At 39.5% G+C, this 72,089-nt stretch overlaps 3 long non-coding RNA genes across 3 annotated transcripts; 1 reads left to right on the top strand and 2 right to left on the bottom strand.

Annotated features, from left to right (window-relative positions):
• Positions 1-14,691: 14,691 nt before the first annotated feature.
• On the top strand, positions 14,692-16,771 carry LOC141373955 (uncharacterized). Its single transcript, XR_012380406.1, has 3 exons — positions 14,692-14,748; positions 15,030-15,214; positions 16,566-16,771. It is a non-coding gene; the product is annotated as an uncharacterized lncRNA (long non-coding RNA).
• Positions 16,772-38,333: 21,562 nt separating this feature from the next.
• On the bottom strand, positions 38,334-44,499 carry LOC112828861 (uncharacterized). The gene is made up of 3 exons (XR_003209604.2): positions 44,360-44,499; positions 40,046-40,103; positions 38,334-38,734 (listed from the first exon to the last, which is right to left on the bottom strand). It is a non-coding gene; the product is annotated as an uncharacterized lncRNA (long non-coding RNA).
• On the bottom strand, positions 42,606-43,200 carry LOC112828860 (uncharacterized). Its single transcript, XR_003209603.2, has 2 exons — positions 43,068-43,200; positions 42,606-43,015 (listed from the first exon to the last, which is right to left on the bottom strand). It is a non-coding gene; the product is annotated as an uncharacterized lncRNA (long non-coding RNA).
• Positions 44,500-72,089: the final 27,590 nt, after the last annotated feature.

The following is a 72,089-nucleotide window of genomic DNA, read 5'->3' as shown; positions in this document are numbered from 1 at the left end:
TGGCTTGTTCCTGAAATTCTATATAAATGTTTCAAATGGTCCTCAGAAAAACACATGGTCTTATATCAAAACCCTTAAAAATATATATTCCCTGTGATCCAGAAATTCTACTTTTAGGAGTTTATCCTAAAGAGAACATTGAGGATGCAGAAAAAGATTCATCTATAAGGATATTTATTGCAAAACTTTTTGTTGTAAAAAAAAAATCAGAATAACCTAAATGTCCCCAAAAAGGAAAGTGTGTACACAAATTGTTATGTCCATACAATAGAATAGCACACCACCTTTGCAAATGATAGATGAGAAAAAAAATGATAGATGAGAAATATGTTTATTGACATGGAAATTTGCTCACAACAAATTGTTAAGTGAAATATGCAAATTAGAAAACAATATGTACAGTGCTATCCAAATTAAAGGTATACATTCTTATAAAGTGTTATAAATTAAAACTGTACATATTCTTTTTTTTTTAAAGATTTTATTTATTTATTTGACAGAGACACAGTGAGAGAGGGAACACAAGGAGGGAGAGCAGGAGAAGGAGAAGCAGGCTTCCTGCTGAGCAGGGAGCCCAACGCGGGGCTCGATCCCAGGACCCTGAGATCATGACCTGAGCCAAAAGCAGACGCTTAAGGACTGAGCCACCCAGGCGCCCCAAAACTGTAAATATTCTTGAAGAAGGCTCACCACAATACAAAAAATGGTTATTTCTGGGTGGTGGTATGATAGGTCATCGTTGTTTAATTCTTTTTGCTTCTTCATATTTTTGAAAATTAGAAAAAAAGAACACATATCATTTGTATAATCACATGTTTTGTTTTGTTCTGTTTTTAACATAGGAAGAAATTAAAAGCTGTGTTCTCTTAACTCTCAGCCAGACTCAGAATGGCACAGGAAGACAACCCTTCTCCCAGCCTGATCTCCAGGGAGGCTCTTGTTCTGGAAACAGTCCTTCCCCAAAGCCTCTTTGGCAGTTTGGTCACCCCAGGAACCATCACATGTCCCACAGACAGGGCCAGCTTTTAGATGACCTTAAAATCCAAGAGCATGGGTTTTATTCCATAAATAAATATACACTGAAAGTTTTTGATAAGGATATATTTCCTCCCTCTATCTGTCTCAAGATTTTCTACATCACAGGTACTTAGAAAACCATTGCTGAATGAATAAAGGAGTGATCAGATGGGTGAGATAATGAAGAGAAGAGAAACTATTTTGATGGCCTAGAGCAGAAGGTCCATGGAAGTACACTGGCAGGATATGGCCAAAGACAGTATGGAAGAGAACTGGCATCTAAGACAACTTGGATTTGGTGTTTAGGAGCCAGAAATGAATGACCAAAAGAAATTGGAAGTCAGAAGGATTAGCTTTTACTTCTTAAAGGTAATGTTATCTGGTTATCTATGAATAAGGAGACATGGAGCATGGAGTTGGAAATGAGAGATTGGAAATCCAGTAAGAGGACTGAGATCTTTATGGAGAATTAAGAATTATGCCACAGGCAGGCTGGTTGAAATTTGGGACTGGATGCTTAGAGAGAAGGATCTGGGGGATTAAGCTGACCTGCATTTAGGGGGGAAAGACCATAAAAGGGGAGCTGATGAAGCAAACAGGGAGACTGGCCAGTGAAAAGGACCCTTCTCTTCCTTCCTCCATGCCTGAAATGGCTGTGCTCAGGTGCTTCTACAGCATCTTGTACACACTCTATCACCAAATTCTCCCATAGAGAACTTAAAATACTAATGGGGAAAATTTCAAACATATCCAAAAAAATTGAGACTAAGATCATGAACTCAATATACCAATTGCCCAGTATATCAGAGCTCAATAAATAAAGCAGAATCACCCGGATGTGTGTGTATGTGTGTGTGTGTGGTGTGAGTGTGTGTCTAAATAAAGGTTTCCCTAGCTATCCAAAAGTAGAGCATTCCTGTGAAACGATTCACAAGTCGAAATGGTATAAAGCAACAAAGCAATTACCATTCATTTATATGGAAAATTTTTTGAGTGTTCCCAGACCAAAAAAAAAAATAACCTCTCTTAGGCTTTTCTGATGATACCTTTGGCCGCATCTTGCCAAAGGATGCACAGAATAAATCAAGATAAATCACAGGTGCTCACAGACACAGTTCAAAGCTATGGCGGCTTGATGAGATGCTGAGTGTAGTTCCCCAGGGAAGGAGTTGGGGGCACCACTCTGGCTGCCTGGGGTGCGTACTGCCTCCGTCATTGCTCACTGCAAGACAAACCCCGGACGTTATTTTTGCTTTTTTTTTGGTAAAAGCAAAAATCTTCTTAGGATTTCTTTCGGTTTAACCAAAACAGGTACTCTTGTAGGTCTTTTGTCAAAGCAAAGTGGCACAATGTGAACTTTCAAAAGTGGGGGATACCTGTATACATATATATGTGTGTGCTTCTACAGTATTGTAACTGTGGGACCACAGCGTCTGTAAGGCTGTTGTCCTTGCATCTGCTACTGGAATTTGAAGTGCTCGGGACGGTGCAAAGTGGAGGAGAGCAAGAACAAGCTGGAGCTGGGAACTTGGAGTATGGACTGAAACTCGTCTTGTCTCTGACCTTGGTGGTGTGGGAGTCCTGCTGAACTCAGGTCCCTTCATCAAAGAGCTAGATACCCACACCTTGCCCTGGAGTTGGAGAAGCTGAAGAAAGTTCAAAGAGTAGTTGGAACAGATGTAGGCCTGTCCGCTGTCTCATGCCAAGTTGATGAGTGAGCAGATAAACAATATGTATGGCTATAAAAATAGCAGCAGCTTGACTTCTATGCCCCAAATTCCACATAAGAATGGCTCCGGTGGACCACCCTAACCAGAAACATAGAGGGAAGAGAGTTCTGGGAAGTAAAGTTCGGTCTAGCCAAGCTGACACCTTGTGAAGCCACCCCACCTCATTGCAACAACTATCATCCCACGGTGAGCCTTATTTCATCAGTTCCTCCACCGCCTTCCTGTCCCCATCTATTTTGCGGGGAGAAAATCCTAGGCACCATATCATTTTATCTTCTAATCATGTTGTGCTTTAAAAGTTGAGATTTTCTGCCTATAAACCATGAGCTTCTTGAGAAAAGGATCCTTGTCTTATTTAACTTGCACCTCACACGTATAGGTATCTTATAAATGCTTGTTGACTGAGTGATAAATGCTTTTCATGTGAATGAGTAGAAGTCTAGCAAGAACAAGTTTGATGTTGTAAGGCAGTCTTTGCCCTGAGGAATTGGATTCATGCGGTGCTACCTCCATAAAGTCGGTCCTTCTCTCTAATGCCTCCAGGTTGAAATACACACTCCTTTGTGCCCCATGGTGTACCTTGTTCATACTTTTACCACAGTACTCATATACTTTGTTTTTAATTTGTTTACATGTCTTCCCCTTCTATTAGATCTAAGCTTCTTAAAAGAGAGAACCAGGCTATTTGACCTCTCTGGCTTTTATTTTTAAAAATTTTCAAACATTCAAACATTCTTGTGAACATTTCTCGTGAAGGGAAAGAGTTGGACTTTTCTGTTTTTATTTTTCTACTGCCTTGGGTTCATAACAATTACTTATATATTATTTTCCATTATGCCTGGTATCTTCAAGGTCAGTGCATGGGGTAATATACATAGGGAGTTAGAAACTCTCATCAGGACAATGGAGGTGTTGCTTTTCTCGCAAGAATTATGAAAGGATCATGAGTCCTTCTACCTTTCACAGTAGCCAGGGCTCTTGACTGCAAGTGACAGAATCTAACTTGAACCAGAGTAGACAAAATAGCAACCATATTAGCTCATATAATGAAACTGCCAGGAAGCAGGAACCACAGAGCCCGGGGATTTGATGCCTTAAGGACTCACGTCTCCCTTCTACTCATCCTTATATACCTTTGTATGCTAACCTCATTCTCTCAGGCCTGCTTTCCTCACAAGGTTGACATAGCCCTAGCTTCTCTATCTGAGAGGAAAAGCCTCATTTTCTCTAGACCTTAGTTAAAAATCCTGAGAAAGGTGCTCATTTTTGTGGAAAAGATAGGGAGAGAAGTATGGGTTATATGAGAGGGTACTGTGATTAGCAATCATCATCAGAACCACCTAGTTGGGGTGAGGTTGGAGCAGTTCCCTCAAAGAAGTGTAGTATGGGGTCCCCAAAGCAAAAAACAGTTGCTACACCTGTACACCTTTTAAGTGCAGAGATATGAAGTGCTAAACAGCAAACAAAATTCTGTTGCTAATTTTACAAACATTTATCCCTGGGCTAGGTGCCACAAAATAAATGAAAGTGAACAAGAAATAATCTTTATCCCAAAGAAGTTTATAATACATGGAGGGATTAAAAATGCATAGGTAATCATGATTCAAAGGAGAATACTGTTATCGCCAAAAGCATATGAAGTGTTATAGAAAGTTCTGTGTAGAGGGAGAGACCATATTGACTTGAGCAAGGTAGTTGGTTTGGACTTCATGGAACATCAGAGTTCTGATAAGCAGAGATGGAACTTTGGACAGGTGATGAGCAGCTACTTCATCTAGCTGAAGCTGCATGTGGGAGTCTCCTACTTGGGAAAGGTGTGCAGGGGGTGTTTGGGGGACCTCCAGGGAATCCAGCTGCAAGCTGGAGGAATGATTTAAAGTCATATTATGGTGGCCCTTGACTGCCGAGCTAAGGAATGTGTACTAAAATATCCTATGCTTTCTCTCAGTGAAACCAGTGGGAGCACCGAATGAGTCCATGGAAGAAAAAATTTGATCTCTGGATATATCTCACTGCAGAGCTCTAATAGTGAGAAGAAAGCATGGCAGTAACTAAAGGAGAAACAGGTGGCAGCTGTACTGTTATTGTCAACATGTCTGATGTTAGAATATGTACAAAAGGCCTACAAAATTGGATGACCTATAGCTTGAGGTGGGAAAATTAAACAAGAAGGTAATTTTCAAAGCACGGGGTAACATAAGCTAGTGGTTCTCAGAGCGTGAGGTTGGGACCAGCCTCAGCAGTATCATCTGGGAATCTGCTAGTAATTCAAAATCTTAGGCCCCATTCCCCGCTTACTGAACAGAAATTCTGGGGAGTGGGTTTCAGCAATATGTATTTTAATAAGCCTTTTAGATGATTCTGATAAGTGTTGAAGTTTGAGAACTTCTGTGTACTAGGCTGAAAATAATACCCCAAAAGACCCACGTTCTAATCCCTAGGACCTGTAAATGTTACCTTATGTGGAAAAAAGGTCTTTGCAGATGTGATTAAAGATCTTGAGACAAGAGATTACCCCGGATTATCGGGGGGGGGCGGGCGGAGGTGGGTGGTGCTAAATGCCCTCACAAGTGTCCTCGTAAGGGACAGGTAGATTATACAGAAGAGGAGGAGGTCCTGGGCCCAGGAGGCAGAGACTGGAGTGAAGCAGCCAGGAGCAAAGTAATGCCCACAACTACACAGAAGCTGTCAGAGGCAAGGAATGGACTTTCCCTCAGAGCCTGTGGATGGAGTGCCCGGTGGCCTTGCTGACACTTTGATTTCAGCTTAATAAAATAGATTTCAAACTTCTGGTGTCTAGAACAGCGAGACAACAAATTTCTGTTTTTTGGGCTACCAAGTTGTGGTAATTTGTTAAAGAGCAGCCACAGGAACTAATACACACCAAAATGAGAAAAAAATGGTAGGATAAAGTACTTTAAAAATTCACTGGATTCTTATAATAAGAAAATGTACTTGCTATTGCTTTAAAATTCTAAAAATAGTTAATTCTTTTGTGTTTAGTAAAATTTGCCATGTCTAAACCATTTTCCTAACACAGTTTGCTATTGATTGTTAAAGTGTAATAATTTTCATAATGTTAGCATCAAAGATGGCCTTTATATACCTTGATTTCCCTGTGATAGCTAATCCTGCAGGAAACGAAACAAATTCTGTTGGGTTGAATTAAAAAAAAAAAGCAAACAGGAGACATTTTGCTTATACGTAAGATTTGCATGAGTTACAGAGCTGTAATAAATCTTCCTTCATGGATAAGACAATGTTCTTGAAAAATAATAGTGACATTTATTTATGGAAAATGCTTCAGAATAAATACAAGAAGATTTTCTATCTATAATTATGCTACTTGATAAAATATTCAAGCTCTCTTTAAAATACCTGGAACATTGTAATACTTGTGATAACATTTTTCTTGTGCACAGTGCTTCTCAGATCACTTTCATATATATATGCAGAAATCCCCCCTTATCCACTGTTTCGCTTCCACAGTTTTGTTACCCACCATCAATCGCAGTCAGGAAGCAGATGATCCTCCTCCTGACAAATCACTGGAAGGTCAATAGTAGCCTAACTGCACATCACAACGCCTGTGTCATTCAGTCTTTTTGCTTCATCTCATCCCGTAGGCATTTTATCCCCTCACATCATCACAAGAAGGGTGAGTACAGTAAGGGTGAGTAAGATATTTTGAGAGAGAGAGAGCACTTTACATAACTTTTATTACATTTATTGTTATAATTGTTCTATTTTATTATTAGTTATTGTTGTTAATCTCTCACTGTGCCTAATTTATAAATTAAACTTTATCATAGGTGTGTCCATATATAGGAAAAGGTATCATATATAAGATTTGGTATGATCCATGGTTTCAGGCATCCACTAGGGGTCTTGGAACGGACTACTGAATTCCCATTTAATCCTTGCAGCTACTAGGTGAGCTGTGCAGAGCAGGTCGTTTTATTTTTCTTATTTTACAAATAGGAAACAATGATGCTCACAAAAGTTAAATGACTGGCACAAGGTCACAAGAAAAGGTCGCTATTGGATTTGAGATTAGAAACTACCAAAATCTGTACAATGCTATTTCTAGGGATCCGGGTTTCCTTAGCTGCCCTCAACAAGGTATATTTGTATTTGTGATTAATTATGCTATGGATAATTACACCGTGGTTCTTGTGGTCTGTTTAATTCCATCCGATAGGCATTTGCTGAGCATCTTTTGCATGTCTAGAACTGTGCTAGTTAATATGGGGTCCTTTGTAGAAAGTGCTGGACACAGTCCTTGCTCTCCGAGAATGCATGTTATTAGGGAGGAATACCTATGTAAGTGGAATGCATAGTCAGAGAAAGAATAAAATCAAAGGCCACAATCCGGGAGACTTTATACAGAAAACCTTAAAGAATGGATCTGATTCAGAGAGGTGAAATGTGGAAAAGCATTCTGAGAGGCAACAGGATGTGTGTGTGTGTGTGTGTGTGTGTGTGTGTGTGTGTGTGTGTGTGGCAGGGGTGAGAGTGAATGAACAAAAGTGTAGAAGCTGAAACAGCACGTGGACCTGGGGAAAGTGATAACCTGAGCTGTCAGAAGCACAAGGTGTGTGTGCTGAATAATGGGAGTAGGCTTCATGGTGCCCACCTGGCCTCAGAGTTACACAGAGGCTGAAATCTTTAATATTTCCAGTGAGCACTGCACCCTAGAAAAGTAAGGAAAAAGCCGTCCTCATATCTAAACATTAAAACACAACTTAAAAACCTCTCTTTCTTTCTGTTCAATTCTCTTATTCTAGTCCTACGGACATAGCTCCTCAGAACTTACAGCTCTGCTTCTGTGTTTTCTGAGGATCACAGGTTGTGTGTGTGTGTGTGTGTGTGTGTGTGTGTGTGTGTGTGTGTGTGTGCAGGCTCATCCATGTCTGTAGGTGTGTATAAATGTATGTGAATACCGGGTCATAAAGTTTCTCTTAGGGAAATGTTTTCAGAACGCAAGGTGAAGACACAGTCTGCAAATAGGGAAATCAGACTTACATAATAAAGTGACAATTTAGGAGACTGCGTTAGCAGGAGAAAGAGGACAAGGGAGGAAGTAGAGAAGGGAAGGTAAGAGCAGAGGAAGGCGGAGCCTGAGTACAAAGGACAGCAGGTAAGAAACCTTCGGGGCCAGGGCGGTTCAAGGACTCTCAAGAACAGGGCTAAAAAAAAAAAAAAAAGAAAAAGAACAAGGCTATTTAATTTTTACTTTTAAATTATTTTTGATGCTTCCATGTAAATCTTTGCCATTGCCTTGAATCTTCCACAAAAGTTAGTTATACCCAGAGCCTTGAGTCAGGGATACTTGGGAAAGCACACAGCGGGAGGTGTGTGTGTGAAGGAATCAGGGTCCTGTCTAGCATGAGGCAGCAGGAGTGTAGCTCTCAGGCAAAGCCACAGTGGATGGCAGACCAAATTAAGTGGGAGCCATTGGTGCCAAAGAGAAATCTAGGTACGTTGTCCTCCTTCCCCCCAGTCCCTGGAGAAACTGGGAAGGATATTGAGTTTTCCATTTCATGGAGCGTGGGGTTCCAGCCAATTTCATCTGAACTATACAGGACTTGGTTACCCCTGCATATATATGGGTTACACCAGCTTGTGGTCAGTCACAGCGATGCTTCAGTCTCTGCTTCACTGGGCTCCTCTGTCACCAAGGAAAGGTGTTTCCTCTCTGTTTGCCGAAAATCACCAGGCGAGTTAGCCAGCTCCTGGAGGAGGAGGTAGAGTTAAATTGGCTAAGGGTAGAGTCTCCAGAGAGTGACTCAAGTTTGGCTTCTCTTGGCTCCACAGCCTATTTTCTGTTTACCAGGGGATTAATCATGGTTTCCAAATTGGTCTGCCAGGACGTGAGCAGGACTGGTTAAAGAAAGCAGAGGTGCTGAGTTTGGGATTTTTCCATGCCCTGATCAGTGATTTTTAGCAGGAAAATGAAGGGATGAAATTCTTCCTTTCTAGCCTCACAATGAATTATTGAGGGTCCTGTAACTCATCTGATTCTGGTCAGTTGTCCTAGAGTAAACTCACCAGATTTATAGAAACTGAGGTGAGATGCCTGACTTCTTTCTTTTTTGGTCAGCATAAGAGTGAATTTATAGTGTTTATTAACCAGATTTGGTAGATATTTGATTTAATTCACCCTAGCAACTATTTAATAAATAGCCAGCATGTGCTGGGCTATAGAAGGCTAAAGCTGGTATTTACAAGGATCAGGGAGGGTTTGGAAATACATAGAAAATAAAAAGATAAAAAGTAAATAAAGGAATGAATGAATGAATGAACACTTACATACATACGTACATAAATCTATAGTCTTTAGAAGGGTTTGAGCCTTTTTGCTATATTCACTAGAACACTTTTAGGATATGCTTTTTCACATATTTATATATAAGCAATATGTCAACAGAACATCTTCTTGCACTTGACAGTGATATCATGGGAGAAGTCTTTTTAGAAGCAATAATGGTCTTTCTCTCATTTGTTGGGTTGTTTACCATGGGAGGTGGTTTGATTGCTTTGCACTGTTACTACTTCCACAGATACCAAGACAGATCCCATTTTCCCAACGAGGGCAAAGAAGCTCTTGAAAACACCAGAGATCATTTTTAAATGGAGAACTTATTTTTCAATTAGCTGAAATGACTTTAAGTAATTTGTGATAATGTGCTTCCAAATTTAGTATATAGGTGTTTATCCTTATATTGGCAAGAATAATCTCTAGCTGGGGAAAGTTGTATTAATCTCACAGAAAGATTTATATTGTGAAGTAGATTGGTAAAAAGAAACCTGTGACAGATTCTCTTATAGTATTTTTTGCTTTATCAGTTTTTTCTTTCAAAGTAGTAAAAAAATTAGGATACAGAAACAGGTTACAGGGTTATAACATTGCTATTTGGGTCCTGATTAACCTGCATCCCTTTGACTGCTTGCTTTATATAAATTTGCATTTGCAACACATAGATATTATGATATATATGCTGTGATTAGAACATAGACAGATAGATAGGTAGACAGATGGACAGACAGCAAAGAAGTACTCTTGCTAACTTAGTCTCCAAACCCTACTGATGCCTAAAATCCCCCTTCCTCCATAATGTTGAGCATAGTCCCTTTCCCCAGTGTTTTGTGTGTGTGCTTCAGACACACACTTACGAAGCACTAATCATCAGAAAGTGTGGCATATTCAAGGAGCATGTTTTCACCTTTTCTGACACCTTTCCTCTGTGCCATTAATCTGGCACTTCTTATAAGGCAAGAATGGTGATAACTAAAAGTCTGTTCAATATTCCCAACTGACGAGATAGAGAAGAAAGAGCAACAATGGTAAATATCGGGATAACCATTCTCACACTCTCTTCTGGATCTGACTTATGCTTGCAGAGGTCAAGTACACAGAGCAAATGAAGACAAAAATGGCACAGCAACTTGAATTCCTGAATCTGGGGTTGAGAGTTAAGGAGTCTAGCTTCCAACTACTCTGTGGACTTGCTGAACCCTGGGGCTCTGTGATGACCAAGTGAAGGGGGGATGGGATGACATCAAAGTTAGAAGGCTCCTGGGATGCTTTCCTTAGGAACTGTAAACGGGGGTGTTTTAATCAGGCTGTTTGGAAAAGCTTCAAGAGTTGCCTGCTATAGCGACAGTGTCCATGGAAGCAATAGTTAAACAGGAGTATTCATTTAAGGCAAAACCTTTTAAAAATCATTTTGGGGCGCCTGGGTGGCTCAGTTGGTTAAGCGACTGCCTTCGGCTCAGGTCATGATCCTGGAGTCCTGGGATCGAGTCCCGCATCAGGCTCCCTGCTCAGCAGGGAGTCTGCTTCTCCCTCTGACCCTCTTCCCTCTTGTGCTCTCTATCTCTCATTCTCTCTCTCTCAAATAAATAAATAAAATCTTTAAAAAAAAATAAAAATCATTTTGAAATCTAGAGTTGGAAGGGCTTTAAAAGTCATCTGATCTACTCCCCCCGCGTCTGCTGTAAGAATTCCTCTACAGCATCTCTCAAGAGTTATCATCCACTTTCTGCTTGAACACCTATCATGACATGGAATATACTTAAATACCCATTTTGGTAGTAGCCTTTCTAGGCATATTTACATATTCCCCTCACATAATTATAATCATCCAGAAACATTCCCTTCAGTGTGGTAGCCAAATAACCTTTTCCTTCTAGATTTCCCTATTTTTGTGAAAAAGCACATGATAGATACTATGGAGAGTGGACAAGATTGAATAAGATAGAATAGAATCCTGGCTTTAAGGACCTTTCAGTCTAGTGGATGAATTTAGGCACAAGATGCACTTTGCCTGGGAGGAATAATCAGGGAAATTTCAAAGAAGAGATAGTATGTGAGCTTAGCCTTAAAGTGTGGGTAAAATTTGGAAAGACTTTTCCAAGAATGGACTAGAAAATAAGCAAAATTTTATCATAAGGGAAAATAATGCAGTTAGAATTCAGGTTACTTGCTTAAGGACTCTATTTCTCAGAAGACAACAGCGGGGAGCTTTCCATTAAAGGAACTTGCTTTTGGGAATGTAGATTATTGCACCCTTTGATTTTTCAAAGATGATGTTAGTTGTTCTCTTTTTCAACAGAAGGTTCCTACTAAACCATATTTCCTGTCCCCGGAGTGATCTTATACTGAATAGAAGAAAGGAAGTAAGTAGAGTTCCAGAAGGCAACTTTACACCGTATTCATTTTGAAGAAATATCCAAAGGAGACATTTTTAAAGGTGCTTTTATTCAGAATTAAAAAAAAAAAGGAACAAAAAGGCAAGTAGCCCAGATATTGTCCTATAGAATACAAATGCCAGCTAAGAGGGAGAGCCTTGGCATACTTACATGGCAGAAGTTTGAAGTCTGAGGTTTTTTGATTTGCATTCCCTGGATGTGCCATATGGGTTACTCATGGCCTGAGTGTAAACTCTTTTGTTCATTGCCCCCTTCCCTGGGCTAGTCCAGACCCAGATCTACTATGTCTCTTTGGGTTTGCTTACTGGGCACAGAGGAGGGATATGGTCAGTGGCTAAGCCACGGGATAGAATGCTGCCTCTTCCACCACTGACTCACAACGTGACTGGGCCAGCTCACTTCCCTTTCTGATGTTTCTGTTCCTTTGTGTATAATGGATGATCTTCACTTTACTTCATTCCACAGAAATAAATGTGTATATTTGTGAGTGTTTTTTGAGACAAGAATGGAAAGGAGAGTAGTAGCAAAGCACAGAATCACTTTCAATTCTATTACTGTCGCACCAGCAACAGCCGTGGGATATTCCATCAAGGATAAATAGCAGCTTTCTCAATGTTGGCTTGTTTATTGCAGGGTAAGAACGAAATCTTGGGCTAACCAACTTATATTCCCATGTTGACTCACTTCCTTACCTTCCTCCTAGCTGCTAGAGCAATAGGGCCAGTTGCCAAAGGACTTATTTTGCCTTCCCCAAACAGGGTTGGTGTTTCATCCTTGAGTTCAGTCCACAAGATAGAGTCTTATTCTTCTACAGATACAGAGGTACATTGCTTTCTGATGCGTTTCGTGAATAGTAAATATTTGCAAAGAAATCAAATCTCTCCCCTAGTTGAAGTTATTATTTCAGAAGAGTTTCTTCTTTGTTTTGGGTTGATTTCTCAGCCTGGTAAATGGGAAGAGCATAAGAATAAGTAGATTAAGCTATCTATTCTGATTGTGCCCTTAAGTAACCATGTGACTTTGGGCAAATGGCACTGTAAAGTCACACTAGTTTATGACCTGGCCATGTAGGGCCTCAGTTTTGCCATGTCTAATATTTTGTATTCAGATTTTTTATAGTCTAAATATGGAATACTGTAGAAATTTCAGTCATCTATGTTACTGTTGCTTTGAATGTCTTGTTTTTAGTCTTAAGGAATTTGTAACGATAATTATTTACTTTTGAGAATTAAGTTGAAAGATGAACATATGAGGCGCCTGGGTGGCTCAGTTGGTTAAGCGACTGCCTTCGGCTCAGGTCATGATCCTGGAGTCCCGGGATCGAGTCCCACATCGGGCTCCCTGCTCAGCAGGGAGTCTGCTTCTCCCTCTGACCCTCTTCCCTCTCGTGCTCTCTATCTCTCAAATAAATAAATAAAATCTTTAAAAAAAAAGAAAGATGAACAAATGAAAGTTAAACAGCAGTAATACATTTTACAAGCAGGCTTCCTATTGAAAATTATAACTTGTTCTTTTTTTTAAGATTTTATGTATTTATTTTTTTTGACAGACAGAGAACGGGAGCATGAGCGGGGTTAGGGGCAGAGGGAGAGAGAGAATCAAAGACTCCGAGCTGAGCAGAGCTTGATCTCACAACCCCGAGATCATGACCTGAGCTGAAAGCAAGACTGGGTCACTTAACCGACCGAGCCACCCAGGCGCCCTGTAACTTGTCTTTTCTTTTTTTTTTTTTTTTTTTAAAGATTTTATTTATTTATTTGAGAGAGAAAGAATGAGACAGAGAGAGCATGAGAGGGGGGAGGGTCAGAGGGAGAAGCAGACTCCCCGCCGAGCGGGGAGTCCAATGCAGGACTTGATCCCAGGACTCCAGGATCATGACGTGAGCTGAAGGCAGTCGCTTAACCAACTGAGCCACCCAGATGCCCTAACCTGTCTTTTCTAACAAAATATTTGACCATATATTTTTAGCAGTTTGATGCATATTCTGCATAATGTGGGCCACCTGCTTAGCTCTCCAGACCTCAGACTTTTCTCCAGTTCCATAGTGATTTGTATACCTGTGGCTTTAGACACCAACTATTCATCGATTCCAATAGATTTACATATCCAGCCCAGGCTTCTCTCCTAAAATCCAGACTCATATTCTACCATCGTTGACATCCTCATTTGGATTTCTGGTAGGGATCTCAGACTGAACATGTCCAACACGGAATGCCTGATCTCCACTGCCTCCCAAATTGACCCCCACCCCCCTGCTTCTCCCCACCACGGTGCATGGCAACTCAGACCTTCCACATGCTCATGCCACAGTTTGATTGTCATCCTTACCACCTCTCCTTCTCTCACAATCTACTAACTGTCTCCCAATTGGTCTCCCTGCTTTCTGCCCGCGTTCTTTTTATGAATCATTTTCCAAATAGCAGCCAGTGCATTCCATTTACAAACGAAGTCAGGAATTGTGTCACTGCTCTGCCCAAATCTCCTTAACTGATCGAGTTAGTAATTGATTCTTGATCACTCAGAGCACGAGCAGACACTCTGGCCACGGTATCCTTTACAATTTCATCTCTGCTCCTCTCCCCTTGCTCACTAGGCCCTGCCACATCACTCTCCCTGGAGCTTGCCAGACACGTCCGTCCCTGAAGCCTTTCCATTTGCTGTTTCCTGTCCTGCAGTGTTCTTCCTCTATATATCCTCATGGCCCACTGCCTTGTCCCATTCAGGTTTTTGTTCAAATGTTATATTCTTACCGCGTTCTTCCCAGAGCTGCTTCCCTGCCCTGTCCCCATCCCCCCATGCCCTGCCGCTGTTTTCTCCTATCACCTTTCTCTACTTTTTTCTCCATAATTCTTGTCGCCACAAAATGCTTGGTTTCTTCACCTTGGCACTGTTTCCCCCACACCCCAAGATTTTATTTATTCATTTGAGAGGGAGAGAGAGCAGTAGGCAGAGGGAGAGGGAGAATCTCCCTGCTGAGCAGGGAGCCCTATGAGGGACTTGATCCCAGGACCCTGGGGTCATGACCTGAGCCGAAGGCAGACACTTAATCGACTGAATCACCCAGGCACCCCACCACTTTGGCACTATTATTTTGGAATAATTCTTTGTTGTTGGGGATTACTCTGTGCTTTGTAGGATGTTTAGAAGCATCCCTGGCTTCTTACCCACTAAATACTAGCAACTCTTTTCTTCTTCCCTGTTGTGACAACCACAGATATCTCCAGACATTGTTAAATGTCTCCTGGGAGAAAAATTATCCCTGGCTGAGGACCACTGATCTAATACAGTATGTTTTTTTACCTATTTATTTACCTCCCTTGCCCACTGCTAGAATATAACTTCAATGAGAACAGGAATTTTTGTCTGTTGTTCACTACTCTACTGCGAGTCCCCAGAATAGAGCCCAGTGCATAGTAAGTGCTTAGCAAATATCTAATGAATGACCGAATAAATGAAATGGGCTCCTACCTCGTGCCTCTGTCTTCATTAAGCTGTAGTCATACTAGGCTTTCTTCCGCCTCTTGTACATCCTGAACTCATTCTCACCTTCCTGTCGTTTTCTTTCAGTTCTTGCTTCTGGAAAGCTCTATCCACACGTCATCACATGGTGGACCCCAGCCTGTTACTCAGGTCCCTACTCAAATGTAACTTGCTCAGAGAGGCCTTCCCTGATGACTCTCCCTGCCTGCCAGAGATACTCTGTATCATGTTACTTCACTACATTTATCTCCGCAATTATTTGTTTCATGTATGTTGAATTATTCTTCGTTTACAGGGTGAATTTCTGTCTTTCTTAAAAGAATGCTCTCTGAGCCCTCAACCTTATCTGCTTTATTTATCATGGCAGCCCCATAATTAGAACAGTTCCAGGCCCATAGTTTGTGGGCTGATTGAATGAATAAGCCTATCTTCTAAGCAATTTCAATGTGGAAGAGATTCTCAGTAGTTAGGAGTTAAGGGTTCTGTCTGTCAGGGTTCAGTTGCAATGAATAGAATCCATTTTAGCCGGCTTAAGCAGAAAGGGATTAACTATAGCATGTGGCTTACGGAATCCCTGAGATGTCTGAAGAAACAGCCTCCAGGTTGAGCTTTCAAGAACAACCTGGAAAGCCACACACTGACTGGACCACCAAGGGAGAGATTGCATTTTGTTCAGGAGACCTCTCTCCTGCTAAACCAGGAAGCTGAGGTGCCAGCTACTGGCTCTGAGATCAAACCACCACTGTTAGGATCACAAAGCTAGCATGAAAAGGTCAGCAGGAAACTGCCCCAGAAAAACCAGGTACCATCACCTCAGCATTGGCCAAAAGAAAGCAAAACAACCAAAGCTCATCCTTCAGCTTACTTATCTTTCAGCTCTCGTGCTTCTGATTAGTGGAACAAATTAAAACTAAAACCCTGGCTGCTAACAGGTCTGGGAGATGTGGCTTTTCGTTCTCTAGTCTCTGTAGCACAAGAAGGCACTTTGCAAGGATGTTAGAATGAACACTGAGGGCCAGTCCACCTAGAACACAGGTGTGGTGGTAAGGCAAGATGGAGAGACGAGTGATAAAAAAGTAAATGAATCTTCAAGTTTATATCTGCCAGGCAATAAGTATTCATACTAAAAAAACCAGTCAAATCGTCGAGAGTCTCTTGTACACAGTACTAATTGGTAGTATTCACACAACTTCAGAAATAATTGCTTTTCCTCAAAGATGGGGTAGCATGTCTGTGACCGTGAGGAGCATCACGGCCCTAAAACATCAGTCTCAGACAAACCAAGCGTAATAAAACCATGATCTGAGGTCTCCTAGAGGGCAGAACTGTTTATATCTTACAGCTCGACAAGTGTGAGATTGCTCAGCCTGAGCACTGTTTTTCATAGCTGGCCATGTACATTTATTTCCAGTTTAGAGCAGTGGTTAAAGGCAAGTCTTAGAAAAGGCTTATATCACACAGAATCTCAGATTGGCAATTTTGATGTTGGCTAAGCAAGAAAGCCATTACTTGATTTCTTTTTTATTATTTGAAATCCATAAAGGTTTATTTATTTGAGTGAATCTATTTTTATTTTATTTTATTTATTTATTTTTTTAAAGATTTTATTTATTTATTTGACAGAGAGAGAGAGACAGCGATAGCAGGAGGAGTCGGAGGAGGGAGAAGCAGGCCTCCTGCCGAGCAGGGAGCCCGATGTGGGACTCCATCCCAGGACTCTAGGATCATGACCTGAGCTGAGGGCAGACGCTTAACAACTGAGACACCCAGGCGCCCGAATGAATCTATTTTTATAAAATATATTGTGTACATCAGTCATCTTACACCACGTGGTGGATATATATGTATTATTTAATTCATTTTATTGGAAGAATAAAACCCACAAATTCTTTCTCATCTTAACTCTATATCTGCATGCTTTTCAGTATTTAAGACCTCATTGCAATGATAGATGTTGTTGGTTTTCACCTGTTTTACACACTTAAAAATCTAACTTTAAATAGAATTAGTATGAAGTCGGATAACTGGGGAGCCCTTGCTCAATTAAAAATACAGATACAGAAAAACCTGAGCAAGATTTTAGAATATGCTTTATCACATTTTATTTTATTTTATTTATCACATTTAGGAAACTTAAAACTCTCTACAACTTTTAAATTCTTCCTTTTAAGAATTTCACACTTAAAGATAGCTTAAGAATTTCTTCCATTTTTCTCTCCAATTTTCCTTGTGAAGGGCTTTTTAAACAGCTACTCTTTTTGAGTATGTGCTGTGAACTAGGCCTTGGACATTCTCTCATTTAATCCCCATGGCTTCCCTTTGAGGTGTAGATATTATTTCTGTTATGTGAACGTGGACCCTGAGGCTCAGAGAAATTGCTTGTTCAAAGACACCTGGCTACAAAGAGCCAGAGCTGGGATCACAAACTGGGATTTGACTGCATATCCTCCCAACTTCAAAGCTCATTCCTTCTTCTGCAACATTTCTTTATTTATTTGTGCATTTATTCATTTATTCAGTTAATGCTGCCCTAGTGCTTTCTATGGGCCAGACATGTACTGTTTGCTGGGATTAAAATGATGAACCCCAAAAAAGGGCACCATCCCTGCCTGTGTGAAGCCGAGAATCTCTACTCCCTCCAGGTTAGTTGCTCATTCAGGATTTATAGATGAGGATTAACTTCCTGCAAAAACAGTCAAGAATGTAAAGATTGCCCTTTTGGTTTTATGGAGGAGATGACCATTTTATAAAATATTCCTGTGTGAAAAAATATTAAAATTGATTGCAAACCCCAGGTTATATGTGTTTGCCTAGAGTCCTTGATGACTTCAAGGTTAATGAAGCACAGAAATTAATTAGAGAGGCTGAAACTCAAGAAATCCCTAGTGAGGAAGATAAGGTTTATCTGATTTTTATATGAGACAGAAGCAATGACAGAAATTGAGTTCCTGTCACAATGGATCAAGTATTTAAGACGTGGTTTAGTAATGTTTCTGGGGTGCTAGTGGCCTGAGTGTGTAGGAAAACACTGCTGAATTCCTGAGTAAAAGTACTAAACTCACCAGCCATCAACTAGAAATGACAGAACCTATTATGCATGTCAGGACGTCAGCGCCTAGAGGGTTCAGTTGGTCCTGTACTGGGTGTGGGGGGCCAGGTCTATTAACAGGTGGGAGTATTCTTCACTTCCACACACAAGAATGTGTTTTCTCCTATTGGGAGGTCTTTCATTTTGCCCCTTCTGAGAGAGACATAGTTATAGGGAACATTTCACTTTCTACTTTACCATAAGAAAAGCAATGGCCCCAGGGCAGTGATGACTGGCTGGTGTTCAGCCTCTGCAGAAATAACGTGGAGTGCCAATGCTTGTGGCACCCTGGAAATAACATGACTTATCTAATGGGCAGCAGTTACTCAGCTTCTGCTGATTGTTGCCATGGAAGAGGGCCCAATGGTGCCAGACATTTCATTTACTTAAAGAGAAGCCAGAAATCTGGATTTTTCTATGAAACCACCTGATAATTACATCTTGGCAACTAATAAAAAAAAAAAAAAACTTCTCAGGCAAACACTTTTATTTTTTATAAAGATTTTATTTATTTGTTTAGAGAGAGAGGGGGAGGAGGGGCAAAGGGAGAGGGAGAGAGAATCTCAAGCAGACTCCATGCTGAGCATTGAGCCCAATGGGCAGCTCAATCCCACAACCCTGAAATCATGATCCAAGCTGAAATCAAGAGTCAGACACTCAAATGACTGAGCCACCCAGGTGCCCCTTGGGCCAACATTTTTAATTAGGTGATCAACCAGCCTGGTTTGTCGGGGACTGAGGGGTCTCCTGGGATGTGGGTCTTTCAGTGCTAGAACAGGGAGTATTCTGGACAAACTGGGATGGTTGGTCCTTCTAGAATGTGGAGGTTAATGGAAACATCTTGTAGGCTGAACCAAGTCTGTAGGTGGTCAGTTTATAATCTCTGATGAATAAGACAGGGAGCTAGAATAGGGTTAATACAGTCACATTTTTCAAAGGAGGGGAAGATATTTGATGAACCATATATACAGGACCACATATACAGGAACCAGACCACGTGCCATTGTTCACTTCTGTTCTCATGACAGTTCATATAGGATGTCCATGGCCAGATGAGAAACTACTGTAATAAATGATTGCAGTGCTATAGTGTTCTCTTTTTTTTTTTTTTTCAGCTGTTCATCTTGAAATTTGTTCAACCAAGAAACCCACTGGGGAGAAAGCCCTTCCTTGGAGAGTGGGAGATCCAGAGGTTGGGAGGAAGAGGCTGTGTTCTCTGAAAGGATGCAATCAAAGGGCATGTTGGAAGGTTATCTATAGAAGTGTCTTGGGCTAGACTATTTTTATTCTACCTAAGTTTTGTAACTGTAACTGCAAGGGTTAATTTTTCACACGCTTTTCTTTAAAAAAACAAACATTTTTTGGGGGGGGCAGATTCGAGAATATTACCATGGAAAGGAAACTTAAACACCTTGTAATCCAAAACTTCCAATATTGGAGAAATTGAGGGACAGTGTCCCATAGCTAGTTAGTGGCAGAATGGTTCAACCTGGATCTGTTTGGAATGGTGTAAATGGGTGCCAGTAGCATGGTAAGGGGAAGCAACACAGTTTCTCTATGTTGCATTGCCAGCCGTTAAGAAAGTTCTATGGCACAAAGAAACATAACTATTAAAATCTAAAAACAACAAAAGTTATTTCATATTCTGCCTTTTGTTTAGGAAATTAAATGATAATGAATCACTAAATGCTCATATTTTTGAAACTCAGTGCAAATTGTTTAAGATGAAGGGCAGTAAATAGGAGAATCCCCCATCAAAAGAGCTACTAGGTTGTATCTGGGTCATTTCATGTGGGCAGCACACATTTCAAAGTGAAAACCTATGATTTGAAAAACACAGACAAGGAATTTTTAAAAAAAGGTCTTTCCAACCATCATTATATACTAGTATATATTTAGCTTCATTCTTCAGTTCCAAAGGCATCACTTCTTCACAACAGAATTTGCTTTGAAGTCTGAGAATGAACTCTGTGGTGAGGATATGCCCCCAGGCCCATATGGAGCAAGTGAAAACAAGACTGATTTTTATCTTATTACACTGGCATCCTGGACCAGCCAAAGAACTTACTGCTCATATTTAGAGTCACAAAGAGTTATCATTAAGGTCCAAAGATTCACAGATTTCTTGTTTGAATAATTAGAATCCTACTTGCTTCATTCTGGGCCAAAATGAAATACATGGTTCATCTTTGGCACCTGTTTGTGTAAATTCCTAGAAAACTTAACAGAGTAGGATAGAAACAATGGCCTAATAACATGAATGACCATATAGGCCAACCTAAATTCCTTGCAGACTCTAAGAATCTTCTAGAGGCTAGAAATCAGGGGTCACACTGTCTTTATTGTGGGTAGATTCCATGTAGCTATAGGCCCCTTTAATATAAGCTTGGTGAATAGAACAGGGTCAGAAGATTTGATTTGAGAGACCAACACTCAACAATGAGTTTATGGTTAAAAACCAGACCCACAGCTGTCCCAGCACTTAGCACTTATCATTCCTCTCCTGATTAGATCTAGGAGGGCAGTGAGAAGGAAGAGGTATGTTAGTTCTTGATAACGATTTGGGGGTTGATGAAATAGGGACAGGAGTCAACAAGACACAACTATAAAACATTGTTTTAGTGTCCAGATCAGATTTCTTTCCAGGGCAAATCTCTGAGGGGGTGGTTTGGGCATTCATTCTATTTCAGGGGCAAGTCGTAGTAGTGTTATAGCTGGTGTGTGTGTGTGTGTGTGTGTGTTTAAGCTCAACACAACAAACATTACTATCTCACATGATTTTTGAGGGACAGGAATTTGTGAGTGGCTTAACTGGATATTTCTGGCCTAGGGTCTCTCATGAGGTTGTAGCCTAAGGCTCAGCCAGAGCTGCAATAATCTGAAGTCTTGACTGGGGACTCCAGGGTCTTCTTCCAAGATTATGCATCATTGGCTCAAGGTGGCTCATACACAAGCTATTGGCTGGAGGTCTTAGTTTCTTCTGTTTCGCCTTCAAACTCTCTGTGGGCCTACTTGAGTGTCTTCATAATAAGGCAGCCAGCTTCCCTCAAAGCGAGCATCTGAGAGAGAAGGTAGGACTGTAATCCTTGTGGCTTTTGGAATTGGACTTTTGAGATTTACAGAGTCTTGGTACCACTAAGTTGCTTAATATCTTCACACCTCTAACAGCCACTATATAGTGGTTTTCCCAGGGTGACTGTCTACCTTGCTTTAACTTGGGAAGAAAATGAGTCCACATTGGAAGATGCGGAAGGCGGGAGGTGGCTATGGCACTGAAATCAGAAGACTTTTAAATAAATGACCATTATGCATTGCTGAAAGCGGTGGTAAATTATCCTTTTTCAAATTTTAAACATTTGGGATAGAAGGATTTGAGCAACTGTTTAGCTCAAACCTTTCGTTTTGAAGATGAGGGCATGAGAAGTGAAATTCTACATAAATATTTGAGTGTTTTTATTTAAAAGAGTCATCTTCTTTAATTAACCTTTGTTTATGGGTAGATTATACAGGAGAGTATAGATAAACCATCTGTGGACTTTCCAAGCTCATAACAAAATGTTTACACACTATTAGGTAGTAATGTTATTAGTGCTTTAAAATGACGGAAGGAGATGATCATTCATAGTGAACAAAGACAAGATAGAGACTGGCAATGAAGACATGGAAATGTAGTTCTCAGCAACCTTTGAATCATGTGAATTTGAATGCAGAGAAAGGATCAAGATCATAAGCCTAATTGTCCCACACAGGTGGGACAGTGGGTTGTTGGGAAATTGTAAACAAAATTTCTTCTGCTAGGCCTCCAAACTTTCAGAAAAAGTAAAGGAGAATTTTGGGTAACTTGTTTAACCTTGTTGAGACGTATTTCCTCTCTGTCAAGTGAGACTGTTGATAGCAACCTTGTGAGAGTATTGTGATGATTAGAAATAACCCTATGTTAAACTCAGTAAGTGGTAGCTGATTCTATTATTGTTACTATTATTGTTGTTGTCATTATAATTTTTCTTCAAGGCATTAAGCTCACAATCAATGTGCACTTATTCCTACCTGGGAGAACTTTTATCCCCTTGGTTCTCAAAACTACATTGAAGTGGGCGCCTGAGTGGCTCAGTCGGTTAAGCGTCTGCCTTTGGCTCCGGTCATGATCCCGGAATCCCTGGATTAAGTCCTGCGTCATGCTCCCTGCTCAGCAGAGAGCGTGCTTCTCCCTCTCCCTCTGCACCTCACCCTGCTTGTGCTCTTTCTCTCTCACGCTCTCTTAAATAAATAAATAAATAAATAAATAAATAAATAAAACATCTTTAAAAAAAAAAAAAACTACATTGAAGTATCTGAAAGTTGATGGTTGGAGGAGGGGGCTATTCCCCAGTGCCCTGCAGCCTTGTGAGGTAGTGTTTCCCCTGAGACCACCTGCAGCCGAATTACCTGGTTGGTTGTTAAAAATGCAGATCCTGCCTCAGGTCTACTGAGTCAGCCTATCTAGGGATGAAACCCTGTAACCTGCATTCTTAACAAGCAATCCAAATGATTCTTATGCCCGCTAAAATTTGAGAACCACTATAGATAGGAGGTATTTTGAAGCCCTTTTGGGGCTCACAGAGGACAAGGCAACTGAACTGATCTTAACCAGAAGTTTCCAAAATTTTTTTATTATGTACCTCCATTACTAAAACCTTTTATATAATGTAATACTCATGTTTATGTGTTTATATTTATACATTTATTCATAAATTATTTACATGTACCACCATGTTAAATATCATATACATTATAATACAAAATAGAAATTTAAAAAAGATGATAAAAATTTTATGTAAAAATTTTAGTATTTGCTTCTCATAACCTACTGGATCATATGATATACCCTTTGGGATTCATACTCCCTAACCTGGAGACCACTGGCCTAACCATAAGTGGTCACTATGGTTGTGTTTATTCAATTACCTATTAAGCAAACATTTACAGAGTTCCTTGCAAAGACGCCAAGGCCTCACAGTGAATGATCATCTCCTCCTGTCATACTGAAGCACTAATAACATCACTACCTCATCGTGTGCAAACACTTTGTCACTTCTGGGTTCTGTGAGTAGGAGGGTTTAGTTCATCTCCTCCAGTCAGGAGAGTGGTGCTGCAGATGCAGTTCAAGGCTATATTCAAAGTCACAAAAATGTAACTTAACAGAATATTTGGGATTGGAAGAAAGTCCCAGATAGTCTTGGTACATCATTAAGAATCTAAGCAACAAACTAAAACAGGTAAATAGCCCTCCTGAATTAGATAGAGTACCCTGTTTGGCAAGGTTGTGTGGCGCTGTGTGAAGAACACTGGACTTGGTTTCGGAAGACCTACGATGTTGTCTGTGCTTCTTTCCTTACTGGCTGTGTGCCCTTCTATAAATTATTTACCCTCACTGACCTTCTGTAAATACTCCCCCCCTTTTTTTTTAAAAGATTTTACTTATTTACTTGAGAGAGAGTGAGTGAGAGAGAGCACAAGCTGGCGGGGAGAGGGAGAGGGAGAAGAAGCAGGCTTCCCGCTAAGCAGGGAGCCTGATGTGGGGCTCAATCCCAGGACCCCGGGATCGGGACCTGATCCGAAGGCAGATGCCTTTTTTTTTTTTTTTTTAAGATTTTATTTATTTGACAGAGAGAGAGAAAGAAACAGGGAGAGAGGGAACACAAGCAGGGGGAGTGGTAGAGGGAGAAGCAGGCTTCCAGCCAAGGGGGGAGCCCAATGCGGGGCTTGATCCCAGCACCCTGGGATCACAACCTGAGCCAGAGGCAGTCGCTTAACGACTGAAGCACCCAGGCACCCCTGTAAATGCTCCTTTGTAAGATAAGGATCATCACACCTTCTCTGCCTATCTGACCCAATTGCTATCACAACCAAACCCTCCTTCATCTTTGATGATGATCTCATAGAATTCCAGGCTTGATCAATCAGCTGTCAATCACTACACATGTATTGAGTGCCTGATGGATATTCCAAAGTGCCACCAGGTAAGTAGAATTTCACTGGTCTTGATTTTGCAAGAACAAGCAAGTTTTTATTCCCCTGAATTCAACAACTTCGCACCTTCTGTCTGTGACACTTCTACTCCCACAGAGTTTAAGAGAAGTGACTTCAGAGCCTGGCTTTGCCACTTTGACATTCCATTTCCTTAAGCCTTTGTTCCCTCATCTGTGAAATAAGGATAATGATATTTACCTCCCAAGTTACTGGGAGGATTATATGAGATATTTATGTGAAATTCTTAGCGCAATTGAAACATAGTGAAAACTGAATGATGATTATTACTTAAATGGCAAATAGGGCGAGGTACTCTTTCAACATTTTGGTCAATGACAATGGCAACTTGATATATCTGTTCAGAACTGGATTTCACTTGGTGATGCCAAAAAACCAAGTGGTTTGACCTTACATCTTTCATATGATTAATGTTTTTATACTGGTCTTCGAGAATGAAGTTAAAAGATTTAACATTCAGGTAGGGAATGAATAATGACTGGCTTGATAGAATGGAACTTTTTACTAGACTGTTTTAGACAGCTGTAGATTTACAAACTGCCCCCAAATGAAGACTTAATATTTACCAGACACAAAAATAAAAGGAAAAAATATTTTTAAGGTAATAACATATAATCATGAAGTAATGAGCTGGTAGTTTGCATGTGTCACAACAAAGTTGCGATCTTGACTTTTTTTAAACTATGTGGCACGAGTCTTACCTTAATATTTAACAACAACGGATTTTTTTTTCTTGTTACACAAGCTATTGACATAGCTTAAGTGACTCACTTAATGACTCATGATGCAATGGACTGGCATTTCCTTCTTCCTTACTCGTACAAGGATGATTTGATTGTACAGGCACATTTCCGTTGACCATAGCTTACCTTCATAATAGCCCTGCAGCTTAAGAAAGGCCCTAAAGACTGACCAGTATTTGTTTCTGAGTGAACTTAAATGCAGTTTTCCTAAATGTCCTAAGTACAAACTTAATCTTTAAAACAGGGGCTCTTCTCCTGTTGCCTGAGTTTGAGGCTGATCTTCTGTGTTGTAATTTCTCTTGGTATCTTACTCTGCTTTTTCTATCATTGTAGACTCATAGTGGCCTAGGATATAACAGGAAAGAACCTTAGAGATCTTCTAACTCTACTGCCTCATTTTTTTATGTATGAAAACTATGATCCAGGCAAGTCAATCATTTTCATCAGCTTCAGAGTAGAGAATAGACTAGGTCACAACTCTGAGCTCTCTGTTCATGGTTTATATTTCTACCCAAATCAACTTCTTTCAATTTCTCTGACTCCTGATTAATTTTTTTTTTGTTTCAGATGTATAAAAGTGTGGGAAAATTAGATTAATCTGAAACATTATGTTCAATCCTTTCTCTAGAACAAGTCTTGATGTGTGAGTGGAAACACTGGTATTTCAAGATTCTCACCACTGAGGTGTGGCAATTTGGCCATGGACATGCTGTTGGATTTGGCTGTACTCATCCTATTATATGTTTGGCATTGCAACTCTTATAAATTGTGTGCAAAACTGTCTCCAATTTTAGTGAATATTCACATTGAGAAATCATGTTTATTTCTCCTTTTGCATTGCAGTATGACTTAAAGTATTCCTTAGTGAATTAATTTACACTGTAGTTCCTGAGCCAAATTCAGGATTTATATATATTCTAAAAGGATTTTTAAAAACCTAAAATATTGGTTAATAAATTAGATATTGGAGACCCAAACTCATTAGTTTTTTTTAAATTTTTTATTGTTATGTTAATCACCATACATCACATCATTAGTTTTTGATGTAGTGTTCCATGATTCATTGTTTGTGCATAACACCCAGTGCTCCATGCAGAACGTGCCCTCTTTAATACCCATCACCAGGCTAATGCATCCTCCCAGCCCCCTCCCCTCTAGAACCCTCAGTTTGTTTTTCATAGTCCATCGTCTCTCATGGTTCGTCTCCCCCTATGATTTCCCCCCCTTCATTCTTCCCCTACTGCTATCTTCTTTTTTTTTTTCTTAACATATATTGCATTATTTGTGTCAGAGGTACAGATCTGTGATTCAACAGTCTTGCACAATTCACAGCGCTCACCATAGCACATACCCTCCCCAATGTCTATCACCCAACCACCCCATCCCTCCCAACACCCCCCCAGCAACCCTCAGTTTGTTTCCTGAGATTAAGAATTCCTCATATCAGTGAGGTCATACGATACATGTCTTTCTCTGATTGACTTATTTTGCTCAGCACAACACCCTCCAGTTCCATCCACGTCGTTGCAAATGGCAAGATCTCATCCCTTTTGATGGCTGCATAATATTCCATTGTGTGTGTGTGTGTGTGTGTGTGTGTGTGTGTGTGTGTGTGTGTATATATACTTTATCTTTATCCATTCATCTGTCGACGGACATCTTGGCTCTTTCCACAGTTTGGCTATTGTGGACATTGCTGCTATTCACATCAGGGTGCACGTACCCCTTCGAATCCCTACATTTGTATCTTTGGGGTAAATACCTAGTAATGCAATTGCTGGATCCTATGGTAGCTCTATTTTCAACTTTTTGAGGAACCTCCATACTGTTTTCCAGAGTGGTTGCACCAGCTTGCATTCCCACCAACAGCGTAGGAGGGTTCCCCTTTCTCCGCATCCCCACCGACATCTGTCATTTCCTGACTTGTTAATTTTAGCCATTCTGACTGGTCTGAGGTGATATCTCATTGAGGTTTTGATTTGGATTTCCCTGATGCCGAGCGGTGCCAAACTCATTATTGAACTTCAGTTGAAGAGAACTAATCTGATATCCTGGGAGTTGTAAATATTTTATAGTAATGGCATATTTCATATTATTGAAACAGAAGATGATATTTAGCAAAAATAGAAGTAAAAAATTTAGCAAAAAAAGACAAAGTAGGTATATGAGCGTAGCATCAGCATGGCGTAAGACAGGCTTCTAGAATTATGGGTTACAGAAAAATGGTATCATGGAGATTTGGATATACCAGATGAACACTGCCTAGATGTTGCAATTTCAGGGTAGATAGTTATGAATAAAGAAATCATCCCAGAACCAAATACACATTTTTATATATTAGGAGCAGTGTGAAGTGTGAGGATCTGAGATTTCTAGAAAAATGTTGATTATATCCATTTCCTTATTTTTTTAGCCTCTGTACTTAAGTTTCTACTCCTTCACTCTCCTGAAACTGCTTTCAGGAAAGTCACTAATGAACTGCAATTTGCCAAACATCCTTTTTCAAGGAATTTGACATTTGGCACTATTGTCTACTTCCTCCTGTATACTATCTTCCTTTTAGTGTCTATGATATTGCTGTTGCTATGGAATAGTTTTCTGCTGCTTCTTTTCTTTCTTTCACTCCTATCATCAATAATGATATCCAGTATTCCATACTTGGTCCTTTTTTTCCTGCAAAAAGAAATCGTGAACATACAGTATGAACCAAATCACACGTGCCCAATAGCAGACACTGCAAATTGATTTTGGCAATTTCCTCTCATCCCTGCTGCTATCCTAGAATTCTCAAAAACCCTTCAGAAAACCACCAAATGATCAGAGTTCACATATGAGAAGAAAATTTTTTCCCATGCCTGTTTTACATATCCATCTCGGAAAAGCTCATCTGTAGTCATGACTTTAAGTCCAGAAATTCCGGGGCTTATTCAACAGGGTCTCCAGCACCTTGCCTAGTGCCTGGAGAGCATAGTTTGGGCTGGATAAATATTTGAAGAATAAATGATGCAATGTTTGATTAGTTAACAATGTCTAAGTATACTCTGACATATTTTCAGTGTTTGAATGCAATTAAAATCGAAATGTAGTGATCATAGAGAATATACAAAATAGTGACAATATTACAGTGATGTATGTGCATGTTGAGACATTTTATTTCTGAACAAAAATTACTTTCTATATGAGACTTTATAATTATTTTCAAATAAGTAAACTTAAGATCTGTTCAGTAATAAGAAACGCAGGGGAGTTGTGAAAGCTTGAATTGGGGGTTTAAAGAGATAGTAGTAGGCTAGTTCAGTGGGATGTTATCCTCAAATTTGTAAATTTCAATCCAATGGCCAGTGAGAATAAAATGTGCTGTCTATTTATTTCTAACCAAGGTTAAAATAGTAACATATAATTTTGCACTGTACTTTATAACCTTTTGAAAGAATTCTAAATCTTCAATAATCAGCGTTGCAGCCTGATACCTTTTTCTGAACATTAATAATGTAAATGAATCACTAAAATGTTTACTACAAAGATGCTTCCAATACAACATGTTTAAAGAAGTAAAGTATTATAAACATGGAGCCTAATTTTTCTGCTTCCTCATTTTCTCACTTTTAGATTGATCAATAAAAGAGGATTATTATACAGTAGGGAGTATTATCCACTGAGGTAATACCACCTAAATTTTATTTATTTGTATTCCACCTTTATCATTTTTTTTTCTGTTTTAGTACCTAGCATATAGTGCTAAATAAATGTTGGATATTACAATTGCATATTATCAAAGATGTTTGGCTCAAGTTGGGGGTGGGAAGTGTATATTTTTCAAAGCACGTAATAATATGGTAGTTCTTAGGGGCTGGGTTTGAAGGCCAGAAGTGTGAGCCACCAAATCATATTGCATTTACACTAGTGTGCCTTCAGTTTCAGGGTATAACCAGAAAGTGGAAGCACAGAGGTGGGGTAGAAGAGCCCAGGACAGGAGGGCCAGCTTGTTTGTGATATATTAATTTTCTAATGCAGGTGTGGGCAAGCTTTTTCTGTAAAGGGCCCCTTGGTAAATATTTGACACTGGTAGTCCATATGATTTCTGCTGTAATTACTCAATGCTGCTGTTGAGGCAATACATGTTCCAATAAAGTTTTATAAAAATAAGTGGTGTCCTAGGTTTGTTCCAGGGGTCATAGTGTGTGGACTCCTATTCCAGTGGTGAGGTTTTGGTGCTCAATTAGTTTTCTTAACTCAACAAGTTATTTCTGAATCTTATTTTATTTTTTGATCCTGGGTGTGTGTGTATGTGTTTGTCATTGCTAAGTCATGAATTTTTATCTTTCAATGAGGACTGAACTTTGGTTTGCTCTGATGTAGGTGCATTCTTCTGGACACTTTCCACCTCATCTGAGATTTGTTTCTCTTCATTCAGAATACAGTTTATGAGCTACATAATGAGATTAGAACTACATGCAGTTTTTATCGGAAGACCTGAGCCCCGTTCTCTCATCTGAGATTTTGTTAAATATTCTATACTAAAGATTAAACTGTTTGGGAGTGCATTTTATTCTTGGACAGATTCAGACATTAGTTCATTTTCCAGTTCTTTATGGAGTCCTGGAAAATGGTAAAGCCTGGAGTGTTAACCAAGCCTATGCACTCCTTTGGTTTACATGTCTCTGAATTTGGGGGGGGGGGGGGGGGGGAGAGAGGAGAAAGGTGTTAGCAAGAATTTTCTGGATTTGTTTGACTCAAAATATTTAATATTGTTTCTGGTAACTAGAAACAGGACTACTAGACCATCTGAATTCCTTTTATTTCTATTTCTTTTTAGATTTATCTTTTCACAGTTTATGACATAAGCTTAGACTCTTTCCTTGTCTGGTACCTGAGGGCTTTTTTTTTTTTCCTCTTCTTGTTTTCACATTGCTTACATGCCTATTTTGTCTATTTGAGAGCAGAGTAGTATATAAGTTAAAAGATCTAAGCTCTGGATTTATATATATATATAAGTAGTATATAAATTAAAGATATAAGTTCTGGATTTAGACTGCTTGGGATCAAGTCTCAGGTCTACCAATTACTACACCTAGGGTCTGTGCTTCAGTTTCTACATCTGTAAATGGGGATGATGGTAGTATTGGTTTTCACAAAGATATTATATTATCAAATGAGTTAATACGTATAAAGTCCTTAGAATAATGCCAGGTAATGCATAGTAAGCACTATTTCCATTTTAAGTATTATTGATGCATATTTTTGATTTTTGTTTTCTCAAATATTGAGATGGGTGATTGTGTGATTTGATTCCCTCTGCCATACTGGCCTTCAGATTTACTATTCTTGAAACTCTATTGTCATTCTTTAACAGAAATTAAACCTAAAAAGCTGATAACAAACTGTATCATAAGCACTTATGGACAGTAGAAGAAGCAGAAAGAAAAGAGGGCATTTAACATATTTAATAGATAAGTAAATTGGAAAGGGTTAGTCCTACAACTCTGTTTATAAATGAGATTGATTCCTTTTCAGCTCTGGGTTAGCCTTGATTTATTCTGCTGGCTTGGCTTGTATGTGACTTGACTCGCCACAGAGCATACACTTCCTACTTTGTTTTGTCTGTTTGTCTCACCTCAGGCTCTTTCAAATCCCCTCCCTTGACTTTTGTCTTTTGGCCACAAATGCCTTTTCTCATCTCTTGCCACCTGGAATGATGTTGGTTTCACTCTATCCATTACTTTCCATGTAAAGGAAGTGTTTGTATTCCTGGCTCTAAATGGCAGAGAGATTGGTCATTGCTTGCTATGTTTTCACCCAACATGTTAGTACAGACTGGGTTTTTCATTTAATTAGATTGTGGGGTTTAGGGTGAAAGGATCCTATCAAAACCAGGAACACTAGCTCCTTAGAAATCTCTTGGTATGTAAAGATTAGTGGAACTTTTTCAGCAAGTTGCACTAGGGACTTGGGATTTATGGATGGGTCTTTTTTTTTTTAAGTAATAGTAAAGATTTTAATTTTAATTTTTTAATTTGTATATAGTTGACACACAATGGATAGATCTAGTTCTGCCTAGAGTCTTTATAAGTTCTTCTCCCAATCCTCTTACAGTGTGAAATTTTTTAATCTTGGAATTATATTGCAGCAAAATTGAAATAAACAACTCTATTTTTTTCTTATAATTAACTTTATTCAAAAGTTTTCAAAAAATTTACACCTGACAGAAGTCAATGCAGAAGTTCAAATCTTCCAGATACTTCTATTGGCTATAGGTGAACTCAGTCTTAATTTAGCTAAGCAATGCCCATGGTCAACTCTGAGGGCCTCACGTGCATTCTTTCATCGTCACCAAAACCCTCTTCCTTGTGATTCAGCAAATATGCCTGTCTGTGTGAAGCTTACATTCTAGCAAGAACCAGAGGGGAAAAAAAAAAAAGAAAGAACAGAAAGAAACAAGTCTTTCAATAAAAGGAGCATGACCACATGGGATGCCCAGTGAAATTAATTTTTTGGTAAAATGATGATCAAATAGAAACCCATTTTTATCTCGGCCTTTGATGAAAATATTTCTCAGAAGTGTACTGCTACTCTCCTACCTCAATACTGAACATGAGAAGATTAGGTTGACTCAGTGCTGACGCTGGCACTTAATCTGAAAATCAAAGAATATCTTTGATAACATTTTGTCTTTGTTTCCTCTCAAAATAGATTTCTTTTTTCATGAAAGAAAATATGTGTCTTGAGTTTTGATTAACTGAGGGTTTGATATTTTTCTCATAGCTCGTGTTTATATGCCACCAGAGAATGAGATGTGACCATAATATTTAGTCAGTCTGAGTCATGGTGGCTCATGAGGTCAGGAACATAAGTCAAGGTTTAATATCTCCCAAGTTTCTGTGTAGCTAAGTCAGATCTCAGTCATCACTGAGATCCCAGTGATGAAACAAATCTTGTAATCATGTCTTGTTCTACTCTTTTCATATGAATATGTCAAAAATTGAAAGAATAGTAACATGCTTCTTTAAACAAATTAGGCAACATTTCAAGCATTCAGAGTAATTCTGAAAATAATATAACAGACTCTCAAGTTACTGCCATCCAGATTTTACACAGGATTTGAGGATTTTAGATCCTTAAAAAATTCAGTGTAAAAGGTAAAGGTGTCTGCCTCTCCTTAATACTCTTTCCTTCCCTTTCTCCTAAGAGGTCATTGTTCTGAAGATGGTGTATGCAGCACTTAAGCTATTGCTGTGTGTAAAAATTACCGCAAGCGCTTAGTGGCTTAAGACAACAATCAGTTATTATTGCTCATGAGTCTACAGCTCAGCTGGGTGGTTGGTTGTACTGATATGAGATAAGGGGGGCTGATCTTAGTGAGGCGTGCTCATGTGTCTATGGTCAACTGGCAGATCAGCAGGGAGCTGGCTTGTTGTGATATGGTCTTAATCATGTGTCTAGTGGTTAGCTGATTGTAGGCTGAAGCGATCGGATTGGCTGGCCTTGGGTTGCTCATTATTCATCAGCCTAGCTCAGGCTTGTTTTAAGGTTCTAAGAGGGAAAGTGGAATGGAAATGTGTAGGGCCTCTGGCAACACATTGCTTCTGTTGCAATCTGTTGGTGAAAGTGAGTGTCAAAAAAGACACCAGAATGAAGAGATGGGAAAACAGACTTTGCTTCTTGGTGGAAGCAGTGGTAAATATTATAGCGGGGGGGATTTCTAGAAGGGGAGGAAGATTGTGTCTGTTTCTGTAATCTACTACAAAGCATATGTATTTTTTCCATGTATGTGGGCTTACATTTTTAGATGTTTATATTTATAAGTGATATTTTGTATTATAAAAATTAGCAAATGTATATTTTATTCAATATATGGTTTTGCACATTGTTTTTTTAAATTCACAGTGATGTTTTTGAAATTTACTGTTATGATGAATTTAATGCATATCTCACATCACAATTTATCTATACATTCTCTTGTTGATGGCCATTTAAATTATTTCCCATTATTTTTTGCAATCACAAGCAAAGCTGCAATGAACATGCTTGTATGAAATTTTGTGTGTATACATTGAGAGTTTCTCCAGGTACATTTCTAAAAATGAACCTATTAGGTTGTACCTTACATACATTTTCAGCTTTATTAGATATTGCCAAATTATTCTCCAAAGTTGTTAGACCAATTTACGTACCCCATCATGGTGTATAAGTTTCACTTCCCCCTACATCTTTATGAATTATACTTTGCATTATTATTTTATTATTATTTTATTTTATGTGGAGCCAGTTAAATATCATTATCATTTTAATTACATATCATTTAATAAGATTGAACATATTTCATATGTACACTGGCCAGATAAATTTCCTCTTTCTGTAAATTAATTGCTTATTCATATATATCAACATCTAAATTTTATTTATTTATTTGTTTATTTAGAGAGAATGCATGAGCGTGGGGGGAGAGGGGCAGAGGGAGAGGGACAGAGAGAATCCCAAGCAGGCTCCATGTCCAGCATGGAGCCGGTCACGGGGTTGATCTTATGACCCTGAGATCATGATCTGAGCCAAAATCAAGAGATGGACACTTGACTGACTGGGCCACCCAGGTGCCCCTAAATTTTATTTTATTTTATTTAAATTCAATTAATTAACATATAGTGTGTTATTAGTGTAAGAGGTAGAGTTTAGTGATTCATCAGTTGCATGCAGTATCCAGTGCTCATTACATCACGTGCCCTCCTTAATGTCCATCACCCAGTTGCCCCATCCCCCCACCCACCTCCCCTCCAGTAACCCTCGGTTTGTTTCCTATAGTTAAGAGTCTCTTATGGTTTGTTTCCCTCTCTGATTTCATCTTATTTTATTTTTCCCTTCTTCCCCTATGATCCTTTGTTTTGTTTCTTGAATTTCACATATGAATAACATCATATGGTATTTGTCTTTCTCTGACTGACTTATTTTGCTCAGCATTATACTCTCTAGCTCTATCCATGTCCTTACAAATGGCAAGATTTCATTCTTTTTTTATGGCTGAGTAATATTCCATTATATATATATCTCTCACCTCTATCCATCTATCTATCATCTATCGTCTATCTATGGCACTTCTTTAGCCATTCATCAATCGATGGACACTTGAGCTGTTTCTGTATCTTGGCTATTGTAAATAATGCTGCTATAAACATAGGGGTGCATGTATCCCTTTGAATTAGTATTCTTGTATTCTTTGGGTAAATACACAGTAGTGCATAGTGATTATATGATAGTTCTATTTTTAACTTTTTAAAAAAGATTTTATTTATTTATTTGACAGAGAGAGACACAGCGAGAGAGGGAACACAAGCAGGGGGAGTGGGAGAGGGAGAAGCAGGCTTCTCGCTGAGCAGGGAGCCTGATGCGGGGCTCGATCCCAGGACCCTGGGATCACAACCTGAGCCGAAGGCAGACACTTAACAACTGAGCCACCCAGGCGCCCCTATTTTTAACTTTTTGAGGAACCTCTATACTGTTTTCCACAGTGGCTGTACAGTTTGCATTCCCATCAACAGTGCCTGAGTGTTCATTTTCTCCACATCCTCACCAAAACCTGTTGTTTCTTGTGCTTTGAATTTAGCCATTCTGACAAGTGTGAGGTGATATCTCATTGTAGTTTTGATTTGCATTTCCCCGAATTGAATGATGTTGACCATCTTTTCATGTGTCTATTGGCCATCTGTATGTCTTCTCTGGAGTAATGTCTGCTCATGTCTTCTGTCCATCTTTTAATTGGAATTTTTTGTTCTTTTAGGTGTTGAGTGGTATAAGTTCTTTATATATTTTGGATACTAACCCTTTGTTGGATATGTCATTTGCAAATATCTTCTCCCATTCCATAGGTTGCCTTTTAGTTTTGATATGGTTGTGCATTTTTTGTCTTTTTGAGAAAACTTTCCCTACCAGGATGTCATAAATATATTTTCCTATATTTTATTCTAAGGTTTGAAAGTTTTTCTTTTTGTGTTTAGCCTCTTAATCCCTCTGGAATCTACTTTGTGTATGATGTAAAATAGACATCTAATTTTATCTTTTTCCAAATAGAAAGCCAATTGTCCTGGCAGAAGTTATTAAATAATTTTTCTTTCTCCATGATTTGTGATGATAAAATGTCATATCCCAAGTTCCTATGTAGACATGGGTTTATTTCTGGGTCCTTATCCTATTTGATTGGTCCTATTTTTTCGATCTTTGCACCATTGCTGTACCCTTTTAATGACTGAAGCTTTATAGTAAGTTTTATATCTGGCGGGGATAATATCCTTCCTCATTCTCCTTCAATATTATTGTGGCTCTTCTTTGCCCTTTGCTTTCTCCTGTTAAATTTAAGAGCAGCTTATCAAGTTAAAGAGTGGAAAATGCCATGCAATAAGAAAAAGTAGAATAAGGTAAGGGGGATTGAGAGTGCAGGGGTGAATCTAATCTAATCTAATCTAATCTAATCTAATCTAAATAGGGTGATGGAGGTAGGCTTCACTGAGAAGTAAGACTTGAGGAAAGGCTTTCAGGAGATAAAGAAATTAGGCAAACAGTTTCCTGGGGAAGAGTCTTGTAGGCAGAAGGAAACAATTGGTACTTAGGTTCTGAGCCAGGTGTATTTGAGGAAGAGCAAGGAGGCCAGTGAAACTGAAGCAGAGTGAACAAGGGGAATAGCACTTGGAATTGAGGTCTTATGGGGGCCACAAATGCTCCTGGGGAGCACATATGGGGACCAGTGAGCCACTGTCAGGATATTGGCTTTTGTTTTGAGTGAGATGGGAAGCCCTTGCAGGGTTTTGAGTGGAGTCATGACGTAGTCTGGTTTAAAACGTAAAAGAATCACTCGGGCTCCTGTGTTGAGGACTGAAAGTAGGGAGGAAGTATAGGAGCAGGAGAGAAGTAATGGGGCTATGGCAGTTATCCAGGGGGCAGATGTGGTGGCTTGAACCCAGCTGTTAGCAGTGTCGGCAGGAGAAGTAGCTGGATTCTGGTCGTATTTTACAGGTAGGGCCAATAGGATTTCTTGGTGGATTGGGTGTTGCGGTGTGAAGAAAGAGAGGCGTCAGGATGGCTCCCAGGGTTTTGGCATGGGCAACTGGAATAAAGAATTACTATTAACTGGGTAGGATTGTGGGAGGAGCAGTTTTAGGAAAGATCAAAACTCAGTTTCGGGCATGCTGAGTTTGAGATGCCTATTATACATCTAAGAGGAGATGAGTCTAGAGTTTAGGGGAGAGGTTCAGCGTGGGGATATAGATTTGGGAGTCATCAGTATACATCTGGTATTTAAAATGTGGAGACCAGATGAGATCATTTACGATGTGACTATAAAGAGCAGTGGTCCAAGACTAAGCTCCTGGCTAAGAAAGAAATGCACACAAGGGGCCTTTTTGGAGTGATGGAAATGTTCCAAAACTGGATTGTGGTAGTATGGAAAAATCACTGAATTGGACACTTAAAACATGTCAAGTTATGGTATGTAAATTATGTCTCAATTTAACAGCATTAGCTATTAAAAATACATTAAAAAAAGGAGTCAAAGAGAGGAACTAGTAAAGGATATTTGAGAAAAGGCCAGGATTAAGGGAAAAATAACAAAGAATCATGGAATTCCAGTAAATGACTCAGTATAATCTTCATTCTTTTTGTTAGTCCTTCCTGGTATTTTTCCTAGCTAAAGTTGGGTAAAAAGAAATGAAAAATCATGTAACTTGCATTTGCTTGAATATGTTCTTAATCCAGGTTGACATCCTTGTTCTGAGAGCTCTTTTTGGAGCTAGTAAAAAATTGAAGTTTTGCTAGACACATTTCTCTCAGACTAAAAAAAAAGACGGATTAATATTGGAGAAGAGTGGTTATGAGAAGAAGAGGTGACTTCACCCAGAAGCCTCTTTGCTAAGATGCTCTCGCACAGGTGCGGAAGTAATAACCGAGGGTAGAGTGATCTGGGTCTGAGTCCTAGGGCCCCAGGAGATCTCTGTAGTGGTGGCGGGTGGCTTTGTAAGTAGAGGAGCAAAGTTGACAACAGTTTAAAATGGCATTAAATGTAGCTGATTCCATGGCAGTGGTCTTCCTGCATTTATAGAGAGCCCACAACATGTGGGTCATGCTTTGTGCCTTTGGGAACTGATAAGATAAGAGGCACCGGCAGATGCCTATCTTCTTCCTAATATAAGGGCTCGGGGAGCATTATGCAAAGAAGCGCAGGGTTTTAGTCAGCGCTCCAACGAAGCCTCCAATTTAAAGGGTGCGGTGTGTTGCAAGATGCATGAAGTCACTTCTTAGAAGTATACTTAATAAGGGAGGATTAAAGAGAAGCAAATACAATTCTCAGGATCAGAATAACCTGTGAGCAAGCATATATTTTAATTGTTATTTTTTTTTCTCCATGCCAAGAAATTATGCCAAAATCTGAGGCCCAAATCGGGAAACTCAAAAATGAACTCCATATATTTGAACAGAAATGTAACAGGTGAAGAAGCAACCATGTGGTAAGTGACAAAGTCAATCAGAAAAATTCATGCCAACCTTCTGTATCTTTTACTAGGTAATGTGAATATGTTTCTTGAGGATGAACATAAAGGAGATCTAGAGAATAAAGATCTAGAGCGGGACCTGGATAAAATACCTATGTTTTAAGAGATCAGTGTTGGGAGCATTGCACCTTCGCTGCTGCATTAGCATGAAAGAGACTATTTATTTTAGCGCATCTCATCCAGGAACCTCAAAACTAATATGGGATGGATTATTTTGGTTAAAAAAACATTTATTGTTTTTGCTATTAGAAATCACTGTAAATCACAGAATCCTTTTAAAATTAATTTGAACATATTGCCATTTCCTTTTATCTGAAGAGGACCTGCTACCGCAGGGGAGTAGGAGAGCCGGCCTGCTGGCCTCTCATGCAGGGTTTGTCTGCATGGGGGGCAGGCCAGAAGGAGTGGACGGTTGAAAATGCTTGCAGGTGTTTCTAGTAGGGAGGTGGTAGTTGAAGGGTGGGGGAGGTTCCTTTTGAAGAGTAGTGCTTTATTCCTATTCTTGCGGTCCGGGGAGGGACAGTGGCATAGTGGCAACATAGGAACCCTCCGAGAGAAGTGGCTGCTTTGTTTCCTAGGGGAGTAGTCCTTCTGGGGGCACTCAGCTCCTAAGTAGATTTCTCCTCTGTGCCACGCCCTAGGGACAATAAACAAACCCGCCAGTGGTACAGGCTGCACCTGACCATGAGTGGGTTGCCTGAGACCGTTAGCGGGGTCAGGCAGCCATTTGCTCATCCATCCATTTAAAATATGTTATTGAGTGCCATCTATGTGCCAAGAACAGTATTAGGAGCTACAATGTAGTAATGAACCCCGGAGACATGGATCTGGCCTCCATTACTCAGTAAACTAACATATAATTGGAACTTGTGCTAAGTTCTGTAAAGGAAAGACACAGGAGTCTGTGATAGAGCACATGGGGTTGGGTAAGGCAGGGCAGGAACCTGGCTAGGGAATAGGGTGGCTAGGGGCATAAAGGGGAAGAAAAAAGGCACAGTGAAGGGGCCGTGGGGCCAGGCAGTTATGGTGGCATTGCCCAATTTCCCAAGAGGTGCTGAGGCCTGCTCTGAAGGAGCAGGAGTCTAAGAGGAAGGGCCACTGTGGGGGCGGAAACTTGCCTGGGTCCCTATCAGAAGGAACATGGCGTGAGGGTGTCTTGCATTTTCTTATCTTTCATCATTTGTCTCAAATTCCTTTGATACCTCAGGCCACTGAGTCCTCTCAGCCATTCTTCTTCCTTTTTACGTTTTGAATTTCCACACGAGAGTTCACAACCCTCTCCTCCCTCCCCCACAGGCGGTTGTGGCCGAGCGGCGATTTTCATCACGGACTGGGAAGAATTTACCCGTGCCCGAGTCGCGGCCTCCTCATGGACGCCGGCCCTCTTGTGCGGTTCTCTTATCTCTGAAATGCAGGGTGAGGCCAGAGTTTTTCCCATATTTTATTGACAGATAAATTAAAGTGATAAAGATTAAATAGCATTCCCAAGAGCAAACAGTGAGTCAAGGATAAGTGTTTCTCCAACTACCCACCCATTAGAAGTTGGGCCATTGACAATGTTCTTCTTGTATAATAATTCTCAAACATAATAAATACTCTTCTAAACACAAATGACAGCTTCATGAAGACCCCAATACAGGTTCTCAGGAGGATTCCCTGCTTCTCTGCCCTCCAGGCCCCCAGAAGCATCCTCTTTTATCTCAACAGGCTCAGATGCTCAGCCTGCTCTCCTTTCTAAGCTGAGATCCTATGACCTACTTTCTCCTCCCCTTTAATAAAAGGAGTGTCAGACATTAGAGTTTCCCAAAGATTACTGAGCACTTAATTTGTTTACGTACACTTTGCTGATGGTCTCTATTATCTCCGATTTATACATGTTTAATATCCCACGTTTAAGGCCAGTATCAAGCCCCGGAATGGTATCTCTTGGTTCTCCCTGTTCCGTCTTTTAAAATCCCATAGAACACACCTCTGGGTTCACCTGTTCCTAGTTTAGATGTCTTGACTGTTCTGATGGTGCAATCAGTGCGGTTGTCTCTGGACGCTGGGTATTTCTGTGTGACCAGACAGGAGTGTTGCCTGCGGAATGGACAGGTCTGTTCTCCCCATCCCTGGCTAGTTCGTTGCTGTAAACGTTTCACCCTTCCACTCCGAAAGTTTCACGAAGAACGGTCCCCTCTCTGTTCATGATGCAGGATCTATTTCCGCCGCCTGCGTGTCAGTGGAGGTTGTTTTATAAACTTAAAAATGGCCTCCACCTTTTATTCTCATCCTTTACTTACTCTAGCCCTTGACTCTGTTCATTCTCTTTTCCTCTCTTAGCAAGTTATTGTATTTGCTAAAGGACAGAGAAGTCCCAGCAGAGGGGGCGGTGAGGAGGTGAGACTATAAATTAGAAACACAGCAGCAGAATAGAGGGAGGTGAGGACAATGCTTTCCTCTAATTAAAAAAGCAAAACTGTTCCAAGTTTTCAAAACCGATCAGATAGCCATGCTGATTACTCATTATAATGATACAACTATTAGTTAGCAAAGCACCATGTGCTTTACATGTATTAAATCCTAGATTTAAGACATATCCTTCACTTTTTTAATCTCCATTTTATAGGTGAGAAAACTGAGGTTAGAGAATTTATATAGCTTGTCCAAAGCCACACAGCCAATAAAAGGTGCAGCAGGTTTCAGACCCAGATGAGGAGGCACCCAAGCCCATACCGCGCCACTTCTCTGCACTCAAATGTGGTCTGAGAGGTCCAATGGGAAGCACTTGTTGCTATAAAATAAAGCATATATAATAAATGCACAAAATCTATGCAATCTGAAATGTACAATAAATGCATATGCAAGCACACAGATGTTTTCATTAATATTACTCTTACGCAGTCAAATAAATTTTTTACTGTTTCTTTTCTCATTTTGTTAGTTTTCAAATATCTTCAATCATTATTAAAGTGAATATTTTTCCTGAGGCCTGGAAGGTCATTTCAAGGTCTTCCACATAGGCATGTTGTGACAAGTCAAAGGCTTCTTTTTTCCTGATGTTGCCAGGCAGTTCCCAGTTCATCCTTTCCAAGATCACCTGCAAAAAAATCACCATTCCAATACAAACGTATTGAAGGTTTATCATGCTACTAGATTTTTACAGTGCATTGATTCAGAGGTTGAACTTTGGCATTTCATAGGTTGCTTGCAGTTCCTTCTCTGCCATTTTCTAGTTCTGGGAACTTAGCTGTCTGTGTTCTGAACTTTGTTTTTCCATCTGTAAAATGGGTATAACTAAGGTACTTAGTAGAGTTATTAGGATTAAATGAGCTAAAGGTGAAAAGCACTTAGTACAATCCTTGATATAATAAGTGCTCAATAAATGTTAGCTGTTACTATCAAGAGTTAAATACTAATCTTGAACTTTCCTCTATTATATAATGAAAGAAGATAAGAAATAGCTGAATGAATTTCCTGAGTTGTGTGATATTAATTTAAAATTTTTTCAGGGACAATGTTATGTTCCATAAATCCCATAACGTAATATTCTGAATGGATCCTTCTGAATTGGGACATTGAAAATATCAGCAAATGGCTTTCAGATTCAATTCATTTTGTTTTCACTTTTATTTCTTTTTTCTCCTATTATTTATTTTTCCCCAGCTATTGACATATAGTTGACAAATAGAATTGCATTATTTAAGTACACAGTAGGATGATTTCTTTATAACCATATATTCACTACCATTGGCAAATAAAATTGTAAGATAAAGTGCATGTTGTGATGATTTGATATAAGTACGTATTTTGAAATGATTACTACAATAAGGCTAATTAACACATCTGTCACTTCACATGGTTACCTGTTTTGTGTGTATGTGGTGAGAATGCTTACATAAGATCTGTTCTGTTAGCAACTTTTAAGTATACAATACGGTATTATCAACTATAGTCACCATGCTGTGCATTAGATCCCCAATACTTATAACTGAAGGCTTCTATCCTTTTACCAACATCTCCCCATTTCCCCTTCGCCTCTAGCCCCTGGTAACCACCATTCTAGTCTCTGTAACTATGAGTTCAACTTTTTCTTTTTTTAGCTTCCTCATATCAGTGAGATCATACAGTGTCTGTCTTTGTCTGGCTTATTTCACTTGGCATAATGCCCTCTAGGTTCATCCATGTCAAGGGCAGGATTTCCTACCTTCTTATGGATGAATAATGTTCCATTGTATGTATATACCACATTTTCTCTCGCCTTCCATCTGTCAGTGGACATTCATGTTGTTTTCATGTCTTGGCTATCGTGAGTAATTTGCAATGAACATGGGGTGCACATAGCGTTTTGAAATCCTGATTTCATGTGGATAGATACTCAGAAGTGGCATTGCTGGATCATCTGGTAATTTTATTCTTACATTTTCAAGGAGCCTCTATACTGTTTTCTGTAGTGGCTACACCAATTTACGTACCCACCAACAGTGTACTTTTTTGTGTGTGTGAGTGCCAAGTATTTTGAGGTGGATCTGAGAGGATTCCAAACTTAAGTTTTAAATCTTGCCGAGCACTGGTCTTTCTCCTCAGAGTTTAGGGTTAACATGAAGAGAAACTTTATTCTCTACTCTGGATAGTTTTTTGGGAAATGTTTCCGGGCTTGTTTATATGTTTCAGAACCAGCCACAAAGTTTGTCTTTCCATTCTCACAAACCAGCAGACGTCATCTCCAACGTCATCTCTAAACAGGGACCTAGGGGACAATTTTGGTGAACAGCTAAACCCAAATATGTATGAGAGGCATGTGGAAACATGCATGAAACTTTCAGGAAGCTATAGGAGGAACTTAAAACACAAGACTTGGATGTCTAATGCAATCAGAAGGCTGTGCCTTAAGCAGAAAAGAGAAATCTCTGTTTTTTTTTTTTTTTTTAAGATTTTATTTATTTGAGACACAGCGAGAGAGGGAACACAAACGGGGAGAGGGAGAGGGAGAAGCAGGCTTCCCGCTGAGCAGGGAGCCCGATGCGGGGCTCCATCCCAGGACCCTGGGACCATGACCTGAGCCGAAGGCAGACGCTCAACGACTGAGCCACCCAGGTGCCCAAGGCCATCCTTTATTGTAGTTTGTGGTAATTGCACAGAAGCATCAGTTTCAGGAAGAAATACATCAGTTCAGCTTAAAGAACTCAGACCCTCACCCAACAGAACAAATTTATACAAAATTTACAGGTATAGAAGCTCTCTTTGGGCAGGGGAGCTAAAAATACAACACAATACATTACTAGAAAGCTCATGAATTCAATGACACCAACAGTGCCTATCCTAGCATAGTATCCTAGCAAGTTTGCCAAACACGTTTGTTGGCTCTGCTGGTAAGAGAATGGCCTCGGAACCTCAACACAAGTTAAGCATTGTTTCCACACCCACTGTTGAAGCCTGGGTTTTCAGTCCAAACTGATGGTATGGTGACCACTGGTCCTCGAAACGTCAAGTTCTTTCCCTGCTGCAGCATGGCTGACCTTTCTCTGGGAAAATAGCCTCTCCTCAAGCTAAAGGGCTGCCGCCTCCAGCTTTCAAACTCCACACCGCAGACCACCATTCTTGAGCACCTCAGCACACAAAACCTCAAGGCAGGCCAGTGCTCATCCCTCGAACGCTCTGCTGCTGATCTGATCACACACTGCCGACCCCACACCCATCTGCAACCTCAGAGGGGGAGGCCACTCCCGGCCTGAAGGCGCTGCGAGGGTTCTGCCACCCAGTCCTCCGGGGTCGGCGCAGCCCCCACGCCGGGTCCGGGGAGCGGGGGCCCGGCCTTCGGGGACCTCAGGCTCCGGAGACGGCAGCGGCGGCCCTGCCGGACAGACACGCGCGCGGGCCTAGAGCCTTGGCCCCCGGCGGCCCTGCGCGACTCTCCCCCACCGCCGAAGCCCGGACACGCGAGAAATCTCTGTTTTAAAGTGAACTGACTGAGGGGCGCCTGGCTGGCTCCGTCTGTGGAGTGTGAGACTCTTGATCTTGGGGTTGTGGGTTTGAGCCCCACATTGGATGCCAGAGATTGCTTAAAAATAAAATCTTTAAAAAATAATAAATAGATAAGTTGCACTGATTGTTTTCAGTGTTCTTTTAATTTTACCATCCCATTCCTTATGTTATCTGTTAAGTTCTGCCAGTCTGATATCTGAAAACAGTCGCTCTAGGGCTATTTGTGTCTGGTAAGAGATCATAAGGTTCTTGAAAGTATCAGGAGGGCCTTACTCATGATAAATCCTTTGGGATATTCATTCCGAATTCAATTGATTACTTTAAAGATTTTTTTTTAAGGGAACATGGGCAAAAGTACCCTGTAAACTGTAGAGTTATGAATAACCCTTAAAATAAACGATAGAAGGGTCTTAGCCTTAAAGGAGTGATTAAACTTATTCTGAATCACCAGACTAATGGGAGAGCAAAGGGAGGGTGCCAGAGGGAGGATCTTTCCAATCCCGGTGATGTTTTGGGGGAGTGGTAGGATTTCTGGGGAGCTAGGAGTTTCTAGTCACTTGGCATGCTCACATGTGACCTGAGCATCTTCTAGTCATGGGTGTTGTAGAGAGACTTGATGAGATCAGTGACCTTTTTCACTCTGTTTTACAAGTCTATCATGGAGTTTCTCAGAAGCTACCTGATTTGTGATTTCACAAGTGATTAAATGCAGACATATATATGAGAATCCATTTATCCACCATTAAATTAGGCATTAAAAAGATTTGTAAAAATATACAATGATACCATTCTTGTAACTAATTTTTGTTTCGCAAAGTTGTGATTTTTCATAAACATGTTATCTACCTTAACACGTACTATATATGTTTATCACTGTTGTTTTCAGTGAGCTAATACACAAATATTTTTAACATTCTTCAGTTTTAATTTCTAATAGGGTAGATACAAACAGTTATCATTCCCATCAATGCAAATTGTTTGAGGCCTCCTATTTATTATCTATTGCTGTATAACAAACCACCCCCAAATTTAGTGGCTTAAAACAACAAACATTTATTATCTTACAGTTTCTGTTTGTGTGGAATTCTGGGTCTCATGAGGTTGCAGCCAAGATGTTGACTCCGGAGGGCCCAACTGGGCTGGAGAATCTATCTCTAGAAAGGCTCACTGGCTGTGGGCAAGAGGCCTCTGACTTTTCCTTGTGTGTCCTCACAAACTGGCTTCCTTTAGAATGAGTGATCCGAGAGAGAAGTGGAAGCCACATTTTTATGACCTTTCATGACCTAGCCTCAGAGGTCACACCTCACCATTTTGCCACATTCTCTTGGTTAGAAATGAGTCACTAAGTACAGCCCACACTCAGGGGGAGGGGATTTAGGCTCCACTGAAGGGATGAGTATCAGAGAATTTGTGGACATCTTTCAAAAATGTAAAGTCCTCCTTAAGAACCATTGAACTAAATGATCTTCAAGGGTATTTTTAACCCTGAGTTTCCATGGGGAAGGGAAATGAGGTCAATGTTTAGGTCAGAATAGAGATCCAAGAGGCCCTCTTGAAAGGATTTCCTTCATTACCTACCTGGCAGATTTCCACTAATTCTTTGAAACTAAGTTCAGAAATCACTTCCTTCAGAAAATGTCTAGGTCCCTTCCTCTGTACCATCTCTTTTCCTACATATACATCTATGATTATGCTTTTCACACTGTATTGCAATTCTTTTGTTGTTGTTTTTTTTTTCCTCTCTTCTTATTAGACTGCGAGCTTTGGAGGTCAGGGATGTTTTTTCTTTCTCCAGTACCTCGTGCTGTGTCATACTTATCCATCTTCTGTAGTCACATTTAGTCTACGTTCATTTATTCTTTCACACTGTTCCATCTTTAGTGTCTGTCACACACTGTGTTAGCATTGGGCAAGATTCCTGCTCTCATGGTGGATTTTAGTAGGAAGATGCACAATAAGCAAGTAAACCAACAAAAAAGGTCATTTCAGAAAGGGATCCACGCCATGGAGCAAATAAACCCACAGTACTGAGTTATGTGATTTGTGGTAAGTGCTCGGTATCGTCACCTTCAGGCAGCCAGAAACTGTTACATCACAGGTGCCATGTCCAAGTGAGAAACAGATCTGAGGTGAAGAATCTGTAGGTCAGTGTGGCCAGAAGTGGTGCATCTGTCACTTGCCTGTGACCATATCTATAGACACAGAGAGAGTCAGGTTGTTTGGGTAGAAGTGTGTCCACGAAAGAGGCTGGGAATTACCCAGGGTCATACAGAACCCACAGTCAGTAATGGAGCTGGGCCTCAAACCCAGGCCAGGGGTTCACTGGTTATATCATGGTTCTCCACTGAACTCCAGAACTTGTTGGAGGGAGATGAAGCACGCCTATTTTAAAGAACCAGAGAGCACAGGTAGTAGGTGTCCCTGTGGTGCACGTGGGACATGGAAATGCAAAGCAAGGCATTGGTGAGTGTGGGAGTAGCAGAGCTCATTCTGGCCTTTCAGGTTTGCACTTGTTCCTGGCTTCCTTGTTGTCCCATCCCTTCAGGCCCAAGTGCCCTCATGCAATACCCAACCCCCCCCCACCCCAATCCAGATCTGCTCTCAGGGAAATGTCCCCAGTCCTGGAAACCCTCAGCTGGTGCATAATAAAGGCAAAGTCCAGCTGATTTCCACAGAACAGAGGTGCTGTGTTCGGGAAATCTAGTTGGGGAAAGATTCCTGTAGGTTTCTCTTGACTTGGCAAACATTTGCAAAATTAAGTCTTAATATCGTAAAAATAAGCAATTGACAAACAATAAAAGCCCCCAAATCCTCAAATGTGGACTCCTCCATGAAATCTTCTCTCTCTGTTATATATTGTGCAGTTGTTTACAGGTATCTCTCTTTTGAGGGCAGGAACTGACTTTTATTCATTTTTAATATATTTTACATGGGTAGATGCTCAATAAAGTTTTTTAAAAAAGAATCTAAAACCATGTACACTGGGGTATAAGGGGCTGGTATTTGCTTGAGATACTGGCCCTTCCCCAGATAATATAAATATAGAGTAATAGGAGGGTGGTTGAGTACATGATGACATATCTTTCTTACAAAGAGTTTCTAATAAGGGAAATGCTTATGTTATAATGTTAAGTAGAAATAGAGCTGATCAAATATAATGTAATATATAATCATACATAGGAGAAAGATCTGGAAGGAAATGAACTAAAATGTTTAAATGATGATCTCTAATTATAGCATTTCAATTATTTTAATTTTTACCTTATTTTCTGTATTGTCTGAAATTTCTAGAATGAGCCTTTATTAACATATATCAGATAAGGAAATTTGGTTTTCTCCCAAAATATTTCCCTCAGAAAGGGGGAATTGCCTTACATTCTGATCCTTCCAGGGTGTTCTGCGTTATGGGATGCTCTCTGACATTTTTTGAACTGCAAACTACTATTTGGAGAAAACACATTAGCTTGAAATGACATCAAGAAATCATGAACTTTTGGGGCGCCTGTGTGGCTCAGGCAGTTAAGTGTCTAACTCTTGATTTCGGCTCAGGTCATGATCTCAGGGTTGTGAGATCAAGCCCTGTGTCGGGCTGGGTGTGGAGCCTGCTTAAGATTCTCTCTCTCCTTCTCCCTCTGCCCTTCCCCACCCCTCTCTGTCTTTCCCTCTCTAAAAAAAAAAAAAGAAAAAAAAAAGAAATCATGAACTTTTAGATGATTATGGTGGCCTTTTGGTTAAAAAAAAAGAGCAAAGAAATATAACATGAATTTAATGAATTTGTTCTTTGGAATAAGATCCCTAAATTGCAAGCCTTAGATGTCATCATAAACCAGCTTTCTGAAAGTCCCTTACATAGTGATACTGTAAGTGATTCCCCTGTGAAGATCATGAATATACACTTGTAGGGTGAATAAGACAAATCACTGTCTTAGTGTTTTTTGAATGGGTACTTGTGGCTTGTGATAAAAACTTCAGTGGCAGCATTATAGTTTAAAAAAAGTACAAATTAGATGTGAGGGAGGATGATGTTTTCCAACTGGAAAACTCAGATGGCTCAAAAAGTGTCTCCAGTGATATGGAGAGTACTTGCTACTAGACACATATGGCTAATGTGAATCAAATACATTCACGGAATGCAAGAGTAGAAGAAAGAAAGACTTCTAAATCAAAAGTTGTTTTATATAATGTTATTTTAAATATGTATGCTTGATTAATCAATTAAACATTTGAAATTAGATACATAACTGTCTCATTGATGTCCCTCCTCAAAGGCTTATATTCAAACTGGTCAAAACCATTAAAAAATTTTTTTTCTCTTTGGGAAAGTGACCTGATGTTAGGGTCACTTTCTATTCCTGTATACTTTTATAATAAGAGCAAAATCAAAAGCACAGAAGTTGTTATCCCTTCCAGGGACGCTTAAAATTTAATAGACATTTATGCTTTTATGTAAGTAATTAAACTTTAATGGCATCAGCCAGTGGATGGGGGAAGTACTTAGGGAGGCAGCTAGGTCTTTGTACCCTTAGAGGGCATCATCTTAAACCTGAGTGAGGCTGGCTTTTCAGGGCAAGTTATCATCGGGGAAAATTTCTTGGAGGAGTGACTTTGAAGTTCAGTCTACAAGAAGGTGGTAGACATATTAGGAAAAAAGGAATAAAAAAGCATGTGTTAGCATATCTACTGCTGCATTACAAACCACCCAAAACTTAAGGGGTTAAGATGTCACTCGTTTGTCACTGTTCTTTGGCTTGGCAAGTTGGGCAGCGCTCAGCTAGGATGGCTCATTTCACTCTGCATTTGTTTGCAGTTGTTGGTGGGTCAACTGGCCAACTTTGCTCATAGTCTGGAGCCTCAGTAAAGGGTTCTGTAATGGCTGGACTGCTGGGCCTCTCCTTGTGGTCTCTCTCATCCTCACAGATGGGCTTGTTCTCATGACCGCAGTGTTCAAAGAGGGTGAAAGCAGAGGGTTCGGGGCTTCTGAAAGCCAAGGCTTGGAAATTGTAAGATGTCACTTCTGCCACAGCCTGTTGGTCAAAGCAAGTGACAAAGTCAGCCCAGATTCAAGGCAGTGGGGAAATAGCTTCCACCTTTTTATGGGAATTGCCGTAAAAAAATCTGTGGCCATATTTAACTTCTTCCATGGTATTTCAGATAGGGAGGACAGCTTCTGGAAGGGAAGAGAGAAAAGAAAATGTAAACTCCATAGGAGGAATTTTAAGGTGTTCAACCTGATTAAAATAGAGAAGGCCTGTTGGTGAGCAACTGGAAATCAACCAGGGGGGCTGCCCGAGAGGCCCAAGGGTTGAAAGCCTAGAACCAGCACTTTGATGTGAGGGTTAGTAAACCTCGTGCATGTACCCTGGCCACCGCCTCAAAAAATTCACTTTCATTCATTTTCATTATAATTTCTACTTTTTTAAAGGTGGTTTTGTTTTGTTTTTGAGAGAGAGAAAGGAAGAGAGAGAGAGCACAAGGAGGAGGGGCAGAGAGAAAATCTCAAGTGGACTTCCCCGCTGCGCATGGAGGCAGTCACAGGGCTCGATCTCATGACCTCGAGACCAGGACCTGAGCTGAAATCAAGAGTCAGGGGCTTAACCGACTGAACCACCCAGGCATCCCTCGTTTCTACTTGTTAAAGAATTTTTCCTTTAAGGTCTTAGAAGACCCTGTATCATGAAACTGCCGATTCCAGAAATGGACATTACCAAAGACCTTTGTGACTCTCAGAAGACAAGAAAGCACAGAGACAGTGAAGGACAGTGGTTAAGCACCTAAACTCTGGAGCCAGACAGACCTTAGTTTAAATCCTGTCTTCATCATTTGAAGCCATGTGACATCTGATCAGTCACTTAGCCTCTCTGGGTCTCAGTTTCCTCCAGTATCATATGGGGCTAAATTTGTACCTTCCTCACAAAATCAGGGTGAGGATTGGGTTATACACTTATAGATTTACCTTAGGGTCTTAAGCATTAAATACATAATGTCAATTAATATCAGTTATAATTATAGTCTTTGGATTTTAATTCTTCATCTGTAAAATGAGGTACTGCTGCTGAAATTCCAGCGTCTCATTTTTAAAATAGCTTATTTTTAAAATGGAGCATCAGGAAATTTGCAAATGAAAGGCCTACTCCCATTCCCAAGGATAGAATTCTGTCTTGTGATTTGTATCCAAGAAGGTCTTCTTCAAAGCTAATGGCTTCTCTTCTCTGAAAGGAAACTGACCCCTTGGCAAGCATATCTTACAAGCAGTTGATGCTTTGAAGAATAAATGCATTTATTCTCTATTTGAATGTATTATATAAGATAAGTCAGGGTGCTGAAAACTGTTCACTTTTAAACACATATTTTTTAGCTATTTAACACATACTGTGAATCTACTGTGTTAATAGATTCTATGCTAGGCATTGGAGACACAATGATGAGTGAAATCAACATTGTGACTCTCAACAGCTTCTTTTAATAGTCTGCACTAAATAAGGCCTAAGTAAAAATATCCATATTTTTTTTCCCAGGGAATGTTGACAAATAGATTGCCTAATTTTTTGTCCTTAATCTCAGGCCATTATTCATATTAACTTAATAGAAATAATTTTATCTGTTTGGAAAAAAAGTTATTTTGATAGATAATTCTAGAGCCAACCCTAAGTCAGATGGTTTATCTCTGGCAAGTAGAGTGAAAACCACATTGACTAATAGTGTAGGGCTTCCCTGAACCCCTCATCCAGAGAAAGAGGTTTTCCTAAGGCTGGTTGGACCCCTTTATTGAACTACATCAAGTAAAGGAAAAGTTTAAACACAGTACATTCTTTTTTTTTAAGATTTTATTCATTTATTTATTTGAGAGAGTGAGAATGAGAGAGAGAGAGAGAGCACATGAGAGGGAGGAGGGTCAGAGGGAGAAGCAGACTCCCCACCGAGCAGGGAGCCCGATGCGGGACTCGATCCCGGGACTCCAGGATCATGACCTGAGCCGAAGGCAGTCGCTCAACCAACTGAGCCACCCAGGCACCCTAAACACAGTACACTCTAAAAAAAAAATTAATATGTTCTAATGTGGGGAGAATTAGTGCCTGCCAGACTATATTATTTTGGATTTCTACTTCGTTGTATTCACATTTTTCAGATCTCTACAAATGAATAACTCTTTTGACTCAGGAAATAGAATGCATCATTGTCATCTGTAAGGAGGCCCACTTTAGGTCTTAAGAGACTTCAGATTCAGGCTAAATGTAAATAAAACATAAACCATTTGATAGATTACGGAAGTAGGTTCAGCAGGAAAACATGCCATGTTCTGGCTTCATTTCTGTTCCAGGAAGTAGGAGATATGTAAGTGTAGGATGCATCTTGGCCCCACACAGGAGGTCACAACCAGAGAAAAGTGCCCCACATCTTTTAAATTATTCCACTCAGAGCATCCACTTGAGGCACAAGAAGGGTTCTGGCCTTCCCACTGTGTCCCACTCTTGTGTAACTTTCTAAGACCCTGTTTGGAAGAATAGATTTTCCACTCTGCATCTCTTTTTCCCACTCCTGATTCATACCTGTAATTTTCCCTTCAGCCATTTCCAGGAAATAGTTGAATCAGTCACATTGTCTTATATCATATGCTTTAATTACAATCCAAAAAGCAGGTAATGGAAAGTATTGGCACACAACTAATTACCAGACAAAAAAAAAGCAATGTTTCTTCAAATGTGGTGAATAAAGTAGCATGTAACCTACTGTCAATTAACTATGAATGTGCCCGTCCCAGCACTTTTAAAGAGAATCCCTCAAGAAAACTGAGAAATACATTTTTAATGGAGCCACCTGTGCCTTCAGGCCTTGAGAACTTTAACAAGGATCAGTCCATGAAAAGAGTTGCTGTAAGCCTGTATAATAAATTAAACATGAATTTTAAATTATTCATTGAGTCTTCCTAAGAGATTGAGATGCTGTAGGGATAATGAAAATGCAATTTAATAAGCAATCCATAGTGATTTTAAAAGGGAGGTAAAAAAGAAGGGTCCATTAAAATTTCACCTTTGCTGAAGAATGAGCTAAAAGGGTAAGTTTAAATTAGTAGTACTAATTAATGTGAACTTGCAATGCAAGACGTTATTTTTAATTTTATTCTATTTTATTTTTTATTTTTATTTTTTTTAAAGATTTTATTTATTTGACAGAGAGAGACAAAGCAAGAGAAGGAGCACAAGCAGGGGAGTGGGAGAGGGAGAAGCAGGCTCCCCGCTGAGCAGGGAGCCCGATGCAGGGCTCCATCCCAGGACCCTAGGGTCATGACCCGAGCCGAAGGCAGATGCTTAACGACTGAGCCACCCAGGCGCCTGAACTATTATTTTACTTTTAATTAAAATATATTTGCCATATAACATTGTATAAGGTTAAGGTCTACGACATGTTGATTTGATACATTTACATATTGCAGTATGATTGACACAGCTGACATTAGCTAATGCCTCTATTATGTCACACAGTTATTTCTTTCTTTGTGGTGGGAAAAATTAAGATCTCGTTTCTTAGCAAGTTTGATGGTAATAATACAATATTATTGTTTATAATCACTATACTGTGCATTAGATCTCTAGGACTTATTTGTCTACTAATTGCAAGTTGTACCTTTTGACAATATCTTTCCTATGCCCCTACTTCCAGCCCCTGGAAACCCCCACTTACTACTTTATTTTGTATTTTAATGCCATTTTATCGGCTTATAGTATTACCAATTTAATCACAGAATAGAGCTGGGGGAGAAAATAATAATAGTAATAATAAAAATGATGGATACTCTTTATGAGTTACTTTGATTGGACTTTTTCATAAGTTATTCCCAGGTCGTATAGGAGGTAACTGAGTATAGAGAAATTAGATAACTTGCCCATGGTCACAGAACTAGGATTTGAACACTGCCTTTTGTGAGGTTAACACCTGTATTACTCCACTATACTGTTCTAGTCAAACTGTATTGCTTCATGAAGATGGATCAATGAAGAGAAGTAGCTAAGAGCTCTGGAGTCAGAGCTCAGGTTCAAACACCAACTGTTCCTCTTACAAGCTGTGGCACCTTGAATAATTAATCTAACTCCTCTGTGCTTCAGTATCTTCTCATTAATAGTCCTCTTAATGGTTTTTCCCTTAATAGTTTCTTCTTATTAATGGAGATAATAATGTGAGAATTAAATGGGAAAATGTATAAAAAGCAATTAACCCAATGCCGGCTCTGCAGCAAAAGTTCAATACGTGGTATCGTTATTGCTAGTATTGTTGCTGTTACTGAAAGTAAAGAAAAGAAAAAAGAATGGTGTGGTTGTGTTAGATGACAAACAGCCCTAAGTAGTGCCATATGTTCTTGCTGGGTCAGATTACTCTTTCAAGTCATCAAACCTGGGTGATCCCAGTTGGTCTCATTCATGGTCTGCTGTCCAGAGCATCTAATGCAACCAGCTCAGTGGTGCTCCCCATCCTGTACCACCTGTTGACGACATAGGATACCCCTCAGCTTCTTTTGGGTACTGTCATGGCAGGTTCATGGTCAAGTTGGTTTCTTTCCTTTGTGTATGTCCTCCTTGAGCTAACCTCAACAGGGAAATCTCTGACAGGTTTCTCCATTCTGAAACATGTCTTCCACACTTCAGATGCTAGGACCTTTTCTCTTCAAAGGAAACCTGATTTAACTTTTCTAGCTAAATCACAAAACAACAGTTTTACCCTTCTGTAGCTTTTGAAATTCCTTTCTGAAGATGGGAGGATAGTGTGATGGGTTGAATTGTGTCCTTCCAAAATGCATATGTTGAAGCCCTGACCCCTGGCACCTCAGGATGTCACTGTACTTAGATATAAGCCTTTAAGTAGATAATTAAGTTAAAATGAGGTCATATGAGTGAGCCCTAATGCAATATGACTGGTGTCCTTATAAGAAGAGGAGATTAGGACATAGGACCATGTGAGGACACAGTGAGAAGGCAGTCATCCCCTAAAAGGAGAGAGGCCTCAGAAGAAAACAAACCTGCCAAGACATTGATCTAGCCTCCAGAACAGTAGGACATTTCTGTTGTTTAAGCCACCCAGTCTGTACTGTTTGGTAATGGCAGCCCTAGCCAACTACTGCAGGTAAAGTGGTCTTCAGGTGGTCTTGAAACAGAAGATACTGCACTCAAGACACTCTCTAGTTAAGCCTGGGTCAGAGGAAGAGCCCTCACTGACAGGTCCCGGGGGTGTCAGGTTTGTGAGGGTCAGTGGAAGGACAAAAGCTCTGGGTACTTTGAAGGCACCCTCTTGAACAGGTCTTCCATCTTAAATATCTTTCTCCACAGATCAGAAATCATATCATTAGCAATTTATAGGGAAGTATTGAAGCCTTTTTTTTTTTTTTTAGTGTTGTCAACCTTTAAAAGAAAAAGGTAAGAGATTCAGCTGGGAAAATCGAGTTTATTTAGGAAGAGCAGAGGAATGTCTGGGATAAGCACACAATGGTGAACCACGGGTGAGTCCAGAGAACCATGGAGGAAAGGGGGTAGTTGGGAGGGGTTGTTTTGAGCAAAAGTTAATTGGAAGAAAATGAGTTTGAAGTGGTTGCGGCTTCTCTTGAGCTGCAGGCGAGGGAAGCTTGCTGTTGCTGGGCGGAGAAAGAATCTCCTTTCTTCATGCTAGACCGTGCAAGCTGTGTTGAGCAGGCCTGTGAGAGCTCTCCCTTCATGGCTTTCCAACTCCAATTCTGAGTGAGGTTTCCTTAGCACATTTCCCCAGTGTTCAACATCTCATGGTAAAGTGAGACTGTAATAGGTCATGGAGATGCTGTTGGTAGACTGTGAGTGTGGGATGTGGGTTTTGAGAGATTCCAGGAAAGGGGCAGTGAAGGAGAGGATGGAAAGGCACAGATCATCAGATCCTTTCCCTCCCGGGTCTGCTCAACACTAGCCTGGAAAGAGCCTCTGACTGGTTTGCGGGAAGAAGGGTGGAGTGCTGTTTCTTCCTTGGTTGTGCCTCCTTCCCAGAATGGGAGCCTCTCTGGGCTTTGGGGGCATAGGGCTGTGGCGATTACTTCATGGTTCAATGGTTGAGATGGCTGTTCTTTGAGGCCCTTCTTTTGGCCTTTTAGGTGCTGCAACATTCTGATCAGAAATTTCTGCTTTAAGCGTAAGGGATGTGGTGCAATTGGGGAAGGAAGTTTGGAGAACAATCGAAACAAAACACCCTGGCCAGAGTTCAGTAAAACAGAACCCATTCCTGCCTCCTGCCCTCCACCGAAGTGTTTAACTTTTCCTGTTTTTCTTACTTCTGACTCCAGTGTGGTGTAGTTTACAACTTTCGTATTTTTATTTGTCATCATTTTATTTTAAACATGAACACAAAGGAGTCTTCAACAGCAGTAGAAAAACTGTGTAGCTTGTATAAATGCTTTTGTATTTGAAGTCAGATGCAATCTGTCCTCCAGTAAGATTTCTGCTCCTGCCTACCCTCTCTCTCTCCTTCCTTCCCTGGGCTCCTTCCCCCAAAACTGCAACCCGTCCCCACACCCTCAAGATGTGAGTAGTTTTAGGGAACAGGATTTACTCTTTTTTTTTGGTGAGATTGTTGAAGACTGAAAAGAAGCCTTTAAGATTCCCCAAAATGAATTTTCTAAGGATATAATTTCTGAGCAGTGGGGGGAGATTTTGTGAGGCAGAAGACCCTCTCAAAGTTTTTAGTAGGTTAGTCTCTATAATCAGTGAGGGTTCTGTGTATGAATGAAATAGAGAATGCTGGGAGGGAGGATCATGGTAATAGCATATGGATGAGTGGAACTAGATAAGAAACCTGCATCCCACTTTTTTCTGGGCCAAATAGAATGTTACATATTATAGGAAAGAAATTATCTAGGTAATTATTTTTTTCCATTTTACTTAAAGTTTCATTTGATTGGAATGATAATCATTTCTTTTTTTCTTCTTCTTCTTATTTCTAGACATGGGAGTGGAATGTATGTCAATGTATGGCCCCTAGATGGGGAGTGGTCACACAGAAGGGTGTGAAAAATGCCCATCTCAGCCTCAGTGTCTGTACTCATGGGTGGGAGAGAAATAGCCATTAATGATGTGGAAGAAAACAAATACCTTAACTAAATTGCATGTCATTTCTTCTGATGTTGCAATTCTCTTTAAATACATAACCTCAACACTTCCCCAAAGAAACTGAATGTATATCTGTGAAGGGTAATTAAGACTATGGATCAAATACAAAAATAACACTTTGAAAGAAAATCTTTTTAGAATCTGCACAGTATTCTTTTTAGTCTCTGGCCCAAATGACAAAGATGAATTTTGTAAATGCATTTGTGTGGGCCTATGTATTGGCCATCAACTTGTTGGAGAGGCCACCTAAACTAGGTACAGTAAAAGAATTGCAAATAATCTCCTCATACAGGAGTATAAAGGAGAGTCTATAGGGAGCTCTGGTTAAGAAAAGTCCATTGCATATTTTTATTTGGATAGTTTCCTCTGTAGCACATTTTAGACACTATAATAAAGTAGATCAACAAGGAGTAGATTGTATTTTCTCTATAGAAACAAGATTAGAATTAAACTTTGAAACAAATAAGCCACTGATATGGTCAATAGTATGTTATAAAAGCAAACACATAGTATTCAAATAAGTAAGTGTATTTTTAAAATCCTAATAAAACAGATGTAAGTGTAGCATATATATTGATTACAGAAGGGGATATGATATAAAGATATACTTTTACTGTATCAAAAATTTATTTGGTAACTAGAATTAAACATTAAGGGCTGAATTGGTTATCTGGAAATTTACAAAGTCCCTTTTGGATTCCTTGAATCTTTTGAAAAATAACTTTAAGCAATTTTCTGCAGAAGATGACTTCTCCCACCTGCTTATTATACTCTCCATAGCAATCAAAATCATTCCACTGACGTTAGCATTACTCTTCAATGATACTGAAAACATGCCTGTTGTCAGGAAGGTTAGCGATGTTTTGTCTACCAAAGGTTTTTATTTTAAAGGTATATTACAAAACTAATACATATTCATAGAATGCAATTTAAAATAAGCAAATAAGCAGAAAAAAGAAAAGTAATGCCTCATAATTTTACATGTCAGAGATAATCACTGTTTCCTAACGTGTATGTTCACAATCTTATAGCAACCAATCTTTTCATCTAAAAAAATATCTTATTGAATATTCATAGCATCATTTAAAATGGATGCATATTATTTCATTCTATATACCTTGCTTTATTTAACCAACCCCCATTTCTGGGCATTTCAGTTGCTTTCATTGGTTTTGCCATTATGCTTGTAGGACCCACACCAGTGGTTTCATGGGGGTGTTGGCTTCATTCAGGCAAAGGGGAAAAGCTTGAATGTGGTTTACAGATGGCTCTGCTGTCACCCATTGGACACGGACTGCCGAGGTGCCAGCAGAGCCATCTGCTCTGGAGGTTGGAAGGGGAGGGAAATCCTCCCAATGGGCAGCATTTTAAACAATCCACCTTGTGTTCCATTTTGCCTGGAAGGAGAGAAGACTTGAAGACTGATGGCAAGGAAGTTTGGGAAGAGTCCAGTAGGTGATTCTCTTGCACTGGGCTCTAGGATATGTCTTGTAAGAGTACTGGTCAAAGAGCATCTACTCCAGAGGTGACTCTCCACAAAAGGGTGTGCATGGTGAGCTGTTCTTTGGCTGTCACTCAGCCTCCTCCCCAGCAATGCTTGTGCTTGTCCAATGTTTTGTGAACAAAGGAAGAGTCAGGGCTGGAGGCTGTGTGTGCATTCAATAACAAAATTTTCCCTTACAAAGACTGGCTTGGCCATTAGCGTTTTTGAATGCCAAGTTTTCTAGGCAATGCCCAATCCTGGACATTTCATATGGTAACATATGCCAAGTGAGGTGTGGAGGGATGAGCCACTTGTTTGGACCTCTTCTGACCCAGCAGCACCAATTGTGGAATACTGAACTACCAGGATCTGTATCACTTTTTGGAAACAACAACGGGACTCAGTGAATGCGGTGAATTGTTTTTCTAGGAGAAGTTACCTGTTGCCCTGATTGATTCTGCTCCAAAGAAGCATTCACAAAGCACCTAGAGCACTTTGAAGAATCCATGGTGGGTTCCAATATCATTCTCTAGGTCTTCTGCACTAAGTGAACCTTGGTTAGTAAGTCTAAGAGATGAGTGTTCACCATCATCTCCTCTGGGTTTTTATTTACTCTTGTCCAGGTCCACCTGTTTGGGAGCAACCATGTGCTGCTATAGAGCATGGGTGACTAATTGTAGAGATGTCTTAGGCTATGCATATGCTTTTCTTCAAAGAATAGGCTTGGAGAGCAAATAACTAGTTGGTTTCTATGGAAGGCTTTGTTCTTTTCTAATATGCCATATACAGTGCTGGTTCCATTGCACAGTAATGACTTCTTAATCCAGGAGATGGTTACATATTCTGTGGCTTAAAATTATTTTTTGTAGTAATATATATAAAACAAAAAATTATATTTTAACAATTTTTTAAGTGTACAGTTTTATGGTATTAAGTCTGTGTTTTTTGCCTCTAAACTTGAGCCCACCTTTATTTTCCACGGAAGCTCCATTTTTTTCTAATGCCATGACTGTATTTCCTTCAGGCCAAGATGCCATTAATTATAAAACAAACTACTATATTAATAGCAACATTTTATTTAAAAGGCTATTCCTGACAGATTTCCTTGGATGTCATTTATAAACCACATTCCTATTTCAGAAGTATTAATATGTAGAAAATGTGCGTCATAGAATTGAGGAAATATGTAGCTTCTCTGTGTCCTGTGGCAATGGCAGGAATTAAAATGTTCCTTTTTTAAAAAAATATTTTATTTTATTTATTTTTTAAAGTAGGCTCCATGCTCAATATGGGGCTCAAACTCACAACCCTGACATTAAGAGTCACATTCTCTACCGACTGAGCCAGCCAGGCCCCCATGAAATTGAGTTTCTGAAGGGAGAGTCACTTTCTGTGTAGTATCCACGATGACGAACATATAAACCCATACCTCATTGGACAGTCACAAAAGCTCATGACACTATCTGTGCAGGAGACTTCTGAAATAAATTGTATATATTTAGGAGAATAACAGGGTGTCATGACAATTTCAGAAAAAAATTTTGTTGAGGACTAAACAACTTCTGCCACAAGAAAGGTTTTAGTATTTTTGAGCATCTACTATCTGCAGAGAACTTTATATACATTCTCACTTTAACCTCAGTACAGTCTTGGGAGGTAGGTTTGATCCACATTTTGCAGAGGAAGATAAGCAGGCTCAGAGTGTTGAAGTAATTGCCCAGATCTGATGCCTGGCAAGTAGCGGAATTGGGGTGTGATACTTGGTCTGTATGACTCCAATGTCTGCGTCCCTCTCCATCATACCAGTTACTCACTATGCTTTAGCCACACCATAACATGATAGAAACAACTGAATTCCCTAGTCTCCTAGCCTTGCTGTTTTAATCCGATTTCCTTCTCCTTAAATCTCAATGGTGGCCTTTGTCGATAGAATCATGTGTTGTCTACCCATGTACTACATTGTGATGGGTTTCTATTTTTACCCAATATTTAAAACTTTGTCATTCAATATTTTACATACTTATGTTCTTTCTCCTTAGTAGATTATAAGCCCCGAGAGGGTACTGACTTTGACTGCCTTATCTTTCACAGAAATTCATGGATCACTGATGTTCAATTACTACCTATTGATTTGATTTTAATGAGTGTTAGGGAGACATTTTCTGATAGAGTTCATCTGAAATAGTCAAGATCATTTTAAAACATTAAGTACAGTTCATGGGACTTGACAATTCTTATACCCACCATGTCAGAAATTGAGGAAGTCTGATGAAGGAATAAATAGAATTTTAAAATTTGAGAACAGATTATTCACTAAGGATTTCTATAAAATATTTTTACTACTTTAAATATTTTCTGTTAAAATCCCTTTAGATTTCCATCATATTTCTCATTATGTTTATGTTTTGTCCTCAGAAAAACTTACCTTACCACACAAACTTATTGTTTATTCCTCTGAGCTTTACCTGTTTAAATATTTCAGACTAAAACTGAAAATTTTTTCATGCAGAAATATCCATCAACATCAAAAGGGGGCAGGAAAACAAAAGCTGATTTCATTCAGAAGATTCTCCTTTCTCCTGGCCATAGTGGTGGTTTCCTGCTCGAGTCACTTCCCCTGAGAGGGTAACACTGGACAGCAGCCTCAAGAGCCAGTGAGAATTGTCTCAATGAACAACAGAAGATATAAACATTGGGTTATATCTTTGCATTGGAAAGTATGTATAATTCAAACTACTATAATTCCATTTTTATGCCAAATGTAATCCTGGAGGAGGCTATTCCTGGCATGAGGTCTGGAGTTTGTACTGCATCAAAGCTAGTAGCTTGTTTTCCCATCTGGGCTAGGCACAGAGTTTGCAAGCTTTTTTTCTGAGTTACTCATTCTCTGGTAAATTCCAGTCCTAGGCTACTGTAGAACATATTCAAGGCTTTGCCCCAAGAGTTGGAAATGTAATATGGCCCTTGTTTGAAAGTGTTTTGCTACTGGAAGTACAACTAGTTCTACTGAGGTTTGTGTTGGCCACCTCAGGCTTGTGGGTTCAGTTCAAATTTTTTATTTAGTTCTACAGGTTTTATGGCTTGGCTACCTGAGAGACTGGCCCTCACACCATTCCTTCCTCTCAGCTGGGAATATCTCCTGGAGCACTTGGCTAAAGAATTCCAGATTTTACTTTGGAATAGTCATAATGATGGCTCAAGTGTTCTTGGAGGGTGTTCATATTTGGAACTTCCCTATCTGGTCTGACATGGCTCCAGTTGTTGGCTTTTCCTGATGGGGCAGTGTTGCAGGACTTGGTTTTAAGAATGTACTGAGTATTTGTTGTGCTGAATTGATTTATATAGGTTTTAAGTTTGGAGACTGTATTCGTTTTCTGTTGCTGTCACAACAAATCCCACAAATGTAAAACAAAGCAAATTTATTTTCCTGTATTCTGGAAATCAGAAGTCCAAAGGAAGTCTTAACAGACTAACATCTAGGTGTCAACAGGGCTGGTTCTTTCTGGAGATTAGAGGGGAGAATCTGTTCCTTACCTCTTCCACTTCCAGAGTACCCCAGCAGTCCTTGGATGCATCACTCTGATCTCTGCTTTCATGGTCACACTGCCTTCTCCTCTACTGGAGTCAAAAGTTTTCTTCTTCCCTCCTACAAGGACTCTGTGATTAGATGTAGGGCCACCCAGATAATCCAGAATAATCTCCCTATCTCAAGATCCTTAATCACATCTGGTAAATCGATTTTGCCATATAAGGTAATATCCACAGGTTCTGGTGATGTGGTTATGGACATCTTGGGGGATCATTAGTCAGCATACCACAGAGCCTGAGGCATCTGAATTTGAATCCTGGCTCTAACATTGTTTTATACTTTCTAAGCCTTAGATTGCTCGTGTCTAAATGTTGATAATAATGCTTATCTCTCACTAGGTTGATGTAAGATTTTGATGAATAAAGTATGTAAAGCATCAAGGACCCCACAGGAGTTCAGTTAATGTTAGTTTTCCCCCCCTGCCTTCTCTTATAATATCTGACAAGTTAAAGATTTCAGTTTGAAAGCAAGTGAGCCTTTGAACTTTATAAATATTGTATTACAAATACAAAATATGAAAAACATTTCTGCTGAAGTGATTATCACACAGACAAAATACTGGTTAAGATCCAGTTAGGGATCAGTCAGTATGTAATGCAACAAAGATGTAATGTAATGCAAGAAAGAATGCATTATTGTGTTTAGAGATACAAGTATTATAATATGAATGGAATTAGAGACTTTCCAAATTAAATATGATATTGAGGATTATCTGCTTTCATTATCTACTCTGATTTGTTTCAATAAATCAGGTCACTGTGTGTTTGGGGGAAAGCTTCCTGAGAGAGGAAGACATATCATTCTTCAAGTACCAGTATGGTTTTTATTTAAGCAGGGAATACATTAAAGCAATGACAATTTACAAATTAACAAATATTAGTTGAGCTTCTCTGACACATCAGATTGTGCCCAATATGTTGATAACATAAGGATAAAATGTCATGGTTCTTACCTTTAAATGGTTTATAATCTAATGGAGAGACAGAAAATAAGCAGATAATTACCAGAAATTAGGATAAGAATTATAATGTGTATAATGGACGCACAGGGGAATAAGTACTTAAGTCTTCAGGGAGAATTGGGTAAGATTGTGTGAAGAGGTGGTCATTCCTGAGCCAACTTTTGAGGGAGGGGAAGTCATGTGGGGATAGGGTAATCCAGGAAGAGAAAGCTGTATCTGCAAATGTTTGAAGGACCACAATATTGTATGCTCACAGAACCATGACTTGCTTAATATGGAGGTGGCAGACAGACATAGAAATTTATCTTGAGAAACAAACATACCTGAGATTGAATTCAGGTTCATTTTGTATAAGGAACCCTGAATAACATAATCCCCCATTCATTTAAGCAACAAACACTTCTGGGACAGTTTTTACGTGCAGGAGAGAGTGCAAGGTTCTGGGCATACAAAGTTCAGAAGAGTCAGTTCTTGCCTTCCAAGTCCTTAGAGCCTAATACAAGAGCTTATTATCAATATGTTCAAACTCTAGAAATCTGAAGAGTTTGCAGTTAAATACAAGTGGATATTTCTTGTGCTGAACCTTTATGAAAGTTGAGGGCCATGAAAATTGGAGTTAAAACAGTACTTAAATCCCATTTATTTTATCCAATGCCATTATCCAATGGCAGTAGCACTGATGGGCTCTTCACCAAAGATTTGCACTTCTCTTCCATAGTGAGGAGTAGTTACTGGGCAGTGGCTTCTTGGCAGTGGCCAACGACTGCATTTCCCAATTCCCCTTATCTTTCAGTGGGGGTATATGACTAGCTTTCACTTTTGGAACCTGGCACACATAACTTGTTGCCTGAGGTGGTTAAGAAGCATCTTCTCATTATTATCTCATTTCTGGCTGGATTAAACAAACAAACAAACCTCCATGTTTCTGAGGATGGCGGAGGCACAAGGTAGAAGGAAACTGGGTCCTTGAATCACCACATGCAGGAAAGCTACCAGTCAAATAGAAACATCCTCATTGATTAATACAAGAGTGTGACATAATATTATATTGTTTAAAGCTACCAAAACTTTGGTATTTATTTCAGCAGCTTGTGCTACCTGAGTTATTACATAATGAGGATTCCACTATGCAGCATACATACCATGCTTCCTGGGATGTGTCTTCATTATACCATGAAGCACCAGTGCTTTTATTCACATGTCTAATTATTAGAACTATCTCCTTTTTAACAAGCCAAAATATGAAAAAATCCTATCAGTTTTAGCCATTGATCTCTGGAGCAAGGCCAGGTAAGAAAATGCTTGTTTGTGGTATGGAGGGGCTTCCTTATTATGGCATTGTAGAGAGAAGAAGGAAGTGTTTGAGGCCAGCTCAATCTGGTTGGCATGTTACCTGGAAAGGAACTTAAGAAAATATCATGCTGAAGATAGTGTGGTTAGAGGCAGAGATGGTCTTGGGAGGGGTTATCTAGAAGTTCTAGGTGAGCCTACAAAGACCAAGAAGACTCTTGTGTGGTAACAACCATGGGGACGGGGAGTTCAACATCATTCCAATAATAGGCATGAGAGGCTAGATGTATCTTTCCATGAGTGGTGGTGGGAAGCTTGTGCCCTAGAGGAACCAGAGTAGATGAGACAGGAATAAGAGAAAATAATTTACCCCTCTCTTTGTGTCCTTCATGAATTTTATCTTCTCCAACCTAAACCAACCTTTCTTTTTCTTGTTTTTCTTAGTTCATAGACTTTATAGAATTCTTTTCACTTTCCTCTGGATTCATTTTAAATTGTGTAGAATTAAATACAGTGCTTCATATATGGCCAGTTTATTGCAGAGTTTGGTGAGGTGATTATTCTAATATCTGAAGGTTATACATAGAGTGTTAGGAGGTTGGGCTTTGAAATAAAATAGATTGAGTTTGATTTTCTAGTTTGACTTACAAATCTACAAAATAGATTGAGTTTGATTTCCCAGTTTGATTTGGGGTACAAACTTTCAGTTATAAGATGAATAAATTCTGAGGATCTAATGTACGGTATGGTGACTATAGGTAATACTGTATTGTATATTTAAGAATTGGTAAGAGAATAGATCTTAAATGTTCTCACCGATACACACACACATACACACACACACACACAAATATGTGAGGTGATGGATATGTTAACTAACCTTTTTGTGCTAATCATTTCATAATGTATATGTATATAAAATCATGTTATATACCTTAAACTTACACACTGTTATATGTCAAATATATTTCAATAAAGCTAGAAAAAAATAAAAAGTCGCTCAAATTTCCATTATCTAGAGTAAACTACTATTAATATATTGGTGTTTTCTCCTTCCTTCCTTTTTCCTTCCTTCCTCCTGTCTTCCCTTCTTTCTTTTCTTCCTTCCTTTTTTCCTCCCTCCCTCCCTCCTTTCCTTCCTTCTTTCCTCCCCTCCTTCCTTCCTTCCATCCCTCCATGCTTTCCTTCCTTAATGGAATGCTACCCATACTGTTTCATAGCTTTCTTTTTTACATCATCAATTCTTAAGGTGTTTTCATGTTATTAAATAACCTTCTGAAAAATAAATTGAATATTATTCTTCAACATCATTTTTGATGGTTGCATACAACTTTGTTGTATGAGTGTAACCTAATTTAATTTGCAATTCTCTATTTTGGGGCCCAAGTCAGAAATACCATTGTTTTGACTAGTGTGGCATTTACCATGTACTTATCAGTAAAGCCAGAGGAACATTTTGATAGAATTTGTGTTTGCTCTAATCTCATCTTATTTTCTCCTGCATTTTCAACATCATTGTTTGGTTTTGTTTTTCAGTTGAGATAACCACTTCCTTCTCTTTGCTCTGAACCATATACTTTAGTGAACTCAGTGGTTATTACAAACTGACTAAATTTAGTTTTAAAAAAATCTAGCTGGGCCCACAGGTATTATTTTCTTTCATAACGGCCTTCATATCTTTATTATTTTAACTCAATAGCATTTGTAAGTGACGAGTTCTATCCATGAACTGGGTCATTGGATAGAAGTCATCAGATGGTTTTATATTGAACTCCAAAGCCCTAAAAATCTTTTTGTCTCTAGAGGCAGCATATAGGCAAATACTCTAGGAATACCTAAGCAAATCAGTTAGCAATTATGATATGATGGAGTCAGCCATTGATTTTCAATGTAAAATTTTTCAAGGGAAAGAAACTAACATTTATTGAGAACCAGATACTGTACCTACATTTATATCATTAAATCCAAACTACAGTTTTGTTAAGGTTACATGTTAGCACTCTGATATTTAGGAGATTTGAAGCTAAGGGATAAATCAATTTGCCTAAAGTCACATAGCTGGTACAAGGTAGAGCTGAGATTGAAATACAGGTCTGCCTGGCCCCAAAATGTTTAGGCCACTCAGAATCATTCCTGCCCTATTAATAATTCACTAATCAGTTGAACTCTTGGTTCAAAAATATACCTTAAATGCCAAGATGAAGTAACAAATGAATGTGCTATTAGATAATCTCTGAGCTATTAAATAATCTCTGAGCATTAAGGTAACCAACATTGGAATACAGTTGCTTTGTGTTTCCTTCCTATGTACCAAGATTAATGATGGTCAGTAAGGCTCAGGAATCTGACTGCTTCAGTAATTCTTCTTATGGAGTGTCAAAATTTCTGATAAAAATAAATTAATACTTGCTAGCCATAGATTTATAGTCCTAGAAACACTGGTCTGAACAGGACACCTAATAATCCTACTGTTAATTTTTAACACACATGCCACACTAATGGGGAAAAATAGACCTTACCAGAATTCATTGCAAGACATAGTTCTTAGATGAGACAGTAATGAGGCAATGTCTGGTTCTTATTAAAGGTCATAAATAAATGATTCATAACCCAAACAAAAGTATAGACTTGGTCATAAACATCATTATTAACCAGTGCATTGTCAGTGGAATATGCTTTGAGAAACATATCTTTCTTTATATCTTACTTTGCTTTAGTTGTCACTTGACTCTTTCCTGACAGTTTGCAATCCAAACCAGTTTTAAAAATCTAGAGAAGGAGATACATTACTCACACTGGAAAGAGTTGCAGAAGAAATTTATCCAAGGATCACACCAGGAAGAGACCAAAGTATTGTTTTTTTAAGTAGATATATATGGTTTTGTCTCCATAGAAATTTGAATTTCATGCTCAAGATTAAAAGTAGTAAAGTGCCAGCAAACATTAGTGTCTTTGGAAAAACTATGTAAGATTTCAAATCTAGTGGCGCCTGCGTGTCTCAGTCGTTAAGTGTCTGCCTTCGGCTCAGGTCATGATCCCAGGGTCCTGGGATCGAGCCTCGCATCGGGCTCCCTGCTCCGCAGAGAGCCTGCTTCTCCCTCTCCCACTCCCCCTGCTGTGTTCCCTCTCTCGCTGTGTCTCTGTCAAATAAATAAATAAAACCTTAAAACAAATTTCAAATCTAAACCTTGTGAACGTTACTCCTTTCTTCATTGTTTGACTTAATCTGTTTTCCTTTCCTATGGAAACTAGCTTTTGTTTTGAAATATGACATAGTAAATTGTTGCAAAGGAAAACAACAGAAAATATGTTATTTTTGATGTTTTTTATATGCATGAGTATAAAGTGTTTTTTTATTTTTAAGCTAAGCTTTTTGTCTTACTTGTTTGGAAAAAAACTCTGTGCCACAGTGAATTGCCTGCTAGTATTTTATGGAGCCATATATATGGATGCTCAATTATTTTGGGGAGGTGGTGGCATGGATGAAGGATAACAATCTCATGCAAAAAATGTATACAGGGTAGCATAAAATGAAACTTCATTTTACTTGTCTATAACTAAGGAACTGAGGGGCAGCCTGACATGGTGGAAAAAATCCTGGGTGCAAAGTCAGAGGATCAGGGTAAATGAGAGATGGTTGTGTGGATTCATTCTGGAATATTCTGTAACAGGAAGTGGACTCAGGAGAGGAACAAGAGGAACTTCAGGAGCTTCAAAGCAAGACAGTGGAGGTAAAACAGAAAGGGTTTTTCTAGATAAGCCTGTATGATGCTCTCTCCTGGGGAAAGACTACCACCTGGGGAGAAGTGAGTATGTGACTGAACCTCAGGCTGTGACCTTGGAACCCTGTCTGGTTTTGGTGGGGAGTACACTTGGGTAAGTGCAACCTAATTTCTGTCTGGAATCATCCTTGCTTTTCTCTTTAAAGCCCGTGAAGCCTAGTCAGGGGCCTATACTCTGCTGCTGGTAGCAACTGGAACCCAAGCCTCAGGTGAGATCACCTGGGAAATAAATGTAGGTAGAGAAAAGGAGAGAATTCTAGACCACTTCAAAGTTCAGACTGGGTAGAAAAAGAGGAGCTTAAAAGTGAGGAGAAAAAAAAAAAAGATAAAAGGGCCAGTGAGGTAAGAAGAAAACTAGGAGAGTAGATGACACTAAGGCCAAGAGAGGAAAGTGTTTCAGAAAGTAGGATGTTGCTAACTGGTTCAGTAGGATGAAGGCACATACGTTTCCATGGGATTAGGCAATATTAGGTTATTAGGGATCCTGACAAGAAAATGGAAGAATCAGAAGCTTGATTGGAGTGGTTGAGATGAGGTCACAGATGAGGTTGAAAGGATGGACATGGAACTGTGGGATCCAGACTGGAGGGAGACAGATGGATGAGTGATAGGGTCTGAGAGTTCAGAGAGTGGTTGACTAGAAAGGGAAACATGTATGAGAGGTTAGTCTTGATGGCCTCTTACGAGGTAAGAACAGTGGGATATAGTTACTCTTTTGAGGTTTTTGCTATACAAAGAGGAAAGAAATGGGTTGAAAACCACAGGCTACCGTGGGTAAAAGGGGGGAGGTGATTTTTATGGTCAAATATACTAGATCAGATGAGACCAATTCAGAAGAGTGGGAGAAATAGATGATGTAGGAGAGAAGGGGCACAACTGCAAGGTAATAAGAGAACATGGATCAGGACATCCCGGTGGAGCAGGTGGGCCTTTTTAGAAGAAGGGACACAACTCCTTAGTATCTGTAGGAAAGAAGATAGAATGAATAGGTACAGAAGAAAGTAAATTTATAGAAAGATAAGGGCACTCCCTTTAAACTGCTTCTAATTTCTCAGGAAAATATAAGGTAAGGTCAAGGGCTGAGGTGAGACAGGGATGTTTGAGGGGAGAACAGAAAGTGTGGGATGGTTATCTAAGAGAGTGAGACAGCAAATGTTCTGGGGACATGTAAGTAGTTATCAGGAAATGTCAGACATCCATTTGTGACTCTGAGTTATGAATTTATTGTGGATCTAGTTAGGAGTATTAAATGGTTTTATCAAACTTCAGTTACTGGGATATGGCTAGAATTGAGTTTAATCTGGTTTGGAGATTTTCCAGGTAAGTAGGAAGGAGGGAGAGAGAAGGAAAGTAATTAAAGGAGTTTGCACATGAGTGATTTTCTGGGCATAGGAGGTAGTGAGGACATGAAGGGTGATAGGCTGAGAAAAAAGTCATCAGGAGGTTGACTTATGTGATTTATAAGCAGGTGGAAGTGAGTGAATTGTAGTCTGATGGTATGGGCTTCAAATACGCTGCATATTTTAAAGAAGGGAAGGCAAATAAAAGCCTTGAAAATCACACTGGAAGATAGGGGGACAATAATCAGGCTCTCAAGTTCATGAGCTATAAAGAAAAAAGCAACCTTTTCTTGTGTCCTTAGGAAGAACAAGGTGTCAGTTAGAGAAAGGGGGTTAAGGAATCATTCAGAGAAGGGTCAGACTGGAAGTTCTGTATGGCCCAGTAAGGAAGAGCGTGGGGAAGGATGAAAAGGATGGATGTAGGATTATGGGATTCAGACTGGAGGAAGACAGATGGACAAATGAAAGGGGGTTAATGGATGAATGAATGAGAGCAGTGGAGTAGAAGGGGATATAAGGCATGATAGCCTCGATGGCCTGTACATGAAAGGTCCAACAGTTCAGATCTCCATCTTGTAAAACAACTAGAAGGAATGGGGAACTGCAGACAGAAGGTGCTGGATGGGCTTCCTTGAGGTTTCTGGACTCTCTTCAGGTTCTTCTTGTCACTGATTAGCTGCATGTCCTTGGGCAAATTCTTGTCTGGCTCTCTCTTTCCTCATGTATAAAATAATTCACTTCCAGTGCTCATGTGCTGTTTTGGTTCTCTGAAATCCCTTGTCGGCCTGTTGAAATCCTAGTCATTCTTTAAGAATCTTCTCAGAAGCCATCTCTTAGGCTTTTCTTATTTCATCACCCAACCCAAGCAAGGGTGACCTTTTTTTTTCTCAGAATCGCTGTAGCACTGAATCACCCTGGTGGCCATTATCAGTCTTCCAAGTGATACAGTTATTTGTGTTTATCTCTCATCCTTCTTAAAAAATCCATGAGAACAGGAAATGTGATACATCTTTTTGCTCAAGTAGATGCTCAGGAAGTGACTTGAATGAACCAGTAAATCATACTTCTGGAAGACAAAGTAGTAATGAAAGAATAGATACTATTAGAAAGAAAAGATGAAAAATGCCTTGTATTATATTTCAAATTTGCATGGGACATTTAGGTAAGTGGAAAATGTGGTTTTATCAGGTCTAAGCATTGTTTGTATGGCTCTTGGTACAAACTTGAAGCAGTTACAGATGTAATAAAGGTATTAGTAGAAGCTTGATTGCTCCAAGGAAATAACTTTATGGAGTTTAAGAAATCCTGCTATCATGGGGCGCCTGGATGGCTCAGTCATTAAGCATCTGCCTTCGGCTCAGGTCATGGTCCCAGGGTCCTGGGATCGAGCCCCGCATCGGGCTCTCTGCTGAGCAGGAAGCCTGCTTCTCCCTCTGCCACTCCCCCTGCTTGTGTTCCCTCTCTCGCTGTGTCTCTCTCTGTCAAATAAATAAGTAAAATCTTAAAAAAAAAAAAAAAAGAAATCCTGCCATCTTGAATGGAAAATAGCAGAGGAAGAAGGGAAGATGTGAAAATGAATGTATCTGAATGAATATTGAAAATATAAGGAAAGCAAACTGAAAGAAATAATATAATTTCTAGGTTTTAAAAAATGCAAACAGAATTTGTCCTAACTATTCAAGGGGTAAAGAATTTATCTAGGCTAATTGTTGACTAAAAATGTATCTCTACTGGAAAGTGTATTCGTTATTGGGCTGTGGAAATTGCATGCCATGATTTGGAATGTGATGTTGCTTTGTCTGAAGTGGAGTATTTTAGTGGTTGTATTTTTTGAATTAAGCATTGAATGACATGATCTGACAAGAAAGAATGTGTTCGTTGTGATCAATAGGACAGAATATTGGAAGAGTATTGGAAAATTCCAGAAGTTTATGTTATGTAACAATACCAACACCACCATCACTGACAGAAAATATAGTAACAAAGACTTTCTGAGCCCTTACTCTGTGTCAGTCTCTAATCCACAGCTTTATAGATCATATCAGTTAGTGTTCAATCAGAGACACAGAACCAGTAGGAGATATATATCAAGAGGTTGATTGCAAGGAACTGGCATATGCGGTTGTGGGGCTCCAGAGGCTAGGTGGTTAAGAAGGACAAGCTGGAGCTCTTGGCCATGAACTGAAGCTCTACTCTTAAGGCCTTTCAACTGACTGAATCAGGCCCATCCAGATTATTGAGAATAATTTCTCTGAAAATCAGTTGATTATGGACTTTAATGATATATATAAAATGCTTCCAAAGCAGCGCTTAGATTAATATTTGCTTAAATAGCTAAGAACCAAAACCTAGCCAAGTTGACACATAAAACATGTATTATCTTGGGGCATCTGGGTGACATGCAGTCAGCTGAGTGTCCAACTCTTGGTTTTGGCTCAGGCCGTGATCTCAGGGTCCTGAGATCAAGCCCTGCATTGGGCTCTGTGCTCAGTGTGGAGTCTGCTTAGAACTCTTTCTCCCTCTCCCTGAGTCCCTTCCCCACTCTCTCTCTCTCAAATAAATAAAAATAAATCTTTAGAAAAAAAAAGAAAAAAACATGTATTATCTCATTTAACTCTCAAAACAATCCCTGGGAAGTAATTCACACAAATGATAAATTTTGGAGCAGGGGTTTTAACAGAGGTGGTCTGAGGCTGGACCCAGGGATTGTGCACCATGCTGCAGAGCATTGTAGGAGAGAAATGAAAGCCATGCATAATTTCTCCTCTGAAACATCTCCTGGGATAGGCCTCTTGTATATCCTAGAGAAAAACTAGTCCTTTACAACCAGGATTGATGACTTCTCTCAGACTGTTGCATGGAAGATACTATCTGGCACCCATGTTATGGTGATAAAAAAAAAAAAAACACCTTAAAGTCATTAGGTTCCTAGAAAATTGCTAGTTTCCTTAGTTTCATTCAAAAGGAATAAGAAAACAAAGCAGTTTGTTTTTGTCGTTCTGTTCACCCCTTCCCTCACCCCTCAGCACATTTTTTTTAAAACCACAAATGGAATAATTGGTATTGAGGCACATGTTAAGCTTAAGTTAAAACTTAGGTGATGACTACATTAATAAAAGAAAGGATAAGAACAATGATCCTTTTAATAGATGCAGAAAACACATTTGACGAAGTACAACATCCATTCATGATAAAAACCTTCAACAAAGTAGGGTCAGAGAGAACATCCCTCAATATAATAAGGACCATATACAAAAAACCCACAGCTAATATCATTCTCAATGGGAAAACACTGAGAACTTTTCCTCTATGATCAGGAACAAGACAAGGATGTCCACTCTCACCACTGTTATTTAACATAGTACTAGAAGTCCTAGCCACAGCAATTAGACAACATAAAGAAATAAAAGGCTTCCAAATCAGCAAGGAAGAAGTCAAACTTTCACTATCTGCAGATGACATGATACTCTATAGAGAAAACCTGAAAGACTCCACCAAAAAATTGCTAGAACTAATGCACGAATTCAGTAAAGTCACAGGATTCAAAATCAATGTACAGAAATCTGTTGCATTTCTATACACCAATAATAAAGCAGCAGAAAGAGAAATCAAGGAATTGATCCCACTTACAATTGCACCAAAAACCATACGAGACTTAGGAATAAACCTAACAGGTAAAAGATCTGTGCTCTGAGAACTATGCAACACTAATGAAAGAAATGGAAGATAACACAAAGAAATGGAAAGACATTCCATGCTCATGGATTGGAAGAACAAATATTGTTAAAATGTCTATATTTATTACCCAAAACAATCTGCATATTTAATGCAATCCCTATCAAAATATCAATAGTATTTTTCACAGAGCTAGGACAAACAATCCTAAGATTTGTATAGAACCACAAAAGACCCCAAATAGCCAAAGCAATCCTGAAAAAGAAAAGCAAAGCTGGAGGCATCACAATTCCGGACTTCAAGTTCTATTACAAAGCTATAGTGATCTTTTTTTCTTTACCCATTAATCTGTTGAAGGGCATCTCGGCTCTTTCCACAATTTGGCTATTGTGGACATTGCTGCTATGAACATTGGGGTGCATATGGCCCTTCTTTTTTTAGATGTGGTCCATATATACAATGGAATATTACTCAGCCATCAGAAAGGATGAATACCCAAATTTTGCATCAACATGGATGGAACTGGAGGAGATTATGCTAAGTGAAATAAGTCAAGCAGAGA

The sequence above is a fragment of the Callorhinus ursinus genome, unplaced genomic scaffold (assembly GCF_003265705.2).
Source record: "Callorhinus ursinus isolate GAN/ISIS: 27379988/994484 unplaced genomic scaffold, GSC_fseal_2.0 scaffold13, whole genome shotgun sequence".
NCBI lineage: Eukaryota > Metazoa > Chordata > Mammalia > Carnivora > Otariidae > Callorhinus > Callorhinus ursinus.
The sequence above is the reverse complement of the archived record's forward strand: the minus strand, read 5'-3'. Positions and strand labels throughout refer to the sequence as shown.